This window comes from Triticum dicoccoides, chromosome 2B (assembly GCF_002162155.2).
Source record: "Triticum dicoccoides isolate Atlit2015 ecotype Zavitan chromosome 2B, WEW_v2.0, whole genome shotgun sequence".
NCBI classification, from domain to species: Eukaryota; Viridiplantae; Streptophyta; class Magnoliopsida; order Poales; family Poaceae; genus Triticum; species Triticum dicoccoides.
Genome location: NC_041383.1, coordinates 167,033,245 through 167,102,109, shown reverse-complemented (window position 1 = coordinate 167,102,109; position 68,865 = coordinate 167,033,245). Strand labels below are relative to the sequence as shown.

The window sequence follows — 68,865 nt, the reverse complement described above, 5'->3', positions numbered from 1 at the left end:
ACTTTTTCCGCTAAGTGAATGTGATCGGACCCTTCCCCCTCTATGCTAAACTCAATCTAATTTTTTCACAAATTCTTCATGTGTGTTCTGATTTGAAACTCATTCAAAATCTTCACTATGTCCTTGACAGCTGAAGAAATTGCGAATGGAAACTTAAAACAAAAGATCTTATCTGAATTTTTGGCTTTGCCGCTCAGACCGTTCCGCATTCCACGATAAAATACTTATTTATTCACCCATGATCCTACAAGATCGCCACCTCATAGTGTTGGGGAACGTGGTAATCTCAAAAAATTTCCTACGCACGCGCAAGATCATGGTGATGGCATAGCAACGACAGGGGAGAGTGATGTCCACGTACCCTCGTAGACCATAAGCGGAAGCGTTATGACAACGCGGTTGATGTAGTCGTACGTATTCACGATTCGACCGATCCAAGCACCGAACGTACGGCACCTCCGTGTTCAGCACATGTTCAGCTCGATGACGTTCCCCGGGCACCAGTCCAGCCAAGCATCGGGGATGAGTTCCGTCAGCACGACGGCGTGGTGACGATGATGATGTTCTACCGGCGCAGGGCTTCGCCTAAACTCCGCGACGATATGACCGAGGTGGAATATGGTGGAGGGAGGCACCGCACACGGCTAAGGAATGATCCATAGATCAACTTGTGTGTCTATGGGGTGCCCCCCCTCCTCCGTATATGAAGGGGGAGAGGAGGAGGGGGCCGGCCAAGAGGGGAGGCGCGCCCTAGGGGGGGGCAAACCTACTCCAAGTAGGTTTGGCCCCCTTTTCCTATTAGGAGTAGGAGAGGGAAGGAAGAGAGGGGAGGGAAGAAGGAAAGGGGGGCGGGCCCCCCTCCCAATTCGGATTGGCCTTGGGGGGGCGCGCCCCCTCCTTTGCTCCTTCTCCCTTCCTTCCACTAAGGCCTAATAAGGCCCATATACTTACCGGGGGGTTCCGGTAACCTCCCGGAACTCCGGTATAGTCCCAATCTCATCCGGAACCTTTCCGGTGTCCAAATATATCCGTCCAATATATCAATCTTTATGTCTCGACCATTTCGAGACTCCTCGTCATGTCCGTGATCACATCCGGTACTCTAAACAATCTTTGGTACATCAAAACTTATAAACTCATAATAAAACTGTCATCGTAACGTTAAGCGTGCAGACCCTACGGGTTTGAGAACTATGTAGACATGACCTAGAACTATTCTCGGTCAATAATCAATAGCGGAACATGGATTTTCATATTGGTTCCTACATATTCTACAAAGATCTTTATCGGTCAAACCGCATAACAACATACGTTGTTCCCTTTGTCATCGGTATGTTACTTGCCCGAGATTCGATCGTCGGTATCCAATACCTAGTTCAATCTCGTTACCGGTAAGTCTCTTTACTCGTTCCGTAATACATCATTTCATAACTAACTCATTAGTTACAATGCTTGCAAGGCTTAGGTGATGAGTATTACTGAGAGGGCCCAAAGATACCTCTCCGACAATCGGAGTGACAAAACCTAATCTCGAATTATGCCAACTCAACATGTACCTTTGGAGACACCTGTAGAGCACCTTTATAATCACCCAATTACGTTGTGACATTTGGTAGCACACAAAGTGTTCCTCCGGTAAACGGGAGTTGCACAATCTCATAGTTGTAGGAACTTTGTATAAGTCATGAAGAAAGCAATAGCAACATACTAAACGATCAAGTGCTAAGCTAACGGAATGGGTCAAGTCAATCACATCATTCTCCTAATGATGTGATCCCATTAATCAAATGACAACACATGCCTATGGTTAGGAAACATAACCATCTTTGATCAATGAGCTAGTTCAAGTAGAGGCATACTAGTGACACTATGTTTGTCTATGTATTCACACATGTATCATGTTTCTGGTTAATACAATTCTAGCATGAATAATAAACATTTATCATGATATGAGGAAATAAATAATAACTTTATTATTGCCTCTAGGGCATATTTCCTTCAGTCTCCCACTTGCACTAGAGTTAATAATCTAGATTACATAGTAATGATTCTAACACCCATGGAGTCTTGGTGCTGATCATGTTTTGCTCGTGAGAGAGGCTTAGTCAACGGGTCTGCAACATTCAGATCCGTATGTATCTTGCAAATCTCTATGTCTCCCACTTGGACTTGGTCCCGAATGGAATTGAAGCGTCTCTTGATGTGCTTGGTCCTCTTGTGAAATCTGGATTCCTTTGCCAAGGCAATTGCACCAGTATTGTCACAGAAGATCTTCATTGGTCCCGATGCACTAGGTACAACACCTAGATCGGAAATGAACTCCTTCATCCAGACTCCTTCATTTGCTGCTTCCGAAGCAGCTATGTACTCCACTTCACATGTAGATCCTGCCACGACGCTTTGTTTAGATCTGCACCAACTTACAGCTCCACCGTTTAATAAAAATATGTCTCCGGTTTGCGATTTAGAATCATCCAGATCAGTGTCAAAGCTTGCATCGACGTAACCATTTACGACTAGCTCTTTGTCACCTCCATATATGAGAAACACATCCTTAGTCCTTTTCAGGTATTTCAGGATGTTCTTGACCGCTGTCCAGTGACCCACTCCTGGATTACTTTGGTACCTCCCTGCCAAACTAATAGCAAGGAACACATCAGGTCTGGTACACAGCATTGCATACATGATAGAGCCTATGGCTAAAGCATAGGGAACTCCTTTCATTTTCTCTCTATCTTCTGCAGTGGTCGGGCATTGAGTCTGACTCAACTTTATACCTTGTAATACAGGCAAGAACCCTTTCTTCACCTGTTCCATATTGAACCTTTTCAATACTTTATCAAGGTACATGCTTTGTGAAAGTCCAATCAAGCGTCTTGATCTATCTCTATAGATCTTAATGCCCAATATGTAAGCAGCTTCACCGAGGTCTTTCATTGAAAAACTTTTATTCAAGTATCCTTTTATGCTATCCAGAAATTCTATATCATTTCCAATCAACAATATGTCATCCACATATAATATTAGAAATGCTATAGAGCTCCCACTCACTTTATTGTAAATACAGGCTTCTCCAAAAGTCTGTATAAAACCATATGCTTTGATCACACTATCAAAGCGTTTATTCCAACTCCGAGAGGCTTGCACCAGACCATAGATTGATCGCTGGAGCTTGCACACTTTGTTAGCTCCCTTAGGATCTACAAAACCCTCCGGTTTCATCATATACAACTCTTCTTCCAGAAATCCATTCAAGAATGCAGTTTTGACATCCATTTGCCAAATTTCATAATCATAAAATGCAGCAATTGCTAACATGATTCGGACAGACTTAAGCATAGCTACGGGTGAGAAAGTCTCATCGTAGTCAACCCCTTGAACTTGTCGAAAACCTTTTGCAACAAGTCGAGCTTTATAGACAGTTACATTACCGTCAGCGTCAATCTTCTTCTTAAAAATACATTTATTCTCAATGGCTTGCCGATCATCGGGCAAGTCAACCAAAGTCCATACTTTGTTCTCATACATGGATCCCATCTCAGATTTCATGGCCTCTAGCCATTTTGTGGAATCTGGGCTCATCATCGCTTCCTCATAGTTCGTAGGTTCATCATGGTCAAGTAACATGACTTCTAGAACAGGATTACCGTACCACTCTGGTGCGGATCTTACTCTGGTAGACCTACGAGGTTCAGTAGACACTTGATTTGAAGTTTCATGATCAATATCATTAGCTTCCTCACTAATTGGTGTATTTGTCACAGGAACTGATTTCTGTGATGAACTACTTTCCAATAAGGGAGCAGGTACCGTTACCTCATCAAGTTCTACTTTCCTCCCACTCACTTCTTTCGAGAGAAACTCCTTCTCTAGAAAGGATCCATTCTTAGCAACGAATGTATTGCCTTCGGATCTGTGATAGAAGGTGTACCCAACAGTCTCTTTTGGGTATCCTATGAAGACACATTTCTCCGATTTGGGTTCGAGCTTATCTGGTTGAAGTTTCTTCACATAAGCATCGCAGCCCCAAACTTTAAGAAACGACAACTTTGGTTTCTTGCCAAACCACAGTTCATAAGGCGTCGTCTCAACGGATTTAGATGGTGCCCTATTTAATGTGAATGCAGCGGTCTCTAAAGCATAACCCCAAAACGATAGCGGTAAATCAGTAAGAGACATCATAGATCGCACCATATCTAGTAAAGTACGATTACGACGTTCGGACACACCATTTCTTTGTGGTGTTCCGGGTGGCGTGAGTTGCAAAACTATTCCGCATTGTTTCAAATGTAAACCAAACCCGTAACTCAAATATTCTCCTCCACGATCAGATCGTAGAAACTTTATTTTCTTGTTACGATGATTTTCCACTTCACTCTAAAACTCTCTGAACTTTTCAAATGTTTCAGACTTGTGCTTCATTAAGTAGATATACCCATATCTGCTCAAATCATCTGTGAAGGTGAGAAAATAACGATATCCGCCACGAGCTTCAACATTCATCGGACCACATATATCTGTATGTATGACTTCCAACAAATCTGTTGCTCTCTCCATAGTACCGGAGAACGGTGTTTTAGTCATCTTGCCCATGAGGCACGGTTCGCAAGTACCAAGTGATTCATAATCAAGTGATTCCAAAAGTCCATCAGTATGGAGTTTCTTCATGTGCTTTACACCGATATGACCTAAACGGCAGTGCCACAAATAAGTTGCACTATCATTATCAACTCTGCATCTTTTGGCTTCAACATTATGAATATGTGTATCACTAATATCGAGATTCAATAAAAATAGACCACTCTTCAAGGGTGCATGAGCATAAAAGATATTACTCATATAAATAGAACAACCATTATTCTCTGATTTAAATGAATAACCGTCTCGCATCAAACAAGATCCAGATATAATGTTCATGCTCAACGCTGGCACCAAATAACAATTATTCAGGTCTAAAACTAATCTCGAAGGTAGATGTAGAGGTAGCGTGCCGACTGCGATCACATAGACTTTGGAACCGTTTCCCACGCGCATCGTCACCTCGTCCTTGGCCAGTGCTCGCTTATTCCGTAGTCCCTGTTTCGAGTTGCAAATATTAGCAACAGAACCAGTATCAAATACCCAGGTGCTACTACGAGCTCTAGTTAGGTACACATTAATAACATGTATATCACATATACCTTTGTTCACTTTGCCATCCTTCTTATCCGCCAAATACTTGGGGCAGTTCCGCTTCCAGTGACCAGTCTGCTTGCAGTAGAAGCACTCAGTTTCAGGCTTAGGTCCAGACGTGGGTTTCTTCTCTTGAGCAGCAACTTGCTTGCTGTTCTTCTTGAAGTTCCCCTTCTTCTTCCCTTTGCCCTTTTTCTTGAAACTAGTGGTCTTGTTGACCATCAACACTTGATGCTCCTTCTTGATTTCTACCTTCGCAACCTTTAGCAATGCGAAGAGCTCGGGAATTGTCTTGTTCATCCCTTGCATATTATAGTTCATCACAAAGCTTTTGTAGCTTGGTGGCAGTGATTGGAGAATTCTGTCAATGACGCTATCATCCGGAAGATTAACTCCCAGTTGAATCAAGTGATTATTATACCTAGACATTTTGAGTATATGCTCACTGACAGAACTATTCTCCTCCATCTTGCAGCTGTAGAACTTATTGGAGACTTCATATCTCTCAATCCGGGCATTTGCTTGAAATATTAACTTCAACTCCTGGAACATCTCATATGCTCCATGACATTCAAAACATCGTTGAAGACCCGGTTCTAAGCCGTAAAGCATGGCACACTGAAGTATAGAGTAGTCATCAGCTTTGCTCTGCCAGACGTTCACAACATCCGGTGTTGCTCCTGCAGCAGGCCTGGCACCCAGCGGTGCTTCCAGGATGTAATTCTTCTGTGCAGCAATGAGGATAATCCTCAAACGGACCCAGTCCGTGTAATTGCTACCATCATCTTTCAACTTTGCTTTCTCAAGGAACGCATTAAAATTCAACGGAACAACAGCACAAGCCATCTATCTACAACAAACATAGACAAGAAAAATACTATCAGGTACTAAGTTCATGATAAATTTAAGTTCAATTAATCATATTATTTAAGAACTCCCACTTAGACAGACATCTCTCTAGTCATCTAAGTGATCACGTGATCCAAATCAACTAAACCATAACCGATCATCACGTGAGATGGAGTAGTTTTCAATGGTGAACATCTCTATGTTGATCATATCTACTATATGATTCACGCTCGACCTTTCGGTCTCCGTGTTCCGAGGCCATATCTGCATATGCTAGGCTCGTCAAGTTTAACCTGAGTATTCTGCGTGTGCAAAACTGGCTTGCACCCGTTGTAGATGGATGTTTAGCTTATCACACCCGATCATCACGTGGTGTCTGGGCACGACGAACTTTGGCAACGATGCATACTCAGGGAGAACACTTCTTGATAATTTTTAGTGAGAGATCATCTTAAAATGCTACCGTCAATCAAAGCAAGATAAGATGCATAAAGGATAAACATCACATGCAATCAATATAAGTGATATGATATGGCCATCATCATCTTGTGCTTGTGATCTCCATCTCCGAAGCACCATCGTGATCACCATCGTCACCGGCGCGACACCTTGATCTCCATCGTAGCATCATTGTCATTTACGCCATCTATTGCTTCTACGACTATCGCTACCGCTTAGTGATAAAGTAAAGCAATTACAGGGCATTTGCATTTCATACAATAAAGCGACAACCATATGGCTCCTGCCAGTTGCCGATAACTTCGGTTACAAAACATGATCATTTCATACAATAAAATATAGCATCACGTCTTGGCCATATCACATCACAACATGCCCTGCAAAAACAGGTTAGACGTCCTCTACTTTGTTGTTGCAAGTTTTACGTGGCTGCTACGGGCTGAGCAAGAACCATTCTTACCTACGCATCAAAACCACAACGATAGTTTGTCAAGTTGGTGCTGTTTTAACCTTCGCAAGGACCGGGCATAGCCACACTCGGTTCAACTAAAGTTGGAGAAACTGACACCCACTAGTCACCTGTGTGCAAAGCACGGCGGTAAAACTAGTCTCGTGTAAGCGTACGCGTAATGTCGGTCCGGGCCGCTTCATCCAACAATACCGCCGAACCAAAGTATGACATGCTGGTAAGCAGTATGACTTGTATCACCCACAACTCACTTGTATTCTACTCGTGCATATAACATCAACGCATAAAACCTAGGCTCGGATGCCATAGTTGGGGAACGTAGTAATTTCAAAAAAATTCCTACGCACACGCAAGATCATGGTGATGGCATAGCAACGAGAGGGGAGAGTGATGTCCACGTACCCTCATAGATCGTAAGCGGAAGCGTTATGACAACGCGGTTGATGTAGTCGTACGTCTTCACGATTTGACCAATCCAAGCACCGAACGTACGGCACCTCCGTGTTCAGCACACGTTCAGCTCGATGACGTTCCCCGGGCTCCAATCTAGCAAAGCGTCGGGGATGAGTTCCGTCAGCATGACGGCGTGGTGACGATGATGATGTTCTACCGGCGCAGGGCTTCGCCTAAACTCCGCGACGATATGACCGAGGTGGAATATGGTGGAGGGGGGCACCGCACACGGCTAAGGAACGATCCGTAGATCAACTTGTGTGTCTATGGGGTGCCCCCCCTCCTCCGTATATAAAGGGGGAGAGGAGGAGGGGGCCGGCCAAGAGGGGAGGCGCGCCCTAGGGGGGCAAACCTACTCCAAGTAGGTTTGGCCCCCTTTTCCTATTAGGAGTAGGAGAGGGAAGGAAGAGAGGGGAGGGAAGAAGGAAAGAGAGGGCCGGCCCCCCTCCCAATTCGGATTGGGCTTGGGGGGCGCACCCCCTCCTTTGCTCCTTCTCCCTCCCTTCCACTAAGGCCCAATAAGGCCCATATACTTACCGGGGGGTTCCGGTAACCTCCCGGAACTCCGGTATAGTCCCAATCTCATCCGGAACCTTTCCGGTGTCCAAATATATCCGTCCAATATATCAATCTTTATGTCTCGACCATTTCGAGACTCCTCGTCATGTTCGTGATCACATCCGGTACTCCGAACAACCTTCGGTACATCAAAACTTATAAACTCATAATAAAACTGTCATCGTAATGTTAAGCGTGCGGACACTACGGGTTCGCGAACTATGTAGACATGACCTAGAACTATTCTCGGTCAATAACCAATAGCAGAACCTGGATGTTCATATTGGTTCCTACATATTCTACGAAGATCTTTATCGGTCAAACCGCATAACAACATACGTTGTTCCCTTTGTCATCGGTATGTTACTTGCCCGAGATTCGATCGTCGGTATCCAATACCTAGTTCAATCTCGTTACCGGTAAGTCTCTTTACTCGTTCTGTAATACATCATTTCATAACTAACTCATTAGTTACAATGCTTGCAAGGCTTAGGTGATGAGTATTACTGAGAGGGCCTAAAGATACCTCTCCGACAATCGGAGTGACAAAACCTAATCTCGAATTATGCCAACTCAACATGTACCTTTGGAGACACCTGTAGAGCACCTTTATAATCACCCAATTACGTTGTGACGTTTGGTAGCACATAAAGTGTTCCTCCGGTAAACGGGAGTTGCACAATCTCATAGTTGCAGGAACTTTGTATAAGTCATGAAGAAAGCAGTAGCAACATACTAAACGATCAAGTGCTAAGCTAACGGAATGGGTCAAGTCAATCACATCATTCTCCTAATGATGTGATCCCATTAATCAAATGACAACACATGCCTATGGTTAGGAAACATAACCATCTTTGATCAATGAGCTAGTTCAAGTAGAGGCATACTAGTGACACTATGTTTGTCTATGTATTCACACATGTATCATGTTTCTGGTTAATACAATTCTAGCATGAATAATAAACATTTATCATGATATGAGGAAATAAATAATAACTTTATTATTGCCTCTAGGGCATATTTCCTTCACACAGTACGTGGGTGACACATGTCACGTGAATGAGAAGGGCCATGGGCTCGTTCATCCGAAATCTTTGGGCGCACAGTTTTTCACTGCCGCTATAAATACCCCTGCCTCTTCCTCAATTCACTTTTACTCCGCTCGACCTCTCTCCCGCTCGAGCTTCCCAAACCCTAGCACCGCCGCTACTTCATCGTCGCCGGTGAGGAAGAGCTTCACTGCCTCGACCTCGTCACCGTCGTACTCACGCCAGTTGCGGATTTCTTCACTCCGCCGCCGCTGTAGTTGTCTTCCTCTGCCGAGTTAGGGCGTGGAAGATCTGAATGGATGAACTTCACCTCAACACTTCCTAGTTCGTCGTGTTCTTCACTTTGGGTAATTAAAAGCTACTTTTATTGCCCGCTTTGATTCATGTGTTTTCTTAAAAATCTTCAAAGTTGTTTATTCTTCAAATCTTCACACACTAAACACCTCACATGTTATCTGTTCTTGATTCGTTTCTCTAAGCAATGATTTTCTTCAAGATTCCTCAATTGTGTGGATTTTCAAATCTGTACAAATCTGGAACCTAAGATAAAGAAAGCTTAGTGAAATTCCTCAAGACTCATCGGTCAAATTCCTCAAACCTATTCTTTTTGAAAATCTTCTGAGGACGCATATGACCTCTCCAAATTCCTCGCAACTATACTCTGCTCACAGGTACACATGTCCGCTGCTGAATCACTAGGTTCTCATCAACTTAACTCATTTGTAGCATTCCTCGAAGAAAAGTTGCATACGTCTTCAGAAACTTCAGTTGTTCATCCTCAGCTGAAGAAAATGGCTGACGGTAAGAAACCACAGAAAGAGGCCTGAGGTTAATACTGCGTTTGAAATCCCTGAGAACATTTATGCTGGATACTGCACTCCTAATGAGGCCAAGTTTGGCAAGGACGACAAGAATCAGCGCAAGGTGCGCATACAACGGATTGAGAGGAGATGGCCACGAGAATGGAGGGAGTACATGTATGTTAGTCCCAAGTACATGAAGAAATTTGCGCTCAACCCTCCATGCTCAAGACCTCCATTGAGACCTGGCCAACTGGCGGATCCCACCAGCCTCAAGCGCGGTGAGGACTATGCTGATGAATGGGCAAGGCGCCAGGCCAAACTAACCAAGCAAGCAAAAGAAGCAGTGAGGAAATTCAATGAAGATTCTGCTGCTGCTGCTAACGCTGCTGAGGCCTCTGGTAGTAAGCCCAGGAAGGCTATGCCAAAGAAGCCTACCCACAAGTCAAGTGCTTCTCCTTCAATGCCCTCGAGGCCAAGCTCCTCAGAAATGCCCTCAAGGCCAGTATCTTCAAAGCCCTCACGGCAAATTCCTCAGTCTGCTCCTCCTCCTCCTCCTCCAAAGTCCTCAGTTCCTCCGACAAAGTCTTCAGCTGCTCCGACCAAATCTTCGGCACCTGTGCATCTTGCCACGTGCCAAAGAACAACTGGCATCTCTATTGCCTCAGGAGCATCTGCTAGCTCCACTGCTGCACCAAGTTCCTCAGCCGGTCCATCTCTGCTGAAGAAAAAGGCCACTGCTGGATGAGGCCTTCCCCCAAGTCCTCACAAGAAGCAGGTTCCCTTCCAAATCCCCTCTGATGACGATGAGGCTGATGATGAAGAACTTGCTGAAATCATCAGGAACAGGCAAACCAAGGCCGCTAGAGCCAAAGGAAGCAATGTGCCACTAATTCTGGATCCCAAGTTGATCCTTGATTTCATTGACTTATGGCACAAGGACCCCACTACACCTTTGCCAGAGATGAACCTCACTCCTGGTCAAAGTCATGTTCTGACTCACTTCATTGAGGAAGAGAAGTGGAAATATGAAGAAGGACAAAGGCTAAAGAAAGCGCAGTACAAGAAACAGCGCTACCTTAAGGACAATGTCCTCATGCTTACTCCTGAACAACTCATTGTTGTACAAGCTGAAATCAAGCAATTGAGTGATAATTTCAATTGGTACTATGCTGATGGGAAGGGAGCAAAGGTTTGGTTCGTCAATTTGACGAGACTTTCTCTTCAACTGCCACTGCTTCGGTGCATGTTGAAATTCCTCAGGCTGAAGCATCTTCCCAGCCCATTGAAGAACATGCCAGCACCACTAATGTAAGTCAGGCTGCTAAAGAAAATGAGAGTACCAGGGCTGATGACTCCATTCCAGCCGTTGAATAAATTGTCAGGGCATCCAGTAGTGGTGCGCTTGAAGAAAATGAAGAAGTCAGGGCAACTGCAATAGTTGCGCCTGAAGAAAATGCACCAACTTCCTCTGCACCTCATGCGCCTACACCAGCTCCTATCCTTCCATCTGCCCTAGATGTGAAGAAGACCAAGGCTGCAGAGCATGTAGCGATGAAAAAGAGGAAGTCATCAGCTTCATCAGATTCTTCAGCTTCGAAGAAAATGAAGCCTTTGACAAGTTCAGCTGCAAATCCTATTGATGTCGTTCCTGTCTCCTTCATGCCATCCAAGGACCTTATTCCGTTTGGTGAAGACTATGAGATTCCCGAGGAATCCGATGAAGAAACTCCTTCTGCTGCTTCGACAGAGCAGTTGGATGAAGAAATTGAAGTGGATAGAATACCTTCAACCCCAGTCATCTCCTCACCTATGTCTCAGTTCACTGCTGAAGAGGCAGGTGTTGAAGAAATGGAAGATGAGGATGTGGACATCGGATGTACCACACCAGTACTGAATGATGACTTTTGGGAAAGTCAGCACCCCAACTCTCCGTTGTTCACTCCTCTCCAAGTTCTTCCTCATTTCCCAGCCGCTACTGAAGTACAGGTGGGATCTGATGAACCTCGTGCAAACCCGTCTGTCCATGAAGAAATTCCAGCCACTAGTGCTGAAAAAAATGTGAATGAAGAAGTGATGACCTAGGCTGCAGCTGCAGAAGAAACTGAAATTCCTCAGCATGAGGAACCTGAGATTGCGATTCCTGAGGTGGTACTGCAGATCACTGACACCCCTCAACCCAAGCCAAAGAATCCCTTCTCCAAGAAGCCAAAATTCAAAGTTGATGATTTCTTCGGCGAGCGTGTGTTCTTCACTGATTTTAACCCATATGACAAGTCCTCAAGCTACTGCTCCTCGTGTGCTGACTGATCATGAACTACTGATAAGTCTTCACCAGAAGGTGGATCAAAACCACAAGTGGGTTAAGCGTCAGTTTGGCTCTATTATTCACAACATGACTTCTACACATAATGCAGTGAAGAAAAACCACTACTACCTCCATGAAGTGTTTGATCGCACCTGGGCTATTTTGTCACATCTATATGGTGAAGAAGATCTGAAGCAAATGGGCTTCAAGGAAGACTTTGACGGGTCTGCACCTCCACCGAAGAGATTCAAGAAAGTCAAGGTTCCTTCCTTGGTGGCCAGCTCATATTCTTCTTCACGCGCCACGGACGAGCATGAAGACTTGGACGACACTGTAGCAGGCCCTACATCGACTCAACACCCCAACAATGTTGGAACTCCTCCATCTTAGTGATATTCTTCAGGGGCGTTAGTCCTCATTTTCAACCCTTTTGGTCATTCGATCAAAAAGGGGGAGAAATTTGAGTTAGTCTTCAAGCGGGTCTATATATGGGCATTTTTTTGCTAAGTTACAACTCTCGTTCTTCTGATGACTTTGCTGGATCGAGTTCTAATCTTAAACTCTATGGTGACCTGATACTTTTGTTGTGTTCTTCTGCATGCTTATTCCTCTTTAATGTTAATGCATGCATGCTGAATTACATCAGGCACCATATTTCATCATGCATTTCAAATTCTTCATATTATATATCAAATGCGTGTATGAATTACAAGATATAGGGGGAGATCTCCATGATTATACTCTTCAAGTGTGCATTGCTTCAAAAGCAAATTCCTCACTATGCACATCTTCAGGGGGTGTTCTTCTATATCTTGCAATCAAATTCCTCAATATCAATATTTACACTTCATACGATTATCCCCGTTGAAAACTTAACCTATATTGTCATCAATCACCAAAAAGGGGGAGATTGTAAGTGCATCTAGTGCCCCTTAGTGATTTTGGTGTATTGAAGACTTATAGGTTAAGGGACTGATGCGTTTGTGAGTGTACACAGGTCTATAAGTCTATGAGGAGTTTGATATTTATAGAGAAAGTTGACCCCTAAAAATGAAGTTCTTCAACTGAAGACTTTGGATTTCTGAAGACTTTCTGAAGACTTTGAAAGTGAAGAAATTGGTGTGACCTTGAAGACTAGGCAATCATTCGAGGAACATGAAGCGTGAAGACTTTGTTTTCGTAGTTTCATTTTCTCTTTCTTGAGTCATAGGAAACACGGTACTGTTAAAGGGGGTCGAGGAAATACTAAGGAAAAATTTCATGTGATGCTCAACTCAAAATCCTACACCTACCAATCCCTTCGAGTGAAGCCATTGGAAATCTCGCACAGTTCAGTCATATTCTTCAGTGACAGAGACGAAGTTCTTCTGGTCTCTGAGGAATTTGTTCTCACTGAAGAGTTAGGAATTCGCCAGTGCGGATTGCCTATGAAGTGAGGAACATGATAGCCCTGAGGAATTCGAACCTGAAATATTTCGACCGTTGCTGTGCTACGCGCCAGCTATCCCAAAATATCTACCCACCTAACGGTCATATCAGACAAGGGCATTTATGTCTTATCATGTCGGGCTGCTCCACGGCTATAAATAGCCGCCCCCTACAACCACTAGTTGGTTGGCTGCTCCGAGAGAAACTGACACTTGTCATTTGAGAGAAACCCATCCTCCGAGGACTTTGAGTGAAAGTCATCAAGTGAGGAAATCCCAAACCCATACCTACAAAACCCCAAAGTGATTGAGCATCACTGAAGAGATTGATCCTGCATGGATCCGACGCTTGTTTCCTTTGAAGATTGTGCTTCTTCCAGACGGTTAGGCGTCATGGTCTAGAGCATCCAAGAGGAATTGTGGATCGCCGAATGACCGAGTTTGTGAAGGTTCCGAAGTCACCTGAAGACTTACCATGAGTGATTGGGCGAGGTCTGTGTGACCTTAGCTCAAGGAGAATATGGTGAGGACTTTGTGTCCGGGACTGGGTGTCCTCGAGTTTAAATACTCAGCCGCTCCAACCAGATGTACAATTGAGACAGCAGTTGGAACTGGTCTACCAAATCATTGTCTTCACCGAGCTAACTGGTTCTATCTCCTCAACTCTTTCATTTCCTCATGTATGTTGTTGTGTGCCTGTTCATATCTGTTTTAAGACATTGACTGAAGACTTTCTCAATTTCCTCAGTTCTATTTCTTAAGTCTGTTTGTCTTCTTCCTTGTGTTATCCTGTGTTTACGCTTTCAGTACTCTGTGCTTGTCTTCATTTCATCATGATGACTATGCTTGTGTTCTATTATGTTCCTTTCTGAGTACTTATTCCGCTGCAAGTAGTTCTTCATTTAGGAATCTCCTCACCAGCAAATTCCTCGGTGAAGAATTCATAAAAATCGCCTATTCACCCCCCCCCCCTCTAGTCGATATAACGCACTTTTAGACGTCCTCTCAAAAGTGCACAACCCCTCTAAAGGAAACATTTGTACGACAAGGGCACAAGGAGAAAGTTAAGGTTGTTAGTGGGAAGGCCACAAGGGGCATGCCCACTCTCAACAAGCCAAAAGAGTTCATGCCTCCATCCTATGTACTTCATAAGACTAAGGATGGAGAAGTTTATGCAAAATTTGTTGGTCCTCAAAATGCATTCTGATTCTATGCTATTTGGGTCCTAAGACCCTTGTGACTAACTTGAGAGGTCCCAAGGTGCCTCTAACCAAGTCATAATTGTGTGTAGGTTTCCTTCTCCGATGGAGTAAAATGGGTGATTGATAGTGGATGTACCAATCATATGACCGGAGATAGCAAATTGCTCTACGATTTCATGGAAGCTATTCAACCATTCATGAGCATTATGTTTGGTGGAGGTTCAAAAGGATAGGTACTCGGGTTGGGCAAGGTGGCTATCACAAATGACATGTCTCTTGCAAATGTCATGCTTGTCCAATCCCTTAAATACCATTTGCTTTCTGTTCGCCAATTGGCTTCTGTTGGTTATGATACACTCTTTGGACTAACGGATGTGAAAGTATTTAAGAGAGATACTCTCGAAGTGGCCTTTGTTGGAGAGTTGGATGGCAACCTTTACACAGTTGATTTCTCGAAAGAGAGCACATTCCATGCAACTTGTCTAATGGCCAAGGCCGACAAGGGGTGGCTATGGCATCGCCAGCTAGCCCATGTCGGCATGAGAAATCTTCAAGATCTCTTAAAGGGGAATCACATCCTTGGACTAACCAATGTCTTTTTTGAGAAAGATCATGTGTGTATTGCATGCGTAGATGGGAAGCAACATCAATCAAAGCACCCACCCAAGAACATAGTATCTACTTCAAGGCCCCTGGAGCTCCTTCATGTGGATCTTTTTGGGCCTCCTTCATGGGATAGTCTTGGTGGGAAAAAGTATGGACTTGTCATTGTTGATGATTACTCAAGATATACATGGGTGTTTTTCCTCAAGTCCAAGGACGAGATGAAGATCACCTTCATTGATTTTGCAAGCAAGCACAACGCAAGTTTGACAAAGAAATCTTGGCAGTAAGAAGTGACAATGTCTCTGAGTTCAAGAACTATACCTTGGAAGAATTCCTTAGTGATGAAGGGATTGAGCATCAATATTCAGCTCCATACACTCCTTAGCAAAATGGTGTAGCCGAAAGGAAGAACCGTACACTTGTAGAGATGGCAAGGTCCATGTTGGATGAATACAAGTCACCACATAGTTTTTGGGCCGAAGCTGTCAACACTGCATGCCATGCATCAAACCGGCTCTTCCTCTTCACTATATTGGAAAAGACTCCATATGAGCTCCTAACTGGGAACAAGCCAAATGTCAAGTACTTTCGTGTATTTGGGTGCAAATGTTTCATCCTCAACAAAAGAGAACGGTTAGGAAAATTTCAATCCAAAACAATTGAGGGCATATTTGTTGGCTATGGATCAAACTCTCACGCCTATAGAGTCTACAACAAATCCAATGGATGTGTTGTAGAAACTTGTGACGTGGTGTTTGATGAATTTAATGGCTCCCATGGGGAGCAAGTTGATCTAAGTGATGTAGGTGAAGAAGATTCCTCTCAAGACATTTTGACCATGGGAGTTGGTGCTCTTCTTCCAATGGAACAAGAACCTCATGATGATGATGAAGAAGATGGAAATTTCACACATCATCAAACTACCTCAACACCCATACCACCACAAACTCCTATTGTTCAGCCGATGCCCTTAGCCCAAGTACAAGAAGATGATCAAGTTCCTCTTCATGATAATCTTCAAGAACAAGATCATCATCAAGGGCAAGAACAAGAAAGTCCAATCATTAATGATGAACCTCAACAAATGCAATATGAAGAAGAAGATCTTCCACCACACATTAATGATCCATATGTTGAGGATGTGGATGATGGACATGAAGTTGAACCTCGTGAAACCCTTACCTCCATCATGCCTCGAGTGGCCGGTCGTGTTGATATTGACAAAATTCTCACCGGCATATCGGAAGGTAGAGTCACTCGTAAACATTTGACAAACTTTTGTGCTCACTTCTCGTTTGTGTCTAGTGTTGAGCCCCTCAAGGTACAAGATGCATTGATGGACAATCATTGGTTCGTTGCTATGCAAGAAGAGTTGAACAGTTTTGAACACAACCAAGTGTGGTCATTAGTCAAGAGGCCACCTACTAAGCACAATGTCATTGGAACAAAATGGATTTTCAAGAACAAGCAAGATGAGAATGGTGTAATCATCCGTAACAAGGCAAGGTTAGTGGCACAAGGGTACTCACAAGTTGAAGGTTTGGACTTTGGTGAGACCTTTGCCCCCGTTGCCTGTCTTGAATCCATTCGCATCTTACTTGCTTATGCCGCATTCAATGGCTTTACTTTACATCAAATGGATGTGAATTCCTTAACGGTTCTCTACAAGAAGAAGTATATGTGTCACAACCACCTGGGTTTGTTGATCCCGATCACAAAGTCTATGTGCACAAACTTCATAAGGCTTTGTATGGCCTCAAATAAGCACCTCGTGCTTGGTATGATCAGTTTAAAGAAGTTTTTACTCGATGATGGTTTTGTGAGAGGGGTGACTGATCCCACTCTTTTTACTAAGAGGGACAAGGGTGATTTGATCTTATGCCAAATCTATGTATATGATATCATTTTTGGTTCTCCTAACATTCATTTGTGCAAGAATTTTGCGGCTTCAATGACCAAGAATTTTGAAATGTCACTCAATGCGGATTTTAAGTTATTTCTTGGATTTCAAATTCAACAATTTCAAGAAGGAATTTTCTTGTCTCAAGCAAAGTACCTCAAGGATATCCTAGAGAAGTTTGGCATGTCTGATGCTAGTCCATGCACGACTCCCATGCCAACCAAAATTGCACTCACTGAAGACACAAATGTACTCCTTTCGACCCATCTATTCACCTCTCTATGATTGGTTCATTGCTTTATATTTGTGCATCTAGACCAGACATCATGTCCATTGTATGCATGTGTGCTAGATTTCAAGCTTCCCCTAGGGAAAGTCATCATAAGGCGGTTAAGCATATTCTTAGATACCTTGTTCACACCCCAAAGTTGGGTCTATGGTACCCCAAGGATGCTAAGTTTGATCTCATTGGGTACACGGATGCGGATTGGGCTGGAGACAAAGTGGATCGTAAGTCCACATCCGGTGGCCAGAAATTCTTATATGCTTCCTAGCCCAGGCGCCGGACGTCTGTGGATTCATGGTCGTCTGGACGTTTCTCCGACACCGGACGTCCGTTGCACTCCGGTCGTCCGTAAAAATCTTTCTGTTGACCTTAGCCTGGTCGTCCGGCCTATCCGGATGTCCGTAAAATACTCTCTGGTATCTTTTCCTGGCCCGGGCGCCGGACGTTCGTGGATTCCCGGTCGTCCGGACGTTTCTCCGACACTGGACGTCCGTCGCACTCCGGTTGTCCGTAAAAATCTTTCTGTTGACCACAGCCCGGTCGTCCGGCCTATCCAGACGTCTGTTCATTCTTTTCCTGGCCAGGCACTAGATGTCCGGACGATTTCTCAGGCACCTAAATATAGCGCAGGGTGGGTTTTCGGGCCAGTTACCCTAATCCACTTGCCTCCTCTCCTCTGTTCCCCACCGCCGCCGCCCCTGTCTCGCAGCTCCTCACCGCGGCCGCACGCCATCTGAGCCCCTCACGTGGCCTCTCACCACTCAGGATCCTTGCAGTTGCCACGCCACTCGTTGTGGCCGCTCGGGTCGCCCCTGTCCCCGCTCGAGCTCCTCGCCGTTGTCACGCCACTCGCTATGGCCACTCAGCCCGCTAACTGATTAGCTCCAGTCACCATCTCCCTCCGCGTTCTTCACTCCAAGGTAGCACCTATCTCTTCTCCCATCGTGCATCGATTCTTCGATCTATGGTGGGGTTGTTGATTTGGGTCTTCCTCCTTCCCTAGGTCGTGATGCCCAAGACTAAGCACTCCGCACACAAGCAAGTCACCAGTGGGCCGGCCTGCACGTCTCGTCGTGGTGGCTCCGATGACTCACAGGAGCGGGCTCGTCCTCGGAAGCGTGTCGCCCGTCCTCACATCTCTTCTAGCAACTCCTCCTCGGAGGGATCCGACTATGAGGATGAGCTTGAAGATTTGGAACAGCCCACGTTTGTTGTTGTTCACACCTCCGCACCCAAGCCGGGAACTCGTAGGCCCACCTACCAGCCTCCTCCTCCTCCGGTGCAAGCCCACGGTGATGCTCGTCATATCTCTCTTGAACCTCCTTTACCACTCGGCTGCCACATTAAGCGGTTCAACGAGGTTCCCATTGCATCTTATCTTAAGTTGCATCGTGATGTTGATCAGTTTACAGTTGTTACTGACTCTCAGGACAATTGTTTTCGCACTAATGTCCAAGCTGACATCTTTACCACTATCGTCATTCCTAAAGGCTTGTCCCACCATGTATGCATTGACTTAGAGCATATTCGCACTCATCCGGATAAATATCCGGGGGCTATTGAGCTCATTGAGTCATCTAATCTTGCTGCTCCATTTGCATTTCAACATGACTTTAACCAAGCTGCCATTCATCAATTCTATGCCACATGTTATTTTGGTCCAAATAACACTGTCACTTGGATGACCTCCGACACCGTGCTCACAGCATCTTATGCTCAATTTGTTACTGCCCTTGGGTTTCCTGACACCGGTTTCAAAATCCACAAGGATGACCCCAACCATAGGCCCAAGGGCATTGATGTCTGTGCAAATCTTCTCAAACCGATAGAAAGTTTGTCTAACACGGAGAAACAAAAGGGTTTGAACCAAGTCTCCATTTGACGTTCCCCTTTCTACATCATCTATCAGTGCATCATCCGCACCATCTATCCCAAGATGGGTGACAAAGGGTCTTGCAGTAGCTATTGCATTGATCTCATGCATCACATCTATGCATCCCCAAAGGGGAAGATAAATGTTCCTCATTTTCTATGGCATGAGATCCGCCTCGCTAGTTTTCAGCACAAGCGGGCCTTTCCTCATGCCCCCTTTCTTCAGGATTTTATCGAGAGTGTCGCTTCATTTCCCATTGCCCACACTCACGAGCATGAGCGATGGGTCATTCCACCTCACATGGAGGATGATTGGGTTCCTCCTCCTACTGCTACTGCTCGTCGCACCGTAGCTAGTGTTCAGTTCTGCACCCTTTGGGCACATTGCTCGCTTTCTTGGGAAGGCTCACTCCACAATGATGAAGATGTTCACCTTTCATTGCTCCCAAAATCATGATGTTGTCACTCGCATGTTCACTTCCAAGAATGCTCTGAAGGCTCGTCTGAGAGACTCTGGAGTTTATGATGTGAGTGACAATGAACGTCTCCCTGACTAGCCACCTTCTGATTTTGGTTTCCCCTTGGGTCCTGAGTGGGCTGATTTCTTTGACGAGGCTGGTGGCAGTGGTGCTCATGATGATGATGATGATGATGATGATGATGCTCTCTGATGTTGTTATGAACCCCCCCCCCTTTTCTTCAGTATTTGATACCAAGGGGGAGTAGGCACTATGCATACTATGATATTAGCTTGTTAGCTTGTAATTGAACTCATTGCTATGATTGTCATTAGCTTGTATCGAACTCATGTTATGAGATTGTAGAAACTTATGTTCTATACTATGAGTGATGGACCTATATGGAGCTTATTGTCTTGATTATCTTGTGTATGAGATTTGGTTGTGTTGGTATCATATTGAGGGGGAGCTCTCTTCATGATTATTCTCTACGGTATCATATTGAGTGGGAGCTCACTCCTTGCTTATTCTTTGATTATTGAGCTCCACAACAAATCCTTTCGATTCCTATTTTTATGTGTGTGCATATATGTTGACATCAACTACCACAAAGGGGGAGATTGAAAGTGCAATCATGCCCTTAATCATATTTTGATGTTGATGACAACATATATGTTGGGACTAATCATGTTTATCAAGTACATCTCAGGATTATGTCTCAAAGGCCGTGTGTGGATCATGACTAGGGACAAATGCATATAACTCAAGATTGGAGATACAAGACATTAGCCTTGGCTTTGTTTATGATTTGTTCTTGAGTATAGGGATCCCGCACTATTAAGAGGGGATCGTTGGATCTAGTGAAAGATTTGCTCAAACCCACAACTCCAATTTTTTTCTCCGGTCGTCCGGTACTCTACGGACGTCCGATCCCTCTCAGCTGTCCGGACATCCGGGTCTCTACGGTCGTCTGGTGTTTCTATTATAGAATGTTATTCACAGATTTCTGAAACTCTCCAATTATCCGGCCTCCGGACGGCCGGCACGTCTCGGTCGTCCGGTATTTCCACCACAAAACCATATTTACGGATTTCCAGGCCTCTCCGGTCGTCCGGGCTCCGAATGACCGGCACGTCTCGGGCGTCCGTGTGTTGTGTACAGATTCGTGGCATGTGTGTTCCCAGCGGCTGGACAACCGATAACTATCGGACGTCCGGACATATGTGTGCCACCGGACGTCCGGTGTTGTCCGGACGTCCGACCCCTTCTGTGCACTTAAGTGGTCCAAACGGTCACTTTTCCACACCCACTATATATATGCTTCTCCCTTCCACGGGATGAGGTTGACCATTCACTTTGAGCTTGCCAAGAACACTTTTCACTCTCTCTCTCTCTCTCTCTCTCTCTCTCTCTCTCTCAATCCCCTACATCAAATCCTAGATCCCCAAGTGATTTAGGAACATTTGAGATAAGTTCTCCGATCAAGTGATAGAACCACTCCTGCCCCTTCTTTGCACCAAAGGAATTTATGATTTCAGCAAGTCTTGAGCTTTTCCCCTACGTTCTTATTACTCTTGGAGGTTGGAGACTCCTAGGAGGTAGGAGTTTTTCGGAGAGGAATCAACCTTTGTGATTACCCACGGAAAAGTTTGTGAGGGTTTGGATACCACCCCAAGGTCTACCACTAGTGGTTGAGAAACGCCTCAGTGGTGTTGTCTCAAAGGGAGAATAGGGTGAGCCTTCATGGCGTTGGTGTGCTTTTGTGGTAACATCCACCTCTCTAACGGTGACTAGCTTCCCTCCAAGGAAGTGAACATCGGCATACATCCTCGTCTCCCGGAGTTGCGGTTATTCCTAACCCAAACTTTCTACTTGTGGTTACTTGTCTCTTAGCATTTACTTATATCATATTGTGCTTGCTTACTTACATGCTCGTGTTACTTGCTTAGTACTTAGTACTCACTTGCAATTGTTAGGCTCACCTTCATATTCCGCATTATTGCCTAAAATTGCTAAGTAATAATTAAAATTTGTAATTGTACCTATTCACCCCCCCTCTAGGTCCATCTTGATCCTTTCACATGTATTGCTTCTAGTTTAATGAACACCCCCTGTGACGAGACAGTTTTAACTTGGCAGAGTGATATTGATTGCACCTTCCATATGGTGTCTAGCTTGCAGTGCTTCTAATTTGTTGAAGTGCCTTCTGCTTAGTTACCACATCATAGGTGTGAATATGTCAAGCCGTCCAGTTTTTCGTACATATTCCATCCTCGTATCATGACTTTGCCTTTCAATAGAGTAGTGTCCGTTAGTATCATGCATGAATGAGTTCTAAAGAGCGAATTATATTCCTTTTTCTTGTCGGTCTGACCTCACAATGCAAAATCAATAAAGCTGAAGGAAATTGGCAAGGCATTGGATGATGGTGGTCCTTCCGAGCAACTGAAACGAAGGTTCTCTACTGATTCTACTCTGCCATCCTTCTAACAAGATTCTCAAGACAATGCAAGGCTAGACAGTCAACGTAGTTGTATAGATGATGAGGACATCTCCCCTACTCCACCATCTCAGGTGCTTGCTCTAACTTGCACTATTATATGTGGTTGCATGTTGCGTATGATGTCTAGCTTGTATTGCTTCTAACTTTGTTGAATTGCATCTGCTTAATTTACACATAATGCTATGAATATGACATGTGTTCCTGTTTCTAGAACATATTATATCTGATCACACCATGTTCTTATATCAGACTATTGTTCTTGCATATCCTGCATCAATCACTTATGATAAGGCACCTTTAAGTCGCCACTATGATATTGGTTGTGTCTTGCATATGATTTCGAGCATGTACTGCTTCTAATTTGTTGAAACGCCATACAGTTAGAACTTGGCAGAGTGATATCGGTTGCATATTTCATATGGTGTCTAGCTTGCAGTGATTCTAATTTGTTGAAATGCCTTATGCTTAGTTACCACATCATAGGTGTGAATATGTCACGACATCCTGTTTTCCATACATATTCCATCCTTGCATCATGTGTTTGCCTTTCTTCCGAGTAGTGTTCGTTAGTATCATGCATGAATGAGTTCTGAAGAGCGGATTTTATTCCTTTTTCTTACTGGTTTGACTTCACAATGCAAAATCATTACAGCTGAAGGAAATTAGTCTGGAAGTGGATGATGGTGGTCCTTCGGAGCAACTCAGACAGGGTGTCTACAGATTCTACTCCGCCATCCTCCCAACAAGATTCGCAAGACAACACAAGGATGGACAGTCAGCGTAGCTGTGTAGATGATGAGCACATCTCCGCTACTCCACCATCACAGGTGCTTGCCCTAACTTGGCACTATTATATGTGGTTGCATGTTGCATATGATGTCTAGCTTGTATTGCTTCTAACTTTGTTGAATTGCATCTGCTTACTTTACACATAATGCATGTGAATATGACATGTGTTCCTGTTTCTAGAACATACGTGTACATGATGAGCACATCTCCCCTACTCCACCATCACAAGTGCTTGCTCTAACTTGGAACTGTTATATGTGGTTGCATTTTCCATATGATGTCTAGTTTGTATTGCTTCTGATTATGTTGAATTGTATCTGCGTAGCTTACAACTTATACCTGCAACGATCACTTACCCATAAGACACATTTAACTTGGGACTCTGATAGGTTGCATCTTGCATTGTCTTCTAGCTTGTACTGCTTCTAATTTCTTGAAATGGCACTTACAACGAGACACTTTTTACCTGATAGAGTGATATTGGTTGCATATTCATATGGTGCCTAGCTTTCATTTCTTCTAATTTTGTTGAAATGCCTTTCGCTTACTATTTTTTCATACATATTCCATCCTCCTATCATACGTGTGAATATGCAACATTGTCGGGGATATACCCTGCGGTATGACCCGGCCAGAGTGTTAAACTGGCAGATGGCTAAGACAGACTGTAAACCGGCAAGTGTTAAACCGGCAGACAGTTAAGACAGATGGCTAAGACAGACGGTAAACCGGCAGAGTTAAGATAGATGGTAGCACCGGCAGGTGTTAAGTCAATCGTAACCCGGAAGACAATGTTAAACCGGCAGACAATGTTAAACCGACAGACCATGTTAAACCGGCAGACAATGTTAAACCGGTAGACAATGTTAAACCGGCAGACGTTAAGAAGCCCAGGAAGGGAAGTCAAAATAGTTTAAGTCTTAGTCCAAGGCGGACTCTACATGTAACCCGCCCCTTTAACTTATATAAGGAGGGGCAGGGCTCCCCAAAGAGGGACAAGCAAGAAACAATCTCTAGGGCTAGACACAACTAGAGGAGAGCCGGTTTACGGCAACTCCCTCGTGATGATAATGAGATCTAGCCTCAAACAGCATGTAGGGTTGTTACCGGATGATGTTTCCCGGGGCCCGAAGCTGTCTAAACCCTTGTCTTGTGTTGCGTCTCTCGATTCCGCTCAACCCCTCTCAAGCTACCACATAGATGCGTTGGCCTCACAACTAAGTCCTCACACTAAGGACATCTGACGTGTTAATTCCATGACAAACATTGTCTTTTTTGTATATATTCCATCCTCCTATCATGCGCTTGACTTACATCAAAGTAGTGTTCGTCTGTATCATGCATCAACCAGTTACGCAGAACTAATTTTATTCATCTTCTTGTGGTTTTGACTTCATAAGGCAATATCAGAAAATAGGAAGGAAAAGAGTAAGTTAGGGGATGTTGGTGGTCCTCCGCACCGACGCAAACAGAGACTCTCTAGATTTGCCACTGCTACTTCTAATGAAGTTGAAGTCCCAAGTCTACATGATGAGTTCATCTCCCATACTCCACCATCGCATGTGCTTGCTCTAAGTTGACAGTGTGATAATTGGTTTCATGTTGCATATGTTGTCTAGCCTGTATTTCTTCTATTTTGATTAAACTACACCTGCTGAGTTTATACGTTATGCATGTGCATATGACATGGCTCTCTGTGTCTAGAATACACTGCATCTATGTATCATACCATGTTCTTACATCAAAGTACTGCTATTGTGTATCCTGCATCAGTCACTCATGATTGGACGCTTTTAACATGGCAGTTTGATAGTGGTTGCATCTTGCATTGATTTCTATGTTGTACTACTTCTAATGTTTCGAATTGCCACTTATGACAAGACACTTTTAACTTGGCAGAGTAATATTGGTTGCATCTTTCATATGGTGTCTACCTTGCATTACTTCTATTTTCTTGAAAATCCTTCTGCTTAGTTCTGTTTTTCTTACATATTCCACGTCGAGAGTAACTTGTGAATATGCCACGTCGTCCTGTTTTTCTTACATATTCCATCCTCATATGGTTGTCTTGCATCAAAGTATTGCTTGTCAGTATCATGCATCATTGAGTTCTGAAGAGCGATTTTATTCTTTCGTGTTGTGGGTATGGCTTGACATGGCAAAGTCAAAAAAGAGCAAGGAAAATAATATAGCAGGGAGTGGTGTTACTCGTCGGGTGAAACAGAAAAGGATCTGCCATCAAGATTCTGCTAGTACTTATAGTGCAGTAGAAGGTCCAAGTCCACCGGCTAAATCTACAAACACAGTATCACCTGCTCCACCAGCTATAGCATCCGCTTCAACTGTACCAGCACCTCAATGAGTTACTCGTTTGTTTGCTCTGGAACTGGCCAGTTCCCAAGCTTCCTTCACACCTAACACTACTTCCGAAGCACTGCTGGCACAACACGACTTGCCAAGATCAGATGAACCTCATGAGCATCAACACCGAGATGGTACCTAACCGAGTCAAGTTGCGGTTGCATGCTCCTTTATATGTACTCTCACAGTTTGATGTACACTAACACTTTCCATATTCGTTGTTGAACTAGCACCACAGCGCAAGCGGAAACAGACATCAGGGATAATGCTTGACAGATTAACAAAACCTAAAGGAGGAAGAATGGAGATCCATTTTGAGGCACGTTTAAAAAGGCCACGTGATGCTACAGAGTCAGCCAAGTTAGTATCAGAGGCAGCCGTTGCCGTTAGGTGTCATGCACGTATCCTCCCAACGTGGATCCAATACAGGAATGAGAAAGACAATGCCCAGTTTAACACCTTCCTTGACCATTTATCCGTAAGTAATGTTATTCATCGCAATTAGTAATATTGTCTTGCTCTGTCCCATACTTTCTAGATTCCTCCTAATAAGACTCACATTGTTTTCTCAACAGATGAGGTTCAAGTTGGATCCGAAAGATGATGCAACTAAACAAGCATGCACTCATGTTTTTCAGTCTGCTATGCGACAGTATCAGTACCACCTTAGAAAATCTCACTTTGAAGGCAAGGCTAACAATGAAATCGCCCAAACATCTCCAGTGGAATATATTACAGATGAAGACTGGACATCCCTCATTAAACACTGGTCTGATCCAAAGTATCAGGTAGGCTATATGTATTTGATCAGACCATATATTGAACTTATATTTATGTATGTGCCTTACAAGTGTATCTTCTTCTAGGCTAACTGTTTGAAGAACAAGATGAACCATTCTAAAGTGAAATTCCAACAGACAATAGGATCTCGTAGCTATATTGCGCATCGCGAGGCTCTTGTAAATAGCTGCTACTTCCTTCTTTTTTCTATGCCATATTATCGTATCTATATTGACTTGTTCCAAATACAGAGGAAAGCCCGTGCGGACCAAAAAGAACCTGAACCGAATGCAGTGCAAATCTTCAAGGATTGCCACACCAGCAAGATGAAGGGCATGAGCACACCAGTTCAAGCCGCTATTGTAAGTCCTTACTCCTCCTGCATTTGAACTGATTGGTACTATGATGTGTTCATTTAACTACTTGGTTTGCAGCCAATGTCAGTTACTCTATTCACTTTTATACACAGTTGTCTTAACGTATCATTTCACCTTACATGGTTTAAAAGAGATGAAGGATATTCTTTTGGTCTTGACGTGTAATCTAGTTGTTATGTTCACGTGCGCACACAATGATAAAATAGCCTGTTTGTTTTATATCTGTTTGCCCATGATATGAATGATGTCATACTATGTTCAACCTACTTTAAACCATGTCTATTTATCCTTAGATGTCAACGAACGTGAGGAAATAGACAATACAGTAGGCATGCTACATGGACATATGTTCTGAAAGTGATTTTATTATGTAGTTGGCACTACAATACATGCTAATGTATTACAGTAGTTCACCAAAATAAGTTATGTATAAACATGTAACCTACTTTGTTTGTTTTTTCTCATTAGTAACTTATCTGGTACACTAATGTACAAGTTCAAACTTTCAGCAAGGTATGGAACAAATGATTGAACAGCCACAACCACCTGAAGGTGACGAGGCTACCATAGGCACAATGTCACCTCTTCCTGCAGTGTGTCAGTATCTCTCCACTAACAGTGCAAAAAGCACCTTCCTGTATAATTCTGGGTTGGTTGTCAAGGTAACCTCGTCCAAATCACCTACTGAACAAAATCTTCCAGCTAGACAGAGTGATATATCTGTGCTCCAGACACAAGTCCAATCCCTAATGGACGTCGTTTTGGAAACAAGAATAGTGGTTGACAAACGTTGTCAAGATATGAATGGTTTTGAAACCAGACTATCAGACATTCGCTTCGTTTTTCAAGAGCAATGGCGGAAAAAAGTGAAGATCGTGCTGCTCCATCAGATTCTATAGCCTGAAACATTAGCACTCATGTCAAATGATATGTGCTTTTATACATCTGATGGTGCTTTTATCTGCAAGGACTGTAAACTTTATGCCAACGGGCCTTTTGTTGTATGGTTGGAATTTATTTTGTTGTGATACAGCATTTCTGATGCTGCCAAAGGCTGCAATAATTACGACATTATTTTTGTATAGTGTAGGTTTATCTTAGTAATGTATTCGACCGAAAGCTTCATAGGAGCCCAACATGCCAACATTCGTCAGGCCCATTCCAATTGGGCTAAAAACGATTATGGGCCGAAATTTGCATGTAACCCACTAAAAATATCTTGGCCTAAATCAGCATAAGCTTTCATATTTTTCTGGTAGGCATGTGCCCATAGTGGGCCTTTAACAGGCCTAAACATAATTTGGGCCCTCAGTAACAATAGGCCGTTTACAGGTGTAAATATCTCGAGCCCATAAAAAACATGGGCCTTTAATAGGTCGAAAGTAAGATTGGGCCCTGATTGTGCCAAATAACCCACTAGTCTTAGCAGGTCGAAATGGTGGCCCATTTACGATGCGGATCTTTCACAGGCCGAAATTTGGACGGGTCGTAAATGCGCCGACCTAATACACGGGCCTTTAACAGGCCAGAAGTTCGGTCGGGATAGATTATCGTCATTTTTATATGGGTCGTTAAGGGGCCCGATGTGACGTTGGGCCACATATGGTCCATGGATTTCGTCCGACATTAACAGGCCGAAAATCACAACAGGCCGAAAATGGCCCAAATCTATAGTGGGCCTCTAACAGGCTGAATGTCAGACATGGCCGAATATGACCCAAATCCTTCACGGTCATTTATGGGCCAAAAGTTTCAATGGTCTGTAAATGGGCCCAAATGAAGCAGGACCTTTAACAGGCCGGAAATACACCGGGCCGTAATTCGGCCCAAATACTTAGCAGACTGTCAACGGGCCAGAAGTGACCATGGGCCACAATGATGACAAGTTTAGGACAGGCCGTTGACGGGCCGATATGACACTAGTCATACAGGCCTTAACTGAGAATGTTGGGCCTTTAGCTAGGTCGGCCCATTATGGTCTGCAAAATCTTATGGGCCTTTAGCTGGGCTGGCCCATTGTGGTCCGCGAAATCTTGTGGGCCTTTAGCTGGGCCAACCCATTATCGTCTGCAAAATCTTGTGGGCCTTTAGCTGGGCCGACCCATTATGGTCCGCTAAATCTTATGGGCCTTTAGTTGGGCCGTCCCATTTAAACTTTATGGGCCACTTTTGGGCCCGTCCACGTGTCAACATATCATAGGCCCATCTCGACCGTTGGATGAGTGACACCTGTGCCAACGCGGAGCTGACGCGTGGTTCCGTCGGCCAATGAGAATTTTACATGTGGAAAATCGGCATTGGTCGTGGCTGTTAGCGGGTTATCAGATCCAAAACAGGACCCGATAGCTTAACGGCGTCCCGTTACGGTGGATGCCATGTGTCGGTCACCCTTGATGAAAGCACTTCTATGACGCACGATTTATCATCATGGAAGTGGACACTTCCATGATGATAATTTTGGTAATGTCATGGAACACTTCTACGACAGCACAGGTATGACTATCTTGATTCTGTCATAAAATTGTCATGGATGTACATGCATGACAAAAAACATGACCTACTGTGATAAACACGTATCATCACGGAAGTATTTTTTTGTTAGTGTAGACATGTGGTGGGTTGTGGTCCTGCAGAGAAATCAACAATATACAAGTCTCCTCTCCTAAAGCCTTCGATGACTTTGGAATTGTCAGATTCCATTAGCACAATGCAATGATATTTGCCAAAGACGACAACCATATCAAGATCAGAAAGCATTGAGACAGACATGAGGTTGAATCCTAAGGACTCGACAAGCATGACTTTGTCCATGTGTCTATCCTTTGAGATTGCAACCCTACCTAGACCCAATACCTTGCTTTTGACTTTGTTAGCATAGGTGATATGCTTCAGATGAGATGGAGATAAAGCAGTGTCTATCAATAAGTTCCTGTCACCGGTCATGTGATTTGTACATCCACTGTCGAGGACCCACTCAGTAGCTTTGGGTTGTTCATCCTACAGATGAATTAGTGCAACTTACGAACCCATATACTTCATCAGTGAAGAATATGATATCAATTTCATCAACAATAACAGATATAGCAATTATGAGGACATGAGAAATGAGTAATTCATTTCTTCATGATTAGCTTGCGTCCATTCAAGCACATTCAGGTCTCCAGCAAATTCTTCAGACAATTAAGTTCGTCTGGAGACCTGACCCTACATAAGAGATGAGTTCTTTTTCTTCACCACACACATCTAGAGGGGTGGCAAAGAGTTCATCATTCTGCAAGCTCCATAAGAAAAAGATGGCATTGAAGCCAGTGCACTTCGTTTCACAGAAGAGGGGTTAGGATAAGCATATGAATAAGCAGAGAAATTCTTCGAGGACTTATGAACATAATGGTTTGAAGAATAATGCACATATTAATAGCCTTTAGACTTTCCTTGTGAAACAGAAGTGTTAGCACAATGGTGTTCATATGAGGATTTGGATCCACGTGAGGAATTTGATCCAGATGAAGAATTTGGTCCATAAGAGGACTTGGATCCATATGAAGATTTTGATCCATATGAAGAATTTATCTGGGGTTCCTATTCTTCATAGGTGGTGTCATGATGACATTCACCTGAAGATTTTCAAGGCACCTTTTGGGAACCCAGATTCTCTTCATAGGGGGACCATTCCTGCAGTTAGTTCCAACATATCGAGCAAATACTTCACCATTCTGATTCTTGAAGAGTTTATAGATGGAGTCAAATGACTCATCAGAGGAATATGAAGATTCACAAGTAAATCCAGATAATGTGCATGGATCTACAAAAGGTCCTTTCGCAGCAACCCATGAGGTTTTGGGGTATTGCTCAGGTTGCCAGTAGGTCCCATCAGCATTGACTTTCCTCTCAAAGGTAATACCCTCTTTCCTAGGGTTCCTGTTCAAGATCCACTTTTTGAGCACATCACAAAGAGTCATATGCCCTTTGAGGCTTTTGTATATGCCTGTCACATACAATTCCTTCAACCCTGCATTATCGTCAGTGATACTTGTGGTATCCTCACATGAGGAATTTGTGACCACAGAGACAGTTGAAGAATTTGCATCAATAGAAGCATTTGAACATTCAGGTGAAGAATTAGCAGATTCATGCTCAATGCATTTCAGACATGGTGGAATAAATTCTTCCTGAGCGGAACTGATCTATTGAGCAAGCAATGAATCGTTTTCCTTCTGAAGATCGTCATAACTCAGTTTTAACTTCTCAAGATCTTGCTTTCTTTGAAGAAAATCATAAGAAAGCTTCTCATGATCAAATAAGAGAGTGTTATGGTGATTTTGAAGGTTGTCAAACTTAGACTGAAGTCTTTGAAGATTATCAGTCAAAGTCTTAGTTCGATTCAATTCCTCACCCAACAGGTCATCGCTTTTGTCTAGTAGATTTTGAATCTTTTCCAAAGCCTTTTGTTGTTTAACAGCAATTTTAGCTAGTTTGGAATAGCTTGGTTTGAGATTGTCATCAGATTCATCCTCACTACATTCAGAGGGGGGATGTTTGAGTACCTTGGCACCTATCACCATGAAGCAATAGGTGGGAGCATAGTCATCGACGCTCTTGTCAGCAGAGTTGGGGAGGTCATTTTCTTTAGTGTTGAAGATGGACTTCCTGACGTAAGCAGTAGCGAGGGCTAGGCTCACCACACCAGAGTCTGACTCCTCAGATTCCTCCTCTTCCACATTTTCCTCAGATTCGGCTTCAGAGTCCATTTCCTTGCCAATAAATGCCCGTGCCTTCTTTGAATTGCTATTCTTGTGAGATGAAGACTTTGAAGATTTTGATGATGAGGATTTTGAAGATTTCTTCTTCTTCTTTGAGTCATCAGAATCGTCATCTTTGTACTTCTTCTTCTTTGATTCCTTTTCCCACATAGGACAATCAGACATGTAGTGATCAGGTTTCTTGCATTTGTGGCAAGTTCTCTTTTTGTAGTCACGGGATGATGAATCATCACTCCTTGAAGACTTTCCAAAGCGACCACGGCGAGAGAACTTCTGAAATTTCTTCACGAGCATTGCTAGCTCCTTGCTCAGATCTTCAGGGTCACCAAGGCTGCTACTAGAATCTTCACCTTCAAATTCAGAGATTGCCTTGGCCTTCAGCACACGTGATCTTCCAAAGCTTGGTCCATAGAGGTCTCTCTTCTCAGCAAGCTGGAACTCATGAGTGTTTAGCCTCTCGAGGATATCAGCGGGATCTAGAGACTTGTAATCATCTCGCTCTTGATTCATCAATGCAAGAGTATCGAATGAGGAATCAAGTGATCTCAGCAATTTCTTCACCACCTCATGGTCGGTGATGTCAGTGGCACCAAGTGCTTGAAGCTCATTTGAGATGTCAGTGACGCGATCGAAGGATTGCTGAACATTTTCATTGTCGAGTCTTTTGAAGCAGTTGAAGAGATTGCGAAGAACATCAACTCGGGAGTAACATTGAGTAGAGACTCCTTCGTTGACCTTGGACAGCCTATCCCAAATCAGCTTAGTAGTTTCCAAAGCACTCACTATGCCGTACTGTCCTTTGCTCAGATGGCCACATATGATATTCTTCGCTTGAGAATCGAGTTGCTTGAATCTCTTCACATCAGCAGCATTCACATACGGAGTGACTGAGGGAACACCATTTTCCACAACATACCAGAGATCATTATCAATTGCCTCAAGATGCATGCCATCTTGTTCTTCTAGTAGGGTTAGTCCGTCCCATTGAAGGTAGGACACCTAGCTGAGACCTTGATCATTCCTGCAGTCGACATAACTAAAACTCCAGGTGGTTAAACCAAAATCACACAGAACAAGGGAGTACCTTGCTCTGATACCAATTGAAAGTGCGTTATATCGACTAGAGGGGGTGAATAGGCGATTTTTACAAATTCGTCACTGAGGAATTTCTAGGTGAAGAAATTCCTAAGCAAACGACACACTAGCAACGGAATAAGTACTCAGGTATAAGCATAACAGAGCAACAACATAGTCATGATAATGAAATGAAAACAAGCACAGAGTACAGATAGCGTGATAACAGGATAAGCAGGCTGAAGACTATGTGACTGGAGAAATTGGATTGAGAAAATAGAGAAAGTCTTTAGTCAAAGTCTTCAAACAGTAATGATCAGGTTCATCAACACATGAATGAGGAAATGAAAGGGTTGAGGAAATAGAACTAGTTGGCTTGGTGAAGACAAAGATTTGGTAGACCAGTTCCAACTGATGTGACAGTTGTACGTCTAGTTGGAGCGGCTGAGTATTTAAACTCGAGGACACACAGTCCTCACCGTATTCTCCTTGAGCTAAAATCACACAGACCTCGCCCAACACTCATGGTAAGTCTTCACAGGTGACTTCCAAACCTTCACAGACTTGGTCACTCGGCAATCCACAATTCCTCTTGGATGCTCAGACCATGACGCCTAACTATCTGGAGGATACATAGTCCTCAAAGGTAACAAGTGTCGGTTCCTCACAGGAACAATCTCTTCAACGATGCTCAATCACTTTGGGTTTGTAGGTGTTTGGGTTTGGGTTTTGGGTTTTTCCTCAGTTGATGATTTTCGCTCAAAGTCCTCGGAGGATGGGATGCTCTCAATGACAAGTGTCAGTTTCTCGTGGGGCAGCCAACCAGCTAGTGGTTGAGGGGGCGGCTATTTATAGCCTAGGGAGCAACCCGACATGATAAGACATAAATGCCCTTCAATGATACGACCGTTAGATGGGAAGATATTTTTGGACAGTTGGCGCGTAGCACATCAATGGTCGGGTATTTGAGGTTCGAATTCCTCAGGGCTATCATGTTCCTCATTGTGTAGGCAATCCGCACTGGCGAATTCCTAACTCCTCAGTCAGAACAAATTCCCCAGAGACCAGAAGATCTTCGTCTCTGTCACTGAAGAAATTGACTGAACTGATATGAGATTACCAATGGCTTCACTCGAATGGATTGGGTAGGTGTAGGATTTTGAGATGAGCATCACATGGAAATCAGTTTCCTTAGTATTACCTTGACCCCCTTTAACGATACGGTGTTCCCTATGACTCAAGAAAGAGAAAATGAAACTACGAAAACAAAAGTCTTCATGCTTCTTAATCCTCGTATGAATATCCAAGTCTTCAAGGTCACACCGATTTCTTCACTTTCAAAATCTTCAGGAGAACCAAAGTCTTCAGCTGAAGACATACATTTTTAGGGGTCGACTTTCATCGTAAATATCAAACTCCTCATCGACTTATAGAGCCTGTGTACACTCACAAACATATTAGTCCCTTAACCTATAAGTCTTCAATACACCAAAATCACTAAGGGGCACTAGATGCACTTACAGAACCCAACATAGGTTTTCCTCCAATACTTGAGCCGGGAAAGCTTGGTCAATGCTATGACAATGCCTCCAAAGAGGAGCGCAGGCATCACCATTGTCGAGCATGGATTTCCGGCGGCCATGACCATCAACTCCCCAAGGACCGACAAAGGAAGGGTACAACAGAGGTGAGGGAGCATGTCGCCGGCTAGGATTACCGCCGCCGAGAAAAATTGCATCTTATCTCCGACCGACAAACGTCGGCTCCACCGACCCCAAAGAAGGCTCCCGACGCCGACCGCGAGCATCCCACCACATGTTATGCCCCCATCGCTGCCCAACCCATGCAACCGCCCAACATGCCAGAAACAGCACCAACGTAGGGGAGAGTTGAGATGATGCCACTAACTCTAGACCTAGAGAGAGCGCTTCCAGTGAAATGATTGGCACATAGCTTCATGTCTTACAATTCAAAGCGCAAGATGGTTAGATGGGCAAAGAATTCAGGAGATTGCGCCGCGTGTATATGACCTAGTTCCACCTTGAACTCGCAAGATGAGATTGGTCAGTACAGCCATGGAGAACGGGTCTTGGGCGATGGACTTCAACCCCAACTTTGGGTCGGACACCTTGCGTGAATTTCTATCACTTTGGCAGGCAGTTAATGCTTGGGATCCATCTAATGATGAGCCGGATGAGATAACATGGTCGTGGGAGGCAAATGGGCGATTCTCAGTGAGCTCTGCGTATGCGGCTAGATTTTAGGGACGGGAGGTAATCCCAATGGCAGACCTAACATGGAAGTCGCGTGCTCCTATGCAATGCAGATTCTTCACCTAGTTGGCCATGAAAGACAGATGTTGGACCTCGGATCGTCTTGCGAGAAGAGGTCTACCTCATCAGGCCACATGCCCTTTTTTATAAGAGGAAGAAATGATCAACCATATAATGCTCACGTGTGTGTTTGCTTGGACAATTTGGGCAGCAATTTGTGTTGCGTTGGGTACACCGGATTGGATCCCCTCTCCCCAAGACTCACTGGTGGAGTGGGCCATAGACAAGCAAGGATCGAACAGTGTGAGCATGAAGGATCTACAAACCATTTTTGCGCTTACTTGGTGGGGGTTGTGGAAACATAGAAATGCCATTGTCTTTGAGGGAGCGCGGCTTTCCATCGAGCAGTTGCTAAAAAAGTGTGTTATGAGGGTTTGGTTTGGTCCTCCACTGGACTTTTGAAAGGGAACGTAACGCCCTTCTTTAGTAGGGTAGATAGGTGGGTCAGTGGTGAGGGTTAGCATGTACTGATAACCCTGTAAACTATGATGGAGGCACTCTTTGCCTTTCTTTTTTAATAGTATATGATATGCACACTCATGCATATTCGAGCAAAAAAAACAATTCAAAGCGCACAAATCTATCTTCAACTCGTGCTTCCACAAATCTTTGCCTCAAGCCGTGTGCTGGGAAGTATAAAGTGCAGTTGGGTCTTCGGAGGGAGGCAGCCAAAGCCGGAACTCACCACGTGCGGATGTGGCAGTTGGCAGGTGTACATACATACAGCTTAAAATATACACAAACCACGCACACATTCACAAAATATACTCAGACCCAACAATTTTTTCCTTTGCAGCCGTCACCATTCTGACTTAACTAGAGGTGGCGCCGCCGCTGCCGATCAACAAACACAAGCAGTGTCCGATCTGATCTGACCCGGTCCAGTTTATGTACTGCGCAGAGGCCAGCCAGGCCGTCTCAATGGTGCCTGCCGTGCCGCGGCCGCGAGCTCCCCGCGGCCGCTGCGTGGTTATTACGGGAGCGCTCGTGCCGCGCGTGGGACACCAGCATGTCCGACTGCGCCAGCCTCCTGCTGAACTCGCTGCCGGCAGAGCGCTGGCCATGGCTATCTCCCTGTAAGGGAAAAAACATTTGGTGATCAGAAAACCAAGTGCAAAGTTCTGGAGGCATGTTCGAACTTGGAAGGTAACGGTGCCCACCATTCTGACTCGGTTTGAGCCTTCTAGCAGCTCGATCGTCTCGTCCATCTCCATCATCCTCTGCTGGAGGCTGTCTTTCTCCATCTACAGCATGAACACCAAAGTTCAGGGTTGGGTAGAACAGTACTAGTATGTTTCGGAAGTTCGATCGATCAAAGTAGTTATCTGAACCTGTAGCATTTCGTTCTGGGCCTCGAGCATCTGCTCCCGCTGCTCCAGCTGTTCGACAAGCAGCTGGGTCTCCAGCAGGTCCGCCTTCCTTTGGTCCATGTCATCAAGCAAGCTTTATAGCACAGAAAAGTATCAGATATCAGGTCATTTGTGGCATGCAGGGTTGCAACTGAAGATAAAAGCATGAACAGTTAAGAGTCGTCACCTGTCTCTTTCTTGAATGAGATGGCCGAATTGCTCTTTGAGGACGTCAAGTTCCTCGTCCTTGATTAACAATGCAGATGAAGGTAGACAGAAATTTTCAGCTTGCTATATAATGGGACAATGTAAACAGACATTTGCTAGTGGAGCTGTGACCTACCTTCGCCTTCGATTGTTCGATTTGTTCCTGGGATGCTACTAACAGCTTGTGCACTTCTTCTTGGTCAAGCAAATTCTAAACATGGCAACAGCAAATCTCATGTAAGTGACCTGGTTGGTAGACAATGAGCCCTAATGCTGATTAGCTCCATAGAGGTGCTGCCGCAACTTACAGCATAGTTTGTCATGTCTAATTTGACGCCAAGTAGCTCCCTTATAACATCATGTGTCATGCTATCCACGGCTGCCAGTCTTGACGTAAGCAAGCATATCTATGAACAGAGGAGAAAATATGAGCATCACCTTTGAGGCACTTCATTCTACACTGGATATTGGATTCATATTATTTATAGTTAGAAAATTAGAAATGAACAGATAGAACACAGCTGTGTTTTCATTGTCTCCCAGTGAATGTGGGACACATTCTAGAATTAATCTAAAATGCTCTATACACATATTTCATTCAAGTACATGCTTGTGTTTATGACAATAACCATGGTCTCAACAACTAGCCAGGAGATCTCTTAACCTGTAAGTGTATTTGACCATATTGTAATCTAAGGACATATGTGGTATTGGGAGACAATATTCTCTAATTAGCAGAAGCTGTACTTTTGTGAAGTCCAAAAACCGCAACAACATACATGTTGACCATTGCCCATTAATTTGCCTAAACTACGATGAAAAGACGATCAAAAAGTATGACCTGTTTCTGTTTGTCACTAAGCAACGCTTCAAGTTCTTCAATTCGCTGGCGGCCCAAAGAGATTTCTTGATCCTTCTCAGAGTTCATTTGTTGAACAATGCTAGATATGCACCTAAAAGGTGAACCAGATCCTCTTGTTCGCCCTGAAGGCTTTTCCACTTTTGTATGGACAGACTCAGAATTAGATTCATGTGAACCAAAGTTCTGTTTAGAAACCATGTGCTCCATTTCCTGATACTGTACGACAAGAATTATTAGCATATGTGTAGTGTTAGATACTTGTATAACCATGTTGGCAAATATATAACAGCTGAAGGTCTTCTACCTTCTCCTGAAACAGCAATGATTGTGCTTCTGAATGCAGGACCAGCTCAGCTATATGCTCTTTGCACTGCCTTATCTATGTACATGAAAAGGACATAGTATGAGATTATTCTAGTAAATGAAACTAAGTTAAGATTATTTGGAAACACAAAACTCCATGAATCGGGTATGATTGCTCCTGCATATACCTCCTCATCTTTACGTTTTGCTTCCATTACGAGTCCTTCAACCTTCCTTCTAGTATCTTGGTGTGCAATAATCTCAGCTCGCAATCTCCTATCATAAAAATGCATTTGATTAAAATGATTATACAATTACATCTGGTTAGGTCTTTTAAGAAAAATCAGATGAATAAATTCTCACTTTTTTAGTTGGCATCTCCCTGGACACAGTTCCACATTGTCATCACATTTTGAGGCATTTTCTACAGTAAGCATCTCTTCAATTGCTTGAAATTCAGCTTCGGAATGTTTGTGCGCTTGGTAGCTCCTTACTTCCTCTTTAAGGTTGCGTACCTTCAGTAAAATCAGATATGTGATGAAACTCACCATTCGCATTAAAGCCCCATTATTCACTAATTTGCTTAATTTTGCACCAACCCTTACAAGATTACACCCTAAATGGCTCAATGTTTATCTATCATTGCAAATGAAATTTTTGGATGTATAATATTACTTAGCCATCTATCTTCTGAAAATTACTGTTGTTCCATAATCTTCGGAGCAATCATGTGTAAAATATTACATTTCTTATGCCAAATCTCAAAGAAAAATCTATCAAAACAGTGAGCACCACAAATCAGAGAAATGCGCAGCTTACCTCTTCCTCAAGAACAGTTATTGTAGATTCAAGTTCTCCAACAGAATGTTCAAGAATTGTAACCTCCTCATCTTTCTCTTCCGCGTAGATTTTACTTATCTCTGCAGCCTACAAAAGCAGGGCAAGTGAAACTTCATACAAATTGGTGGAAAGCAAAGGGCGCTAGTAACACAACACTTACTTGCCGAGCTTCAATAGCAGCAGCTTCATTCTCCTCAGCTAAAGCCATTGACATCTCAAGCTTGTCATTTAACTTGAGTATCTCTGCTTTGAGCTTTCCATTTTCATTACATAACATTTTGATATTATTACTTAGTTCTTCAATATCTGACCTAAGACGTCCCTCTTCAGAAGAATTAAGCAATATAATTTCACTCTCCAATCCCTCTATGACCTTAGCTTTGTCTTCCAACAGAGCTTCTATTTCACCGGTCTTCACAGTTTCCTCTTCCAGCATCACTCTCAGATCATTGTTCTCCTTCGATAGCGCAGATGATGAAACTTGAGATTGCTCTAACTCTGATCTTAAAATAATGAGTGCAGCACCATTTTCAGCCAGTTCTTCCACTAGTGTCTTCTGTTTTGCCAACATGTCTTCTGTCTCAGAATTTTTAATCTCAAGTTCTCGTTGAACCTTTCTAAGGGCATTCGACACTTCATCAGCTTTATCTTTCATGTCCTTCGCATATGAGGTAGACTCTTGCAATAATTTTAAGTCAAAAGACAATCCTTCAGCGATATCACTTTTCCTGTCAAAGTCTCTTCTTAGTGATGCGTACTCTGTACTGTGGCCAGCCTGAGAATCACCATTCCATAAGCATATTTTCTGACGTGTCAAAGCTTTCTTCTCAATACTACTAATGTCATTAAGGAGTCTGCTAAGCAAAGGTGCATTCTGAGAACCTTCTTGATCAGATAGTAACAGATAACCAAAAAAATCTATAGCAAAAATCAAATTATCTTGCACCTTATTCAGAACAGTAACAAACTGCTTCTCATTTTCTGTTCCATCCCCCATAATGTCTTCTTTATTGATAAATTTAGACAGTGGAATCATTAACTGCGCCAAATGATGCTTGAGACACTGAACATCATTCAAAAGAGCAGTATTGTCTTCCTCTCCTGAGTGATCAAATATGCTTTCCTTGCATTGCTGTGGAACAGCTGAGTGTATTTGTTCACTATCTAATCTTGCAAGTGCAGCAAGAGGGTTTGCATAACTTTGTTCATCGCAAGCAACACCTGGATATGTCTCTGCATTCTTAATGCAGGACACTTTGTTGACCAAAATATCCCACTTTTGAGCAATACTGAAAATTATGTCCTTAATAACAGCCATATCGTATGCACTGTCTGCATCAAAAACTTGCAGTTCAGCAGCACTGCCCATTGGAACTACATGTATGGATGACGTGTCCTTTCCTTCATCCACCATATCTGTTATAGATATAATATGCTTCCTAGAGTTGTCAGGAATTGCTTGAGTTTCATGAAGAAACATAGTATTGCTGCCACCCAGGTCACATGAATCAACTTGTTGACACATGCATGTATAAGGATTCACATTAGGGTGATGGAGCTGCTGAACTGAAGAACTGCCTTTTTCTTTTAGAAGTGATTCAATGTTTACCAGATAAGATCTTGAATCACTTATCCACCTCTTTAAGTCCTGCCCAATATCAATAATTTCCGAGCAAAGTTCAAAGAGTTCAATTGTAGCAATCCTTTGCAAATGGTGAAAAGATCCCTTCATTAGAGTAGCAATGTTTGTCATCTCGTTGGTACATTCATTCATCTGCTGATTTAATTTGCTGTAACTCTGTGCTGTACAAAAACTTGACGCTTCAACCTCCTGCAACTCATTGACCAGAGAACTTTTCTCCGCCAATAAAGATTCTACTGCTTGGCTGCAATTATCTCTGCCAAGCTTTAACTCCTCATTGGCCTTCAACAAAGCCGAGAGCATAAGGTCGGCCTCTTTCATGGTTTCTTGAGCATCCTCGAAATTTGAAAATAAGGCCAAAACCTTATTTGACTTATCCTCGACGAGACATAATACATTGTCGAGCTTTGACTACAAGGTATTGGAAAAAAATCGTATTATCAGTCATATTGTTTATAACCCAGAAGAAACTCGTTAACAAGAAAAGCATGGAGAATGCCATGACATATCCATGGTATGCATATAAAATTTCTTGTATCTGGACTGATTCCAGAGGTTATGTTCCATGTAATATTCATTTTGTATCTTGATAGCTGATAAGGATGATAATCAACTTCTACTGATTTAGAAATGTCTGAACAAATTGCACAGATTTCTGTGTGGGGCATTTGATCTCATGGGATGATCACAAAACCAAATGTGAGATATGATGAGTGTATCTGGTTAGAATAATTAAACTTTGATACAACACATCTCCATGAAGCACAATCATTACCCTGTACATGATCATAAGATAATTTCCTGAATTTTTTTATTCAAATATATTTCAGTGTAGATCTAGAATTCTACTCCCTCCGTCCCATAATGTAAGGCCTTTTTTGGCACTAGTGTAGTGTCAAAAAACGTGTCTTACATTATGGGACAGAGGGAGTGTATATTTAAGAAACAACGTTTGCGACTTAGTAGGTAAATAAAGGAAAACATCAGTAGCGGTGCAGAAGCTCCCTGCTAAACATCAGTTTTGCTATTCGCAAGTCAAAATATGCAAAATAGAGTAATTGACTGTCCAGGTAATGTGTACTTCGCAAATAGTTACAGTAAAGGCGGTCATGAGAACAGGTAAGTTCGACAATGGACTCAGTAAGTTTTATGATGAGCAACTAACATTGAAATTTTAAAGTACAGTCTTGCTTATTTGGAATCAAATGATATACTGGTCCTTCATATTCTTGACGGAAAAAGTACAGTCTTGCCTACTTGATTTCACTAATGAGGAAAATCCTGGTGAGTTATCTCCTGTTTTAGCTACAATATGAAGCTGTCTACACAAATAGTATCATGGACTATCTTCACTTCATATCAGGTGCATTCATCCGTACAGTGTATGTAACTACAGTAAAGACTGCATACCTGGTAGTCTGGATTAGCTTTATTAACTGCTGATCCATCTTCACTATGAGTCCGCTGTGCACTCATGTCATTCAAGCTGTCAAGGAATAGAGGTTCATCACGAGAATGCTCTACTGCTTCTGACAAGTCACAATTTTTCCTTTCCACATTGCAATCCTTTTGGTTTACTCGTCTTTGTGCTTCCTGAGAACTTTCATCATTATATAATTGCTGAGCTTCAGTGATAGCAAGTGTTGCACCTCTTAAGATGTGCAACTTTTCTTTCACTTCCCTGCCCATTCGCTGTGCATCTTCTAGCTCAATTTGAAGCCTGAAGATTATTTTTTCCTTTTCAATGCTAACTTTCATAGCCTTCTCCACATGTTCGCTGACAGAATTATTGCTGTAAGGAAATGAACTAATCATATTATCAATATTCTGATATGCATCGTCTAGTGATCTGCAGCCATCTGTCAAGAAGCTTGTTAGATCAACTATTGCAACCTCCCATTCCTCAGATAAAGAGGCAATTTCTACATCTTTGGCCACAATGATCTCTGCAAGCCTGGTACTTTCTTCAGCCATAATAACTAGCTTCTCTTTGAGCTCTTGATTTATGCTTTTAATGTGCGCCAACTCGGCCTGTAACGTCTGTTTGCTTGAGCCCATTATTTCAGTCTCTTGATGACATAATGAAGTCTCACCATGCAAACATATACCCATATTTGGTACGTTTTCATGTATTTGATCCATCTCATCCTGCTGTAATTGCAATGTCTCTTCATCTTCTACGTGTCCACTAAGAATAGTGTCTTTGTCAAGTACATTATGTGAAGATCCAACAGCCAAGGTGTAGCACTGAGACACTTCATCACTACACTCTGGCACTTTTGTAGAATCATTCAAATCACATCTTTCTGAATCGAAGTGATACAAATGAGAACAGGATTCCTGGTGTCCACTAGCAATTTCTGAAGGAAGGTTGAGTTGAACTGATTCCGTAATATTAGTTGTCATTCCAGCACCATTGGGCGTTAAACATGAAAAGTTCCATCCCACTGGATCCTGATATAAAGTTCAAACAAGAAAATAACAGAAAATAGTTAAAGTGAATATCTAGTTACTGGGTATAAATCAAAAGTGTGCAAAAAATCTCACGGGTTGCATCTGACTGATCTCTGGAATCCCACAATTCTTCTCTGCCGTTGGAGCAACCTGAATGGTGATGTGCATCCAAACACTGTATGTAATTCTGGACACAACAAATAGCATAAAGAATTGCTGGTGGCTACAAAAATTGCAGACGTACTTGGTGCGTGCTAGACATCTGGTATTGTTTCAGTTCACAGCGCAGCTTATTTACTTCACTGCAAACAGCATGAATAATCATAACCATCAATTACCAAGATACCCAAAGCAAGCAGACATAACGTGAGTAACAATAAGTATCAAAAGCCAATCCTGATAATTATGAAGTATACATAGATGAAGGAAAAAAACAATCAGACCCAGGGTAATTAATGACACTGCCAATTGAATACATCGGGATTTCATTACAGATGGAGGCGAGGAAAAGTTTCACATAAAGTTACTTTAACGAAATTTACCACTGTGCACTTTCTAGATTTCACAGAAATGTGAGAATGTGAAAATATGCAGCTCCATTCACTTTCTCACCATGGAAGAGTTAAATCATTATCGTCTTCTAGAACTCAAATGTCTTTACTCAGTCAAGAGTATCATACAATGCATGTTTTGCGAAGAAAGTGTTCCTAGCACATCATTGTTATTGTAAATGTAAATATGCATTGAGATAATAAGATTTAGTTGAAAACTTACCGTGCAAGCAAAACATTATTTTCTAAGCATGCATCCAGCTCCTTCCTGCAATTGTCTAGATCCTTGACAATCTCGTCACCCTAAATGCATTGCATCGCACATCAACCACTTGCAAAAATTCAGGTTATTCTTCAGTATTACATTTGGGACATGTGGTTAATCAAGTTTAACTTCCCTTATATTAGATAAGATGTGACAATATTGTTTACTGTTAATTTAGTCTAAGGTTTTGACCGTCTTCTGAAACAGAAGAAAAATAACCATAGCCATGTGGTAAGTACTTTCGGAAGTAAAATTATATCAAGTGAGAACACACCTGTGCTTCTAAATTCCTAGGAGGTGCTGCATACTTCTGCTCAAGAATATGAAGGAACTACACATATAACAAAGATAAGAGTGTGTCACTGGAGAAAATGAGATCGAGCAAAAGGGAGTTCAGGGAGAACAAGCATACATGATTACGCAAAAGAGATATCTCCGTTAATAACATCTCTCTTTCCCCTTGCTTGTGGAAGTTCTGAAGCCTATATATGAGTACATCAGAATAAGCTATCACCAATTTATTCATGTAAGCGAAATAGACGGTGTGCAAATTTGTCCGGGCTCAAAGTAAATTGAAACTTACGTTCTAACTTGCTCGATTAATCTCTTGTTTTCAAAAGCAAACTGAGTCAGTTGAGGATTTTCGTCGAATTGTTTTTGCAGTAGCTGAATCTCTTGGGACATTGCAGCATTTTCTTCAACCATATAGCCATCCGATGGCACTAGATCATCAGCTAACATATGCAATCTTTTTAATTTTTCGTCACGAAGTTTCAGCATCATTCTCAAGCGTTGGGAATCAGATTCCTTCAGGTCAACCTTCCAAAACAGAAAGCTGGTGCCGCTCAGTATTTTAAAACACAAATAGTTGCTATAATAAGAAATTATTAGGTTCTGTGTTTTGAAGGATATAAAATATCCTAGAACTATCTGCAATAGAATTACCAGACGATTCAAATGCTTTATTTCAGCTTCCAGCTTCCTGATATCCACCTCAGCTAGTTTCTCTCTCCTAAGGCTCCCAACAAGAACATCTTCCAGATGGATAACCTGATATTAGATATATATGTATAAATAATTGGCTGCAACTTGCAAGTAATTTCTAGTGCACCATTATGTATTTTCCAATGAAGTAAATCATGCTATATGACCTTTTGCTTTAGAAGACTCAGGTCACAGCTTGATTGATGATCTTCAGCTAAAGTATTGTATTCTCTATCAGAGCCTGAATTTAGCAGGAGAAAGCTAGGCGATCCAGGGGCATTTTGCTGCTTCCTCAAGCATGTCAATTGATCCTGGTAAACATAATTAAATAACTTAACTAGAAAGCACTTCTATAATCAAGAAGAGAGTTGTCATGATAAAGCTTACCTTTAATTCTTCTATCTGCCTTTGTAAAGCCATAACATCACCTGAAGCATCTTCATTTACTTTTGCCTAGCACAACAGAAGAATCCCCAAATGAGTCGACACGATAAACTTTGTATATAAAAATTTCAACATGCTTAGAATTACATTGTTTTGAATCAACTTCGCGCGCTGAGCAAACTTCAAGGTACTCAGTGTCTCATTGGAGGAACTGCAATAGTGTAATTCATTTACGTGTTAAGCATACTGTTAGGATCTAGAAAACAAACCAAATACAAGAATAAAGGTGCACAATATCGGTACCAAATAGACGGGCTGATGTTGGCAACAATTGTTGTTTTAGAGTTTCCTCCAAGGGAATCCTAGAGAAGATGATACAATGAGCCAGAGAAGACAATGGACATAAACAGAAAGAAGACTCAAACTCATTGTGAATTTGAACCTGGAGGAGAAATGTAAGCCTTGAGTCTCTATAAGGCACATGGCGGCTTTTTCCATTTGCGACATCCACTAGAGTCATGATAACAAGCCTGAAATGGTATAGCTGGATTATCACTATGAACAGTACTTCTTCAAAGAAATTGTCAATTTGATACTCAAATACATTCTATGCTAATATAACAAAGAACCTTGTAATGAATGCTAGAAGACATTATGAACTTCCGCAAATGTTTCATTTAAAAAAAGGGATACCACCACCAAACTATAACATTTTCACAACTGAATACAAAATGTGTAACACAAATGTGGTTATTTTCATATGTTGCAAGACAAAATATGAATATGAACTGTGTCAAAATTCATGAATCTTGTCTGAGAGCAATAGGTACCCAAGAGTTGACAAGGATCTGTTAATGTTCGCAGCTTCTTTCAAGCGGTCTCCTTCAGCGCCCGAGCTTTTCTGCCTAGTTTGAATTCAGTTAGTATTTGTGAAGGCAAGAAAAGGTTGTCAACTTGTCACCTTTATTCTGGAACTCACCTCTCAGAACCAGCAAGATCAACCAAATTCAAACGCCCAAAGCGGAGGTGCGTCATTGAATCCCTTTCCCAGTGACTCTCAATGACGCAAGTGAAGACGCTATGTGAACGGCTGCTCTCACTATTCATATTTGTAGCTGCCATTTTCCTATTTGCAACCCCCTAAAAGAAAATTGCAAAAAAAAAAAACATTAATGTAAGTTAGCACATGCTCGTTTTAGAACCTCAGATCCAATGCAACATGGAATGAACAGACAGTATTCTTTCACCTGTAATAATAACAACATAACATCTTTAACAGATGACACATAACACTCCATTAGGTTCTCAACATATACACCTTTCTTTATATCTTCACGGATCTACAAAAGACAGAACAAATGTAAGATATCACATTCTGTTCATGCATTATCAATTCTCAAGTACTACCTCTGTAAACTACCTGAAGATTAGTTGATGATGGTTCAAGTAGATCAGTTATCTGCTCATTGTATATCTCCAGAAAAGAGCATTTGCAGATGTACTTCAATTTGTCCTCTCTTCGCCTTTCCTCTTCCTTCACATAATATATGATTTAGGTCTGTCTATTAGCAAGCATTCACCAAAGTACTAGCCTGGCATAAAAACACCTCACCTCCTTTATCCGAGCGAATAGATACTCGAAAATACGAGGCGTCAAACCAGAATCATTGCTAAGTTCATTGCCATCCTTACTAAGCTCTCCCATCATTGTGTAAGTTTTGCCACTCCCTGTCTGTAAAAATCATATGTAGCACTATATGTCAGATGAATTCTTCTGCAGGATAAAAAATGTGCATATTAGTGTTACCTGGCCATAGGCAAACAAACAGCCGTTGTATCCAGACATGCAGTTCTCCACCATTGGTAGACCAACTACCCTAAACAGCTTTTCCTGAAATCGTTGTAGAGAATATTTCTTAGGCTAAAGGATGACTTACTTGGAAAGAAATCTAAGTTAGTTGCAATAGACAAGACATGCCTGTGATATTGTTTCACATGCGACATGATCAAACGTGAACATCGTTTCAGGGTGTCCTGTCCAGCTCAATGTCTTTGAGCTATCCTGTATCAAACATCTTTTTTGACCATACGCGGTGCTCTCGGCGGCACTGATTGGCCTTAATCGTACCAAAACCTGTAAATCACACCAACATTTAGATTTCTCAAAGAAACGGCACCATCATTTAGCCCCATTAGCTTCAGAACAACGGCACCTTACACATACGAAAAATAAAATCAGCAATGGTATTAACAATTAAATCACAATTGGTACTGTAAACATGATGGTGGATAACATTACACGATTTGGTCATTTCGACGACACGCAATAAGGAAATACTTAGGTAATCATATAATCCATTTTTTTTGTGATGTTTGCTAATTTATTAATTGGACACGGGATGTTCATGTACGTATGTATCATTGGCTCACTGCAGCATTTCACTTTGTGCAACCCTTTAATTTACAGAAACACCAACCTGTACATTGCGGTCCATCCAGAAGGCGGGGTCCTCATCGAGCTCAAAATGAGGCACCTCCACGGGCACCTCCGTGCCCGCCAGATCCCTCAGATCAAACACCCTCTTCGCGGCCCCGCCAATCGAGGAGCTCCGATCCCTGGCCCCAGACGCCGCCGCGCAGGCCCTGGGGATGCCCGCCAGCGACTTGGGCGTCCCCGGCGCGGACCGCGGGTTCCTGCCCGGGTCAGCGATGGCCGCGAGGGGCGACCGCGGGGGCAGCGAGAAGGGCGGGCCGGCCGCGGAGGGGCAGGACGAGGAGGGCGCGGCCGCGAGGTCGTCGTTCTCGTTGGGCTCCGGCGCGGCGCGGCGGGAGGCGCGGGTCGTGGACGCGCGCCGGCTGCCGCCGCCGCCGCCGCCGCCTGTGGCGGACATGGCGGGGGAGGGTGCGGGTGGAGCGGAAGGTGGAGTGAGGTGGCGTGGAGCTCAGCTCGGGTGGAGGGGAGTGAGGGGGGAGCGGGGTGGTAGCGGAGACTAGTAATGGCCAACGGGGTCTGCCCTGCTGTTGGGGGTTCTCCGCTCGATTTCAAATTTTGAACTGGGTTTGCGTTGCGAGGAGGCCAGGGGTGGATGGATCTGAGTATCTGACTGAGCAACTGATGAGTCATCATTTGACTGATGGGCCTTTCGGCGGCTCCTGTCATTAAATTAAGAACTGATCAATAATTAGGAAAGTAGTTTTCCCTTCCCTCAAAAAAAAGGAAAGTAGTTTTCCTTGTGTAGGCTACGGGAGCACCTAAGCTCATTTGCTCCATGAGTTCCCCAGCCGTTGGATCTGAGATCCAAATGCCACATAACAGTGAATACAACTTGAGGAGTCTGATAATTACATCCAGATCGAGTGTATCCTCGTATGCCCTTTGGATCTCAGCACTTGAGGTTAGGTGCTCCTGTAGCACCAAATATTTTCCTGTGTAGACTTTGTGATTAAAACTTAAAATTCAAGACAAACAATTACTCAATTAGCTTTCAAGTTCCAACAGTTACATCCCTGTTTGCTTTAAAGTCAGGCACCTTTTGCAACAAATGAATTTTACAGGAATTTCAAAGAAATGGTATCTTATAGGAAAATCTTCCTATGTGCCCTTTGATAGAATCAAATTTGCTAAAGTGCATTTGGATGAGAATTAATTTAGCACATCTAACTCCCTAACCGCACGATTTAAAGCTCCAAGATTCACCTTTTCGCGAGCGGCTCAGTCTGTCGTTGTCTATCCACGTCTGCAACTTTCACACAGATGTATATTTTTGTTGGGATGACCAAAGTTTTCCATCATTTTGTCGTGTACTTTAGCACCACTACCTCACCTTTGTATGTTTCTACTCTACTGCTTCGGACCACGAGTCTAATACCTTTGGATGTGTTCACGATGACCTGTTGCGTCAATTGGTGCAGAGACCAACTGCAGCCTGCAAGTTAAACGAATTATATGAAACATAAAACGGAAGTCAATAGAACTATTTGAAGAGATCAACTAACCAACTACGACTAGAAGTTAAATGAACTATTTGAAACATAAAATGTAAGTTAAGTCTAACTGTGTGAAGAGACCAACTACAGTCATGAACGCAAAGACCAATTGTAGCCAAGAAGAGAAACAACTAATATAACGAATTTTCTTGTTAACTATTTCAAGAATGTTTACTGTGAATGGACCGCAAGCCTTCCAACTGGGTTGGGGACCATAAAACTCAAACTTCATCTATTCCGGGTACGCACATTTGGTTTGTTGGTCAGTTGTTGTGTCTGGTTATGCCGGGCACATCCATGTGATGACCGTGGGGTCAGATATTCATGGATCTCACTCGGCTATCCCTCTTAGAGGATGGCTGGTAATGGTCCCGGTGCGTAGCCCGTGCCCTGCACACACGATATTGGTTTGCTGGTCTGCCATTGTGTTTGGTGCATTAGATATTCTGATCTGATGGTCTAGCCAGACGGGATGCTTTGGAATGTCTTTCTGGACTTTCAAAACTAACTTTGTGAAGTCATCAATACAAATGAGACAGAGATGAAATCTGCCTCGCGTCCATGAACTTCCTAGTTACCCAGAAATTTATATCATTTTACATATTATCATACCACTTCTTTTGGACGATGCGGTCTGTCCAGATAGAGTGATTTGGCCCGTCTGCTCGACCTTTGTGCATGCCCGAATAGTGTAGTTTGGAATTTCTTCCAAGCCTTTGGACTCTGCGGTTGGATGTTCTTGTTAATCAGGCTCTCCCCTGGTCTGTGTGCTTTTGGTTGGGGTGCACGATTGCGATGGTTCGGGTCATTAGTCGATTTGTTTGTTGTCATTACAGTTGATTTGTTTGCTTGTCGGGTAAATTCCACGATCACAGTCGGCACATGGTTTGCTTTGTTGTGCAAGGCACCCCCGAAGAATGTTTGTATGGGGTCGCAGAGATCCTGAAGAATGTCTTGTGCAGCCTTTGCCATAAAACACACGTGTTCTCTGATCGTACCCTTGATGCATTCTAAAAAGGCGAACAACTTTCCAAGGCGTACCATTCGGCAATGCCGACTAAACACATGTTGGTGTCCGAAAACATGATTGAATCCACGGCACACGAATACAACATCCTCACTCGACTCATGCAAGACAGGCATCCCAAACTCGAAATATGGCAAGAGAGGCCGGCCAAACACGCAAAAGGTACGCCACGTTTCGGCCGACTATCGTTATCGATATGTGTTTGTGCCGCAGTTGGTCTCCATGAACTACCATACCACTTTCCCCGAAAATTTATATCATTTTGCATATTATCATAACACTTTTACATATTTAGTTTTGACTGCATATTTTTGAAGTAATAATACATATACATAATCATATACAGCTACTCGAATTACCAACAAATGATAATACATATCAGTTGGTCGCTAAAAATATGCCACTTATCATACCACTTTACATAGACATAATGATCGGCTAAGGATTTACCAGGTTGGTCAACTATGAACTTGACCAATCGCAACCTGGAAATTATGACTTGATCAATTTATATGACCCGTTGCGCAAATCAATGGTGAGATCAACTACAGCACGAAAGCTAAGCAAGCTATTTGAAGGATTATTTCCTCAACTGTTTGCAAATGATTATGTTTGTACTGCATTTGCCTGGACAACCATTTATATAAACACAATGTGAACCTTGGACTTCTTTTGCTGGTAACTACAATGCGGAAGCTAAGCGGACTATTTGAAGGATTATTTCCCCAACTGTTTGCAAACGATTATGTTCATATTGCGTTTCTATTTGCCTCGACAAACATTGATAGAAAAAGCAATGTGAATGTTGAGCTTTCTTTCTTTCTTGTGTTCTGTTAGGCGGGGGCCTGGCGGACTGAGTTGTGACTTCTCTCTATCAGGGAAGCAAAGCACTACTGCAGGATGCTGCTAACGCGACACTGCGATCAGAGACCCTTTGACGAAACTGTGTGCGATGCATTAATCGCAAATGGTGATGTAAAAAACCCGTCAAAAAAGATGCAAAACGTTTGCGATGAATGATACATCAAACAAGGTTCAGATTTTAGTTGTGTGTGCGATGCGGGGCATACGGTTGATCCGTACGAACTGTTTGCGGTGAGACAGAACAATAGAAATGGGCAGCCAAATCAAGTTGTGTGTGATATACAACACACAATTTGCTCCGATGAACCGTTTGCAATGATTGAGGTGAACACAAATGTTCGGCGTAACAAGATGTGTGTGATACCCAGCAAACAAGTCGGTAATCAGAATTGTGTGCGATCATTATAGACAGCCCATACGATCTTTTTTTGTGAATTGTGTGCTCTTCAGGGCACACAGTTCAACAAACCAACCTATGGACGATAATATAGAAGATCTCTGTCAAATACATATTACTAACCGTCTGCGATGATATTGACAGGATAAACAAAGATAACAAATTAGTATGAGCGAACAGAAACAGAGATATATACAATCTGCTTAACTTAGTCATTCTTCTTCTTCTTCTTCTTCTTCTTCTTCTTCTTCTTCTTCTTCTTCTTCTTTTTGTTGTTGTTGAATGGCCCCGCGACATCGTCTTGGCGAGGACGCTTCTTGCCGCTGACCGTTGGCTTTTCATCACCATCGTCATCATCATCGTCGTTGCTGTCGCCGTCCTCCTCCTCCTCGTTCGACCATTCCTCCTCATCATCGTCATTGTCCTCTTCTTCATCCTCCGACGGCTCCTCGTCCATCTGGTTGTCGCCTGACGACTTCGGAGGCGGCGTCCCTTCCATGAACCAGATATAATCGAGGTCTGGGCTCGACGCCGGACTCATGAAAGACGAGCGGGATGATTCCGATGTTGACCTATCATCGGGCGCCAGACTGCTGGCCGAACTGTCATCCTTGATGTCGCTCAACATGGTTGCTGAGTGTGTGCCAGTGTGTAGCGCGGCCTGCCGGGGACGATGAAAATGGTGGACACTTAAGCGGGGTATGCAGAGAAGAGGAACTGCCAATTGAAGCGTGGGTTTTTTTTGCACGCGGGGGGGAGGGGGGATTGATGCGGGGGTTGACGTATTATCTAACCGCTGATATAATCAACCGCAATTATTTGTATCCAGTCTCTCCAAATTCACGGGGTTGTGCAGGACTCCTATTGGCTATTTGGCTGGTTTCCTTTTTCAGGACAAAAACAAGGAATGAGTTTTGGGATTATGCACCGGTACGAACGGAGTAGGACAGTTGGCAAGCAATACATTGAGCTCTTCTTATTGATAAAGCTAGTAATAATCAAACTAGAAAGGAAAAGAAAAAAGACAAAGAAAAATATCTACATGAATCTTCGCGTAACATCAATGGCATAGGACCTAGATGTGCAGTACTTAGAGCACATCTAGATGTGCTTTAGCAATACTATCAAACAAAACCCCTAATCATCACTGCAAACAGCGCATAGAACATGGCTAATGCGACAACCACAACTACACATGCTAGTTCCTTCTTGTCTCTTGCTTTCATCTGTTGCCTGTGATTGATTCTTTCTTGCTTCATCATACTGATTGTACATTCCAGACCAGCCAGTTTCTTCTTCAGCTTTACGTTATCTTTTGCGAGGTTGGTGATAACACCCTGAGCCCTGCCATGCCATTCTTCATCCATCCAGTTAACAAAGGCACAAGCCTCATATCCCTGCCAATGTTAAATAGTATTCAGGATGAGTGGTGGCATTAACTCGAGTAAAATGATGAAGTTAGCACTAAGCTCTAAGGGGAAACTGAGAAACCACCTACCAGTGTTGAATCCCTCCGTGCATACATGTCGAGCGGGAGTGTGCCCGTGCACATAACTCAGCTTTTGGTACTTCTCGGTGGCGCAAAACTCGGAGTCAAACTCGTGTTGCGGGAGTCTGGAGTCATGCTCGGGATCCAGCGGTAGATCGCTTTCCTGGGGGGGGGGGTCATTCAGGACGGGTTCAGCAAGGAGCTACTTTGGACATGCTAAAAAAGATCGGGATAGATTGGAACCTGATAGGATGATTTGGATCCATAGTACACCTGCCTTCTGATGACCTTAGGCAAGTGCTCGGTGGCGACCGCCATCGTGGCGGCGATACGAGCAGGAGAAGCCGCACAGAAACCATCAACACCACCCGTCCGCATTCCCCCAACGTCAGCTCCACGCGAGGGAATTTGGAGGCTATGTAGGGATCTGGGGGAAATGGGAAAACTGTGGGGATAAGCTAATGGTCGAGAACTACTTATGGCACTATATGTTGGAGTATACAGCACACTGTTTATACATGTCGTTTGTGTTAGGTATTACAACGTCACACATGATTTCCGCACCAAACCGTGTGAGAAGACAACGTAGGTGAGACACGGTTGCCGTTACATAATCGTATGTGATGTACTATAGGTTGAGTGCCACCCTAGCGCTTCTCAGATTTAAAGCAGCAAACGGTCTATCAAACAAGGGTTTCACAGAGATGTTAGGTCTTTTCAAAGAAATTCTTCCGGAAGATAATGTGCTCCCCAGAAGCACGAATGAAGCAAAGAAAATTGTTTTATTGGAACTTGAAGTGCAGAAGATACACGCTTGTGTGAATGATTGTATATTGTACCGTGGTGAGTACAAAGATTTGTGTGCATGTCCCAAATACAAGCATGCACAATACAAGTGCGGGAGAGCCAAGGAAAAGTACAAATTGGACGATGAGATCAAGACAGGAATCCCGTTCAAGGTTGTTTGGTACTTGCCTTTAATTCCAAGGTTGAGGCATTTGTTTGCAAACCCTAGATAGGCAAAGAGGTTGCGATGGCATCATGATGAGCGGATTGCGGATAAGTATATGAGGCACCCGAAAGATGGGGATCAGTGGGAATTAATCGACAACAAGTTTGAAGACTTTGCCAAGGATCCTAGAAGTATAAGGCTCGGGGAGTGTACTGACGGGATGAATCCTTATGGCGATATGAGCACCAATCACAACACATGGTCGGTGCTTTTGTGCATATATAACCTAGCTCCTTGGTTGTGTATGAAGAAAAATACATTACGATGTCAATGATTATCCAAGGCCCGAAGCAACCTGGAAATGACATCGACATTTACTTTCAGCTACTGGTAGAATAACTGCTGATAGTGTGGATAGGTGCACCTGCTGTAAAATGCTATGACTTATAGAAAGGAGATTTTCGATCTACATGCGATGCTGGTGCACACCATTCAAGATATGCCGGCATTAGGCAACACATCGGGGCAAAAAACAAAGGGGGATGTAGGGTGTGTCACATGCATGGATAGGACAGCTAGCAGGAGACTTCCCAACTCGCACAAAACCGTGTATTTGCATCATCGTAGGTTCTTACGGAAAAATCACCCATACCGAAATATGAAAGCTGAATTTGATGGTACGGTAGAGGTAGGTGTGGGCCCAAGACCCTCTGATGGGGAGGTGGTCCACAACATGGCTAAACAAATTAATGTTGTGCTTGGCAAGAATCACGCTTTGACGGTGAAACAAACACCCAAGGGTCAAGTGTTTAAGAAGAAATTGGTGTTCTAGAAATTACCTTACTGGGAGGTTCTACGTGTGCGTCACTGCATCGATGTCATGCACGTAGAGAAGAACGTATGTGAAAGCATCCTTGGTATTCTGCTCAAGATTAATGGTAAAAGAAAGGATGGTGAGGGTTCACGGCTCGATATGCTTGCTGATCAATCAAAATGCAAGAGTGAAGCAGAAGATGATGAGAAATTCATCAAAGCTCGCCAGAGTTGTAATTTCAGTACAAAAGAAGCAACACAGTTCTTCACCTATTCGTTGTCAGTTAAGACACTCTCTTCCTACTCCGCAAACATCAGAAGTCTCGTGGATGTGAGCTCATATGAAATGAAGTTGGGACACGAGAAGTCACATGATTGCCACATAATGTTGACACAAATCCTCCCGGTGGCCATCAGGAATCTGATGGACAAAGATATAAGGAACACACTCATTGAGCTCTATGATTTCTTCAACCAACTATGGTAGAAAGTTGTAGATCCTGAAGAGCTGGATTATGCAAGATGATATTGCAAGAATATTGTCCAACCTAGAGATATTTTCCCACCGTCATTCTTTGATGCCATAGTCCATATCACTGTGCACCTTGTCAACGAGATAAAGTATTGTGGTCCTATGTTTCTTCGCAACATGTATCCCTTCGAGCAGTTCATGGGAATACTAAAGTGCTTTTGTCGGAACCGAAACCATCCAGAGGCAAGCATCCTAAGGTTATACCACGGAGGAGGTGGTTGAGTTTTGCACCGAATACATGAAACAACGACCTATAGGTTTTCCCCTCTCTCGCCATGAGGGAAGGCTGAAAGGTAAGCCGGTCCTTGCTGGCACGCAAATGGCTGGACCTGGAGAATTGGCAAAGAAAGCCCATTTGATGGTACTGCTTAACAGCCTAGTTCTCAGCGCTTATGCCGAAGAACACTTGGCGGAGATACGCCAAAGCTTCTTACCAATGGTGCCTTCATCATATGTGGAGATGAAGGAGTACACTAAGAACTATGCCGAATGGCTGAAGAAGCGTTTGGCACAAGGATCCATCGATGACATTGCTACGTGGTTGGCACAAAAGCCATCACCTATGGTGTTGATGTACCAAGCATATGACATAAATGGATACATGTTATACACTAAGGAACGTGATGAGAAGACCTCATATCAGAATAACTCTGTTCAAATAGAATGCATGACTGTAGATGAAGCTGATAAAAAGGGTATACTATGGAACCATCAAAGAGATTTGGGAGCTTGACTATGTGAAAGTTAAGGTGGAATTATTCAGGTGTGCATGGATCCCTCTTGGTCAAGTAAAGGTTGTTGATTAGAGGAAGACATGTGTTAATAGGACAACAATGGCATATCACGTGGACCCGTTCATTCTTGCCAGCGATGCTACCCAGATTTTCTTTGCAGAAGACCCTTTGCGTAAGAACTGCCATGTAGTGATGCATGGGAAGAGGAGGGTACTGGGTGTCAAAGATGTCGCCGATGAGGATGAGTATGATGAATTTTATGAGTTGCCATCCAAGGGATCATGCACCCGTGTAACAGAGAAGCGTAAAATCATCAGAAAACCCAAGTTCATTCGGGGTTAACGTAATGATCCCAGTTCCCCCATGTAGATGGGAATTAAGCCGTAATACTAGTCTTTATGCCTACCCTGCAACTTAATTCATTCAATTTAGAATTGTTGCGTGTATTGAATTTGTGAGTTATGCCCGATTTTCTGTTGATGTAAGAACCGTTAATATGTTGACCTTGATATGTTGTCAGCTCAGGCAATGAATATGAACTGCTTTTTGTTATTATTCTTATTATTGTATCATAGAGGTAGCACACTCAATTGATCTCACTACAGTATATGTGAACAAAAAAATGCAATCTGGTTTGCAAATAGGTTCGTTGATGAAAGTTGTGTGCCAACCAAACCTCGCCCACGATCTGAGTCGTGCTTTCTGATTGGCCAGAACCCAAACCCCACGGATCGTACGTCTGCACCGTTGGATGCTCCCAGATCGAACGGCGATCCTCATCCCTTTCGACAACACATGCAGTTCTGGTTGTAATTTTATTTTTATGCACAAAATGCATGCTAAACTCAAAAAATGCCTTAAATATAGCTAACGATACTTGAAATGCGCCAGAAAATAAAACCCGTGGTATAATGGTGATTGCATACCGTGGAAACTTTTATGAGGCCGAACAATGAAGTCACCAGCCATAGGAGTTTGAATTGACACATCTCCTTTTGGAAACCATGATCCTTCATGTGAGATGCTCCGGTTTGGAAGGAGCGATCATCAAAACTTGTGCCAAACTTTACAATTTTTTTCCACGGGGTTGTGAGAGCACGCCATGGGCACACATCAATTTGGTGATGTCCGGACTCCATCTGAATTTCCTATAATTAAAATACCAACTAGGCCTACGTCAGTGGCCGCACCATTTGGCCGAAATGTTTGAAACTTCTCCCCGCTTCTCGAACAAACGGATGAAAACTCACAAAGCGACGGACAAATGATCTGTACACCTTCTTTGCTTGGCTGATCGTAATGGGATATCATAGCTAGTATCATGCAATGCCAACTAGGCAATTTTGATGAGCTGTCATAGAATTAAATGAAGAAAGAGAGGGTTAAGTATCATATCATGAAACCATATCATAATAAATGCTATGCTACTATGTGTCATGCATGACAATAAATAAAGTACTACATGATACTACTTTATGATATTATGCATTAGTGAGGTAGCTAGTATAGACTAGCTAGTATCATATATATGCATGATACTAGTATATGATCGATACTACCTCCGTAATGCGCGCATAGTATCATAAGTTAGTATCTTAGGTTGCCTTATTAATTTCCATGCATGACACAAAGTAGTACAACATTTAATATGATATGGTATCATGATATGATACCATTCTCTCTTTCCTCATTTAACTGTGTGCCACATCATCCAAAGAGTCTAGTTGGCATACATGATACCGCTTAATACTCCCATTACGACCAGCCTTAGGGTGACCATAATGGGGATACCATAGTCGGTATCATGCACTCAGGAATAGCAAATATGATGATGTGGCAACGAAGCAGTAACATAGGTAGATACCGTAACATATATAATAAATGTTATACTACTTTGTGTCATGCATGGCCATAAATACGGTCATCTATGATATATACTACTCTATGATACTATATATGCACTATGAAGGTACGTATGTAGTATCATACACTAGTATCATATGCATGATACTATAGTATATGATACTCTCCACTATATAAGGCTGGCCATAGTGGTGATATCATATCCGACAATATCATGCACTCGGAAATAGCAAGTATGCTAATGTGGCAAAAAAATAATTATAGAGAGGGTTAGAGTAACATATAGGTAGATACCGTATCATGTTAAATGTGATGCTAATTTGTGTCATGCATGACAATAAATATGATCTATGATACTATACTCTATGTATTATACTATGTGCTATGATTAAAGGTAGTATCATACACTAGCATTATATATATATATGCATGATACTAGTATATGACACTCTCCACTATGAGTAGACTAAGTATAGCCTAACTAAAACACCAACATGTAGTTGTAGTAGGGTTTTTGACTTTATATGCACTAAAATGCAAGGTAAGTGCAAAGAATGACTTAAACATAGCAGACGACCAGAAATGGTCCAAAAAATCAAACCAAGGGTTTATTCGCGATTGTTTACCATGTTTTTTTTCGAGGTGGAATGATGTAGCTAGTAACTGACGATTTGTAGTTTGAAGTGTCGCGTCTCCTTTTGGAAACTGTGATCCTTCTTGTGAGATGCTCCGGTATGGAAGGTGCGAGCACCAAAACTTGTGCCAAACTTTACCAAAAAAATCATGCGATCGTGAGAGCACGCCACAGTGACACAATGATTTTTGTTATTTTCCAGACTCTATATGCATTTCCTGAAATTAAAATACCAACAAGGCCTACGCCTCTGGCCGCACCCTGCGGCCGAACTGTTTGAAGTTTTTTCCCGTTTCTCACACAATGAATGAAAACTCGCAAAGCGACACACAGATGATCTTGCTAGCACGCACGTGTACGAGATCTCTTTTTTTGCATATTCAAAGTTTGAGATTGCTAGCGAGGCCTGCAGCCTGGTAAAATGTACCAAAAAATCGAACCATAGGGTACAATCGTGATTTCTTACCATGGAAAAAAATTGGAGGCAAAATGATTAACTCATGTCTTCATTCAAACAAAAATATGTTGTTAGTTAATGTAAATATTTTGAAATAGCACACGGTTCACTCACGAAAGCTGTGTGTCCACTAAGCCATTGCCGATGCCCCCCCTCTGCCATGCGCGCGATCTGAGTCGTGTGTTCTGATTGGCCAGAACCCAAACCCCATGGATCGTACGTCTGCACCGTTGGATTCTCCTTGATCGAACGACGATCCTCATCCCTTTCGACAACACATGCAGTTCCGGTTGTGATTTTATTTATATCCACAAATTGCACGTTATATTCAAAAAATGTCTTAAATATAGCAAACGATACCTGAAATACGTTAGAAAATCAAACCCGTGGTATAATGGTGAATGCGTACCGTGGAAATTTTTATGAGGCCAAACGATGAAGTCACCGACCACTGGAGTTTGAATTGACACATCTCCTTTTGGAAACCATGGTTCTTCATGTGAGATGCTCCGGTTTGGAAGGAGCGATCATGAAAACTTGTGCCAAACTTTACCAAAAAAATCCCCGGGGTTGTGAGAGCATGCCATGGGCACACACCGATTTTGATGAAGTCTGGACTCCATCTGAATTCCCGGTAATTAAAATACCAACTAGGACTACGCTGGTGGCCGCACCTCACGGCCGAAATGTTTGAAACTTCTCCCCGTTTCTTAGACAATGGATGAAAACTCGCAAAGCGACACATAAATTATTTGTACACCTTCTTTGCTAACTAACACCCAAATGTAGTTGTAGAACGGTTTTGAATTTAATTATATGCACTAAATGCAAGGTAAGTGCAAAAAATGACTTGAATATAGCAAAGAGACCTGAAATGGGCTAGAAAATCAATTCTAGGATATATACGTGATTGTTTACTGTGAAAATAATTCAAAGCGGAACGATGTAGTCACTGACGATTGGAGTCCGAAGTGCCGCATCTCCTTTTGGAAACTATGATCCTTCTTGTGAGATGCTCCAATTTGGAAGGTGTGAGCATCAAAACTCATGCCATCTTTACCAAAAAAAAATACATGTGATCCTGAGAACGCGACACAGTGACACACTGATTTTCATTATTTTTGGACTCTATATGCATTTCCTGTAATTAGAATACCAACAAGGCATACGCCTCTGGCCGCATCCTATGACCGAATTGTTTGAATTTTTTCCTGTTTCTCGAACAAATAAATGAAAACTCCCAAAGCGACACACGAGCGCTTAGAGGCAATCATTTGCATAGGTCTTTCCGTGCGGCGACCGAGATATTTTTCACCCTTTTCACCTAGGCCGCCAACTCCCGCCCACCGCCCACCCGTGTCGCACTCAACTAGTCCACCCAATCTCCATCGCCAGCTCCCCCCGCCCCCAGATCCACATCAGAACCCTCTCCAGCGACGGCATGCTCACCCCGACCGTGTGCCCGCTCTTCAGCGTCAAGCCTACCTCCACTGTCGTTCCCAACATGCGGCTGCCCGCGTCTCGCCGTCTTTGTTTGCTCGCCAGCCACCCTCGAGCATATCAATGATGCAACCCTCGCCTCTCCTGTGGTCCGGACGAGTTTGCATTAAGAAGCATGTTAGTTACTGCTCTCCATCATGGTGAGGCATATTTCCTTGCAATCCCTCTTCCTATTTCGCTCTGTATGTTCCAAAATTGGCTATAAAATAATGAAGAGCGTATATATGTTCATTATCTACCTTCCTAACTAGTACATATAAGCTGTATTTCTTCCAATAAGTTACTGCCAATTTACAGATCGCGGGCGCCCGAGTCACACAAACTTAACAAATTATCCGTACATTCTCTAAATTATTGCATGACATGTTTAGCAAGCTTGATACCAAGTTGTTAGTTTTATGCTTATCCTCCTTTCCTTAGTTTCGCATGTGTTCTTTATAGATGCCGATTAGCAGCGACATCACTCATGCTTCAGGCGATGTATCTTCATCTGATTCTGACAACCCTAGGTCTTCGGCAGATGGTGAGGGATCAAGTAATCTTGAACGGGATAGAGCTACAAGAATTACCCTTCTGGTTAGGACACGGAGGAATGCTCCAAGGAAGCCCACACACTGGCCTAAAGGTGTATATGAAGTAACCGAGATCGATTTAAAGTCTTGGGCTCCAACTAAACCAGATAAAGCACACACGAGGTTTAGGGGTGTGTGTGTTTTTGTTGGCAGGGCAAGGCTCAACATTAATCTGGCCGGGTTTCGGAAGGCTGACACAGAAACACAACGACCAATAGTCCGGGAGATCATGGATCACTTCAACGTTCCAAAGCAGTGGAGAATGCAGGTGGAACACACTGTACTGAAGAAGGCTAGGGATGCTTGGAGAAACTGGAAGCATGTGTTGTACAAGAAGTACTTGAGTGAAGTCAAGGACCCAATCCCCGCATACCCCCAAATTACAAAGGCAGACTGGGCAGAATTCAAAAGGGTCAGGGCAACTAAAGAGTTTGCTGAGAACAGTTTCAAGCAATTGGAACTTCAGAAGAAGAACACACACACCCACCGTATGGATGTGGCAAGATACTACAACATGAAACCGATATGGGCCAAGAGGACAAAGAAGTAGTAGCGGCGGGTGGGAAACCGACCTTTAGTGAAATTAGGGGCGAACGCGCCAGAGACTACTTGCGGGCACATGCACGGAGGCGTGATGATGGAACTAAAGAAAATATGCCCTAGAGGCAATAATAAAGTTACTATTTATTTCCTTATTTCATGATAAATGTTTATTATTCATGCTAGAATTGTATTAACCGGAAACTTAGTACATGTGTGAATACATAGACAAAACATAGTGTCCCTAGTATGCCTCTACTTGACTAGCTCGTTAATCAAAGATGATTATGTTTCCTAACCATAGACATGTGTTGTCATTTGATGAACGGGATCATATCATTAGGAGAATGATGTGATGGACAAGAACCATCTGTTAGCTTAGCATTATGATCATTACAGTTTCATTGCTACTGCTTTGTTCATGACTTATACATGTTCCTCATACTATGAGATTATGCAACTCCCGAATACCGGAGGAACACCTTGTGTGCTATCAAATGTCACAATATAAGTGGGTGATTATAAAGATGCTCTACAGGTGTCTCCGAAGGTGTTTGTCGGGCTGGCATAGATCGAGATTAGGATTTGTCACTCCGTGGTTCGGAGAGGTATCTCTGGGCCCTCTCGATAATGCTCATCACTATAAGCCTTGCAAGCATTGTGACTAATGAGTTAGTTGCGGGATGAAGTATTATAAATGAGTAAAGAGACTTGCCAGTAACGAGATTGAATTAGGTATGATGATACCGACGGTCGAATCTCGGGCAAGTAACATACCGATGACAAAGGGAACAATGTATGTTGTTATGCGGTTTGACCGATAAAGATCTTCGTAGAATATGTAGGAGCCAATATGAGCACCAGGTTCCACTATTGGTTATTGAATGGATATATGTCTCGGTCATGTCTACATAGTTCTCGAACCCGTAATGTCCGCACGCTTAACGTTCGATAACGATTTGTATTATGAGTTATGTGATTTGATGACCGAAGTTTGTTCGGAGTCCTGGATGAGATCACGGACGTGATGAGGAGTCACGAAATGGTCGAGACATAAAGATTCATATATTGGAAGGTTGCATTTGGACATCGGAATGGTTCCGAGTGGTTCGGGCATTTTTCAGGAGTACTAGGAGGTTACCGGAACCCCCCGGGAGAAGTAATGGGCCTATTGGGCCTTATTGGAGGAGAGGAGATAGGCCACAAGGGAGGGGCACACCCTCCCCTTTCCTAAACCGAATTGGACTAGGGGAGGGGCCGGCCCCCCTCTTTCCTTCTTCCTCTCTCTCCCTTCCCTTTCCCACCGGTGGAAGAAAGGAAAGGGGGGGGGGGCGAATCCTACTTGGACTAGGAGTCCAAATAGGACTCCCCCTGGTGCGCCCAACCTGGCCGGCCTCCTCTCTCCCTCCCTCCTTTATATACGTGGCCAGGGGCACCCCATAGACACAAGTTGATTGTTTAGCCGTGTGCGGTGCCCCCCTCCACAGATTTCCACCTCAGTCATATCGTCGTAGTGCTTAGGCGAAGCCCCTGCGCCGGTAACTTCATCATCACCGTCACCACGCCTGAAACTCTCCCTCGACCTCAGCTGGATCTAGAGTTCATGGGACGTCACCGAGCTGAACGGTGCAGATCACAGAGGTGTCGTACCTTCAGTGGTAGGATCGGTCGGATTGTGAAGACGTACGACTACATCAACCGTGTTGTCATAACGCTTCCTCTTTTGGTCTACGAGGGTACGTAGACGACACTCTCCCCTCTCGTTGTTATGCATCTCCTAGATAGATCTTGCATGATCATAGGATATTTTTTGAAATTACCGCGTTCCCCAAAAGTGGCATCCGAGCCAGGTCTATGCGTAGATGTTATATGCACGAGTAGAACACAAAGAGTTGCGGGCGATAATAGTCATACTGCTTACCAGCATGTCATACTTTGATTCGGCGGTATCGTTGGATGAAGCGGCTTAGACCGACATTACGCGTACGCTTACGCAAGACTGGTTCTACCGACGTGCTTCGCACACAGGTGGCTAGTGGGTTTTTGTTTCTCCAGCTTTAGTTGAATCAAGTGTTGCTACGCCCGGTCCTTGTGGAAGGTTAAAACAGCACACTTGACGAAAAATCATCGCGGTTTTGATGCGTAGGTAAGAATGGTTCTTGCTAGAAGCCTGTAGCAGCCACGTAAAACTTGCAACAACAAAGTAGAGGACGTCTAACTTGTTTTTGCAGGGCTTGCTGTGATGTGATATGGTCAAAGCATGATGTGATAAAATTTGTTGTATGAGATGATCATGTTTTGTAACAAAGTTATCGGCAACTGGCAGGAGCCATATGGTTGTCGCTTTATTGTATGCAATGCAATTGGCATGTAATTGTTTTACTTTATCACTAAGCGGTAGCGATAGTCATAGTACCAATAGTTGGCGGGACGACAACGATGATACGATGGAGATCAAGGTGTCGCACCGGTGACGATGGAGATCATGACGATGCTTTGGTGATGGAGATCATGAGCACAAGATGATGATGACCATATCACGTCACATATTTTGATTGCATGTGATGTTTATATTTTATGAATCTTATTTTGTTAGTACGACGGTAGCATTATAAGATGATCCCTTACTAAATTTCAAGGTATAAGTGTTCTCCCTGAGTATGCACCGTTGCTACAGTTCTTCGTGCTGAGACACCACGTGATGATCGGGTGTGATAGGCTCTACATTCACATACAACGGGTGCAAGCCAGTTTTGCACACGCAGAATACTCAAGTTAAACTTGACGAGCCTAGCATATGCAGATATGGCCTCGGAACACTGAGACCGAAAGGTCGAGCGTGACTCACATAGTAGATATGATCAACATAGTGATGTTCACCACCGAAAACTACTCCATCTCATGTGATGATCAGACATGGTTTGGTTGATTTGGATCACGTGATCACTTAGATGATTAGAGGGATGTCTATCTAAGTGGGACTTCTTAAGTAATATGATTAATTGAACTTTAATTTATCATGAACTTAGTCATGATAGTATTTTGCAAATTATGTTGTAGATCAATAGCTTGCGTTATAATTTCCCTATGGTTTTTATATGTTCCTAGAGAAAACTAAGTTGAAAGATGATAGTAGCAATGATGCAGACCGGGTCCATGATCTGAGGTGTATCCTCATTGTTGCATAGAAGAATTATGTCCTTGATGCACCGCTAAGTGACAGACCTATTGCAGGAGCGGACATAGACGTTATGAACGTTTAGCTAGCTCAGTATGATGACTACTTGATAGTTTAGTGCACCATGCTTTACGTATTAGAACCGGGACTTCAAAACATTTTGAACGCCATGGAGCATATGAGATTATCCAAGAGCTGAAATTGGTATTTTGGACTCATGCCCATGTCAAGAGGTATGAGACCTCTGACAAGTACTTTGCCTAAAAGATGGAGGAGAATTGCTCAACTAGTGAGCATGTGCTCAGAATGTCTGGGTACTGCAATCACTTGAATCAAGTGGGAGTTAATCTTCCAGATAAGATAGTGATTGACAGAGTTCTCTAGTCACCATCACCAAGTTACTGGAACTTTGTGATGAACTATAGTCTGCAAGGGATGACGAAAATGATTCCCAAGCTCTTCTGATGCTGAAATCGACGAAGGTAGAAATCAAGAAAAATCATCAAGTGTTGATGATTAAACAAGACCACTAATTTCAAGAAAAGGGCAAAGGGAAAGAAAGGGAACTTCAAGAAGAATGGCAAGCAAGTTGTCACTCCTGTGAAGAAGCCCAAAGCTAGACCTAAGCCTGAAACTGAGTGCTTCTACTGCAAAGGAAATGGTCACTGGAAGTGGAACTTCCCCAAATATTTGGCGGATAAGTAGGATACAAAGGTATATTTGATATACATATTATTGATGTGTACTTTACTAGTGTTCATAGCAACCCCTGGGTATTTGATACCGGTTTAGTTGCTAAAAATTAGTAACTCGAAACGGGAGTTGCAGAATGAACATAGACTAGTTAAGGGTGAAGTGATGATGTGTGTTGGAAGTGGTTCCAAGATTGATATGATCATCATTGCACATTCCCTATACTTTCAGGATTAGTGTTGAACCTAAATAAATGTTATTTGGCATTTGCGTTGAGCATGAATATGATTTGATCATGTTTATTGCAATACGGTTATTCATTTAAAGTCAGAGAATAATTGTTGTTTTGTTTATATGAATAAAACCTTTCGATGGTCATACACCCAATGAAAATAGTTTGTTGGATCTTGATCGTGGTAATAAACATAATCATAATATTGATGCCAAAAGATGCAAAGTTAATAATGATAGTGCAACTTATTTGTGGCACTGCCATTTGGGTCATATCGGTGTAAAGTGCATGAAGAAACTCCATAAAGATGAACTTTTGGAATCACTTGATTATGAATCATTTGATACTTGCGAACCATGCCTTATGGGCAAGATGACTAAAACTCCATTCTCCAGAACAATGGAAAGAGCTACTAACTTATTGGAAATAATACATACTGATGTATGCGGTCCAATGAGTGTTGAGGCTCGTGGCGGGTATCGTTATTTTCTTACCTTCATAGATGATTTGAGCAGATATGGGTATATCTACTTAATGAAGCACAAGTCTAAAACATTTGAAAAGTTCAAAGAATTTCAGAGTGAAGTGGAGAATCATCGTAACAAGAAAATAAAGTTTCTACGATCTGGTCGTGGAGGAGAATATTTGAGTTATGAGTTTGGCCTTCATTTAAAACAATGTGGAATAGTTTCACAGCTCACGCCACCTGGAACACCACAACATAATGGTGTGTCCGAACGTCGTAACCGCACTTTATTGGATATGGTGCGATCTATGATGTCTCTTACCGAATTACCAATATCATTTTGGGGCTATGCATTAGAGACAACTGCATTCACTTTAAATAGGGCACCATCAAAATATGTTGAGACGATGCCTTATGAACTATGGTTTGGCGAGAAACCAAAGTTGTCGTTTCTTAAAGTTTGGAGCTGCGATGCTTATGTGAAATTTTTTCAACCTGATAAGCTCAAACCCAATTCGGAGAAGTGCGTCTTCATAGGATACCCAAAGGAAACTATTGGGTACACCTTCTATCACAAGATCCGAAGGCAAGATATTTGTTGCTAAAAATGGATCCTTTCTAGAGAAGGAGTTTCTCTCGAAAGAAGTGAGTGGGAGGAAAGTAGAACTTGATGAGGTAATTGTACCTTCTCCCAAATTGGAAAGTATTTCATCAGAGAAATCAGTTCTAGTGATTCCTAAACCAATTAGTGAGGAAGCTAATGATGATGATCATGAAACTTCAGATCAAGTTACTACAGAACCTCGTAGGTCTTCTAGAGTATGGTCCGCATCAGAGTGGTACGTTAATCCTATTCTGGAAGTCATGTTACTAGACCATGATGAACCCACGAACTATGAGGAAGCGATGATGATCCCAGATTCCGCGAAATGGCTTGAGGCCATGAATCTGAGATGGGATCCGTGTATGAGAACAAAGTGTAGACTTTGGTGGACTTGCCTGATGATCGGCAAGCCATAGAAAATAAATGGATCTTCAAGTGGAAGACGAATGTTGATAGTAGTGTTACTATCTACAAAGCTCGATTTGTCGCAAAAGGTTTTTGACAAGTGCAAGGTGTTGACTACAATGAGATTTTCTCAACTGTAGCGATGCTTAAATCCGTCCGAATCATGTTAGCAGTTGCCATATTTTATGAAATCTGGCAAATGGATGTCAAAACTACATTCCTTAAATAGATATCTCTTAAAAAAGAGTTGTATATGATGCAACCAGAAGGTTTTGTCAATCCTAAAGGTACTAACAAGGTGTGCAAGCTCCAACGATCCATCTATGGACTGGTGCAAGCATCTCGGAGTTGGAATATACGCTTTGATGAGTTGATCAAAGCATATAGTTTTATACAGACTTGCGGTGAAGCCTGTATTTACAAGAAAGTGAGTGGGAGCTCTGTAGCATTTCTAATATTTTATATGGATGACATATTGTTGATTGCAAATGATATAGAATTTTTGGATAACATAAAGGGATACTTGAATAAGAGTTTTTTAATGAAAGACCTCGGTGAAGCTGCTTACATATTGGGCATCAAGATCTATAGATAGATCAAGACGCTTGATAAGATTTTTCAATGAGTAAATACCTTGACAAGTTTTTGAAAGAGTTCAAAATGGATCAGTCAAAGAAGAAGTTTTTGTCTGTATTACAAGGTGTAAAGTTGAGTACGACTCAAAGCCCGACCACGACAGAAGAAAGTCATTCCCTATGCCACAGTCATAGGTTCTATAAAGTATGTTGTGCTGTGTACCAGACCTATTGTGTACCTTGCCATGAGTTTGGCAAGGGGGTACAATAGTGATCTAAGAGTAGATCACTGGATAGCGGTAAAAATTATCCTTAGTAAGGACTAAGGAAATAGCTAGAGTAGCTCATGCAGAGCATTGTAGACATAGATATTTGCAAAATACATACGGCTCTGAATGTGACAGACTTGTTGATTAAATTTCTCTCAGAAGCAAAACGTGATCACACCTTATTACTCTTTGGGTGTTAATCACATTACAATGTGAAATAGATTATTGACTCTAGTAAACCCTTTGGTCGTTGGTCACATGACGATGTGAACTATGGGTGTTAATCACATACAGATGTGAACTATTGATGTTAAATCACATGGCGATATGAACTAGATTATTGACTCTAGTGCAAGTAGGAGACTGGAGGAAATATGCCCTACAGGCAATAATAAAGTTACTATTTATTTCCTTATTTCATGATAAATGTTTATTATTCATGCTAGAATTGTATTAACCGAAAACTTAGTACATGTGTGAATACATAGACAAAACATAGTATCCCTAGTATGCATCTACTGGACTAGCTCCTTAATCAAAGTTGGTTATGTTTCCTAACCATAGACATGTGTTGTCATTTGATGAATGGGATCACATCATTAGGAGAATGATGTGATGGACAAGACCCATCCGTTAGCTTAGCATTATGATCGTTATAGTTTCATTGCTACTACTTTCTTCATGACTTATACATGTTCCTTAGATTATGAGATTATGCAACTCCCGAATACCGGAGGAACACCTTGTGTGCTATCAAACATCACAACGTAAATGGGTGATTATAAATATGCTCTACAGGTGTCTCCAAAGGTGTTTGTTGGGTTGGCATAGATTGAGATTAGGATTTGTCACTCTGTGTTTCAGAGAGGTATCTCTGGGCCCTCTCAATAATGCTCATCGCTATAAGCCTTGCAAGCATTGTGACTAATGAGTTAGTTGCGGGGTAAAGTATTAGGAACGAGTAAAGAGACTTGCCGGTAACGAGATTGAACTAGGTATGATGATACCGACGATCGAATCTTGGGCAAGTAACATACTGATGGCAAAGGGAACAACATATGTTATTATGCAGTTTGACCGATAAAGATCTTCGTAGAATATGTAGGAGCCAATATGAGCATCCAGGTTCCACTATTAGTTATTGACCGGAGATATGTCTCGGTCATGTCTACATAGTTCTCGAACCCGTAGGGTCTGCATGCTTAACGTTCGATGATAATTTGTATTATGAGTTATGTGATTTAATGACTGAAGTTTGTTCGGAGTCCCGGATGAGATCACGGACGTGACGAGGAGTCTCGAAATGGTCGAGACATAAAGATTCATATATTGGAAGGTTGCATTTGGACATCAGAATGGTTTCGAGTGGTTCGTGCATTTTTCTGGAGTACCGGGA

At 42.8% G+C, this 68,865-nt stretch overlaps 1 protein-coding gene across 2 annotated transcripts; it reads right to left on the bottom strand.

Moving 5' to 3' along the window:
• Positions 1-35,409: 35,409 nt before the first annotated feature.
• Positions 35,410-47,577, bottom strand: LOC119362816 (kinesin-like protein KIN-12E). 2 transcript variants are annotated; one of them, XM_037628077.1, is made up of 33 exons: positions 47,164-47,577; positions 46,665-46,820; positions 46,494-46,577; positions 46,299-46,418; positions 46,107-46,220; positions 45,934-46,026; positions 45,666-45,826; positions 45,517-45,591; positions 45,129-45,216; positions 44,990-45,048; positions 44,834-44,897; positions 44,690-44,755; positions 44,470-44,613; positions 44,264-44,368; positions 43,902-44,137; positions 43,731-43,800; positions 43,593-43,649; positions 43,277-43,356; positions 42,747-42,804; positions 42,596-42,652; positions 41,459-42,502; positions 38,567-40,459; positions 38,386-38,493; positions 37,930-38,081; positions 37,755-37,842; positions 37,568-37,642; positions 37,243-37,479; positions 36,710-36,808; positions 36,538-36,612; positions 36,382-36,440; positions 36,177-36,288; positions 36,006-36,089; positions 35,410-35,919 (listed from the first exon to the last, which is right to left on the bottom strand). In XM_037628077.1, the coding sequence occupies exons 1-33, from the start codon at positions 47,575-47,577 to the stop codon at positions 35,764-35,766; spliced, it is 6,483 nt and encodes a 2,160-aa protein (XP_037483974.1). In that variant the 3' UTR covers positions 35,410-35,763. The 2 variants fall into 2 exon arrangements, with proteins under 2 accessions (XP_037483974.1, XP_037483975.1); XM_037628078.1 differs by lacking the exons at positions 45,934-46,026; positions 46,107-46,220; positions 46,299-46,418; ... (1 more) ...; positions 46,665-46,820; positions 47,164-47,577 and having other exon boundaries at positions 45,517-45,587; positions 45,666-45,688.
• Positions 47,578-68,865: the final 21,288 nt, after the last annotated feature.

Coding starts and splice junctions, on each gene's coding strand:
- LOC119362816 (XM_037628077.1), bottom strand. CDS start 47,577: ATGTCCGCCACAGGCGGCGGCGGCGGCGGCGGCAGCCGGCGCGCGTCC. Junction 45,049..45,128: donor GGCTTACATTTCTCCTCCAG/GTTCAAATTCAC, acceptor CATCTTCTCTAG/GATTCCCTTGGAGGAAACTC. Junction 42,503..42,595: donor AGATCAGTCAGATGCAACCC/GTGAGATTTTTT, acceptor ACTTTATATCAG/GATCCAGTGGGATGGAACTT.